Consider the following 72,089-nt stretch of genomic DNA (forward strand, 5'->3'; position numbering starts at 1 on the left):
GTCACCCTATATGAATCCACCTATAGAGTAACCCATTAATCTGTGGTGCAAGTGCAATACAGGAATTATTTTCATCCACGTCTTGGTTCACATTTATGTTCAGCTTGGGTTAAAATTCCAAATTAAAAAAAAAAGGTCAAAATTGAAGAGTGTGGACACACAAACACTGGATGAACATCCCATAGTCAATGAGATCGGGTGGGCTCAACCAGTGCCCATGATGAGACATGGCTGCCACATCTTGTGTTCCTGGAATGGGTTAGCCCATCTGGGACTTCTTGGCATTTAAACAGGATAAACTGTTACTCTGCTGGGCTCTGCTACACCACTAAAAGGGAAATGCCTGGAATACCCAGCTCTGCTGTCTGCTGGGCTCTGCTACATCACAAATGAGTCTCCTGACATACCCAGCCCTGATGTGCTGCTTGGCTCTACTACATCACAACTGAGTCTCCTAACATACCCAGCTTTGCTGTTTGGCTCTGCTACATTACAACTGAGTCTCCTGCCATGCCATACCCAGCTTAGCTTTATGTTTGGCTCTGCTATATCACAACTGAGCCTCCTGGCGTATCCAGTGCTGCTGGGCCCTGCTACATCTCAACTGAGCCTCCTGACATACCCAACTGTCACAGATCAGAGGTGACCTTTGGCCAGCACACAGCTATCACATTTGCAGGGGGGCTTATCTTAGTTATCCCTCCACTGCTACAATGTGATGAAAACACACACAAGGCTATTGACCTATCAATTTACAGCAGGGGCTTATTTTAGTTATCCCACTGCTGCTACAATATCACGAACTGCAGAGATTTATGTATATCCCGCTTTCCAGTTCCGCTTCGGAACTTGCAGCTCTCCGGCACCCCCCTTACCCTCAGGTCAGTCAGGGAACTACACCTGGGATAATTAGTCGCCGGATGGGCCGCTTCACTGTGGACTGGCTAGCAGTCACACTGCAGCGAGGGAATTATAAATGCTCAGGCCGTAGCCAGACAGTAGCTTATAAAACCCCATTCCATCGCTGCCAGCTGCACCCACCTAGCCCAGAACACACTTCGCTGCCACCAGCTCAGATTTCTCACAAAGAGAGGTTCAGGGCCAACCCAAATTAGTAGCATAATTACTTCAGGCACATGAAAATTCGCACAGAGCATGGAGAAGACAAAACTAGTAATTTCATATTTTACTCCGAAAAGGTAGTGTCACAGGGCTACCGCGACAGAGAGGTTCCAGAGCACCGCAGCGCTCTGGGCCTCATTCACACACGATGAACAGAAGCTCTTCTCCTCAATTCTGGTACTTGGTTATCAGGGCCTGCTTGATGGCCTCATAATCACTATCTTGATTTTGAGGGAGAGCAGCTAGTTGGGACACACAGTTCCGGAGAAATCCGTACTTTTTTACTTGTTGGAATTAGAGGCTCGCTTACAGTGGCTGATAGATCCACAGATGGAGATTCGCAAAGTGGACTTATTATTTTTCTAGCCAAAATCGTTGGCCCAATATCTTACTATAACAGAACAAAGGACTTCCTGTCTTTAGAGAAATTCTATCCCAGTTCTAGCTGATTCTAAATGGGAGGAGGGATGAGTAAGTTGCCCAGATCCTGGAATTTACAGACAGAGCAATAAAACCTCTTCTACACACACACATTCCAGAAAGCAAAACACAGAGCGAAGGGGGGTCAACGCCCACCCTATATGTGCTGGCAAGAGAAACTAAAACTTATATTATAAAAACTTATATTCTACATTATCCTCACACCTCCCCCTTCTGGTGTGCGCTATGGAGGCAGGACCGCTCCGTGCTTCTCCATGCGCACCTCAACAGGTTCACCCCGGCGGGACAGTCCATCTGCATTGCCATGCTCCCTGCCCGTTTATTTTCAGATGCATGGGCTGGCATTTATGTAGTTACATCATATTGCATTTTTTGTACTGGGTACACATATTGTTAGTTATCCTGCAGTTTTGTGTATGGACATGGTGCTTTTTTGCTGTTTTTAATTATGTTTTATTTTGTGTGTTGCACCAATAAAAATCTTGTTTTTTCATACATGTTTTAGTATTATGTTCTTTATAATATCTTTTATACTTTGTAACCACTGCCTACCTTTTTATGGAGTAAAATATATAATTTACTAGCTTGTCCCTCCCTGCTCTATAAATAAACTGTCGTTTCCTCTGAAGTGCATTACGCTACTGATTTGGGTTGGCTCCGGACCCATTAATCCTTCTGAAATCGGAGCTGGTGGCAGCATACTTTATTCTGTATGATTGGGAATCTGTGTAGCGACGGCGGCGTTCATAATTATTGTTCCTGCCTGTGTGGGAGTAGTTATATCGCCCTCGCTGCAGCGTGCCCAATAGCCAGTACATAGCAGGCAGCCTTTCTGGGGACTAATTACCCTAGGTGCAGTACCTAATCTGACCTGAGGGTGAAGGGGGCGCCAAAGAGCTGCAAGTTCCAAATCGGAACTGGGAAGTGGGATATAGATAAATCCCCTTCAGAAGGAACCAGTGGCAACCAAACCACCCCGGTTCGTGACAAATTGGTGTCAGTAGTGGGGACGATAAAGATATCCTCCCCAGGATCCCTGACATATGGTTGGGATCCATGACATATTATTGGCAGCACGGTGTGAACTGTGACATATTGGTGGCAGAGTGGTGGGATAATAGAGCATTAGTGATCTGGTTTGAGCAATCATTCCTCTCTCTAAAAACTTGCACGGTTCTGGAGAGGACTCTGCGCAAATAAGTTTTGAGAGCAAGCTCAGTGTTTACTAGTCCTGAGATGATAACGTGTGTACTTGCGATTACCCCTACCCTTCTCTTCGTTTTTCTATCCTATCTTTTATTTGGCAATGATGGCCGCAAAAGGAGAAGCCTGGTACACCCAGCAGAAGAAAGACACTCTTGTTGGAGTATGCACGTACCATGGCCTGGACCCCCATGGCAAAATCAAGGCTCAAATGGTCACGGAACTGGTGCAATTTGAAGCACACCAGGCCCGGTCTCAGAGCCCAGTGGCCGCAGACACCATCACAAGCGAAAATGGTGCTGCAGCAGAGGTCCAACCACTGAATGTCGGCCCTACTTGCAAGCAGGGCGCATTGGACCCCCACCTGCTGGCGGCCTTGGAACAACTCCCTGCTGATGACCGTGATGGACGTCTGCTGTTGTGAATTCCACTCTTGGGCTCCCTCCGGTGGTTGTAAGTGGCACTTTTGTGAGTTCTGCTCTTGGGCTCCCTCTTGTGGTTTCTAGTGGTTTGGCTGCTCCTTGGAGTTAGCTGTCATCAGCTGCCTCCACTTATCGTCTCTTCTGCTCGGCTATTTAAGTCTGGCTCTATCTTCAGCCAGTGCCACTTGTAAATGGTTCCTGGTTGGATTCACATCTCTTTGGAGTTCCCTGTTATCCTGACCAGTTCAGCTAAGCTAAGTTTTTGCTTGCCCTTTTCTGTCCATAGGTTGTGGACTTATCCATTCTGTGCTTTCTATGTTTGTCCAGCTTATCAGTGTGAATTAATTCTGTCTTGCTGGAAGCTCTGGGAGGCAGATTTGCCCTCCACACCTTTAGTCAGGTGTGGAGATTTTTTTGTAAACTCTGCGTGGATTTTTGTAGTCTTTTATACTGACCGCACAGTATTCCATCCTGTCCTATCTATTTAGACTGGCCTCCTGTGCTCATCCTGGTTTCATTCTGTGTATGTCTTTTCCCTCTCCACTCACAGTCATTATTTGTGGGGGGCTAATCTATCCTTTGGGGATTTTCTCTGAGGCAAGATAGCTTTCCTGCTTCTATCTTTAGGGGTAGTTAGCTCTTAGGCTGTGACGAGATGCCTAGGGAGAGTTAGGAGCATTCCACGGCTACTTCTAGTGTTGTGTTGAGCTTAGGGACTGCGGTCAGTACAGTTACCACTTCCTTCAGAGCTCGTTCCATGTTGCTCCTAGACCACCGTATCATAACAGTCTGCATCTGAACCAGCAATACCACGAGAGCCGAGCTGAGGCGGAGAGAGCCGAGCGGCAAGCGGAGCGGGAGCACCGGCTGGAGCTAGCCCGACTCCATGTGTAGAGGTCGTCCCAGTGGCGAGCCGAACACGTTCAGACCCCTAAACCCCAGCCAGAGCACTTTCCTGTGATGGAAAAGGACGGGGATTTGGTCACTTTCCAGCGGGCCTTTGAGAAAGCCTGCAGACATTACCAGCTGCCTGGGAACGAATGGGCCCAATACCTGACCCCAGGGCTAAGAGGCAAAGCTCTGGAGGCATTTGCTGCTCTCTCCCAAGAACAGGTTGGTGACTATGAGGCCATCAAGCAGGCGCTGATAACCAAGTACCAGCTTACACCTGAGGTTTACCGTAGAAAGTTCCAGATCTCGAACGTGGCACACACAACAGTTACAGCGATGTAGCGCATAGACTCGGGACCCACTTTGATTAGTGGATCCAAGGACTGTCAGTGACCACCTTAGCATAGTTGCGGGAACTGATGATCAACGACCAGTTCTTATTTCTTTGTCTAGCTGAGGTGCGACAGTTCGTGATGGACAGAGAGCCCAAAGACATGACTAAAGCAGCGCAGATTGCCGATGCCTATGAGGCCAACCGTAAATCGGAAGTGCGGAAGCCAGTCACCACCAGCTGAAGAGGGGGTAAGCCTGCAACCAACGCCAGTACCCCTGCCAGCCAATACAACAGAGGCCCTGTCCTTGTTGCCAACAGCATCAGACCTACCACCGACCCTCGCCAGTGTTTTTCCTACAAGCGGACTGGTCACATCAGCACCCAGTGTCCAGAGAAGCAGAGGAACCCCCCCCCAGGGCCTAATGCAGCAGTTCTTTTGGTGGGTGGGGCGGTTGGGAGGGTGTGTGACAACGTGGAGCACGTCACTCTGGGGGGCCATGCCGCTACAGGCCTCAAGGACACCGCTGAACGAACCCTCATCCGACCCGAACTGGCAGCCCCTGAAGAGATCATTCCGGGGAAAACCCTGACTGTCACCGGGATCGGGGGCATCAGCTGTTCCTTGCCAATGGCCCGGGTGTATATAGATTGGGGTGATGGGAGCAGGGTGAAGGAAGTGGGGCTGTCTGATAACTTTCCCACTGATGTTTTATTGGGGACTGATTTCGGTAGGATGGTTGCATATTATGTCCCTGACTCTCCTCCCCGATCGAATGCTGATGATAGCGATGGGAAATTGCATGTGTCACCTGACAATGCTTTACCGGTTAATGATGTACTTGATGATTTTTCTGAAAATGCCGAGGGTAATACTGATAATGCAGATGAGGGAAATATGCATGTTTTACCTGATAACCATTTGTTTCCTAGGATGTGTTCACAGGTGCAGGAGTGCTCAGCCACGTCGCTCTGCAGGGTGGGATGGCTGAGGAACCCCTAACAGGAGCAAGCGATGGTGCTCAGGGAAATGGGGAGATGCATGGGAGCCGTGAGGAAGGTGATGTCGTGCAACTGATCAGTGCCACAGAGGAAGGTAACTGCCCCATGAGTAGCACTGCTCCTGAAATGTTGGGGGTGAATGGGGAGGTAGTATCCATAGCAGCAGCGGCTGATAGGTCTGTGGAAATTCCCGGGGAGACAGCCTACGTAGTTGCTGTCACTCGCAGCCAGAATGCCCAGAACGCAGTTAACGATCTGCCTTCTGGACCCTCCTCAGTCACAGGCGTGACTGAACCAGAGATGGACTCAGAGCAGGTCCCAGAGGGTTCCCGTGGGGAAGGGACCCTGACGTCGCTTCTGGCTGCCCCTAGCCAGGAGTTCCAGGCCGCTCTGCACTCAGATGCAAGCCTGGAGAATTTGAGACACCTTGCCGAGACGCCCATCTCCGTGACTGATAAGGAGAGGGTGTTCTGGGAATAAGGGAGGTTGTACCAGGAGACAGTAGCCAGAAAATCGCAAAAGGAATGGTTGAGGGAAAGACAGCTGGTCGTCCCGGACAAATTCAGGGGTGAGTTGTTGCGGATTGCCCATGAGATCCTGCTCGCTGGACACTTGGTGATCAGCAAAACTAGGGCCTGGCTGTCTCAACACTTCTATTGGCCCAAGATGGGGACAGATGTGACAAACTACTGACGCTCCTGTATCACCTGTCAAAGAGTAGGGAAGGCGGGGCCTGCTCTTAAGGCTCCCCTGATCATTTTGCCAGTGATAGAGGAGCCTTTCCAGAGGATCGCGGTGGACATTGTGGGCCTGCTGGCCGTCCCCAGCAGCTCTGGAAAGCAATAAATCCTTACTGTGGTAGACTACGCTACCTGGTACCCAGAGGCAGTGGCTCTGTCCTCAACTAGGGCAGATCAGGTGGCGGATGCACTGTTGGCTATCTTTTCACGGGTAGGATTTCCCAGGGAGATGCTTACCGATCAAGGAACTCAATTCATGTCTCGCCGAATGGAGGCTCTCTGTAAGAGAATGAAGGTTAAGCATCTGGTATCGAGTGCATATCACCCACAGACCAATGGATTGTGTGAGCGTTTCAATGGTACCCTCAAACAGATGCTACGCATGCTGGTTGAGACCCAAGGATGTGACTGGGAGAGGTACTTCCCACACATCTGCTATTTGCTTACCGAGAGGTTCTGCAGGCCTCGACGGGGTTCTCCCCCTTCAAGCTCCTGGATGGCAGGCAAGTTGGGGGACCCCTTGGGTTGGTAAGGCAATCCTGGGAAGAGGAGCCGAACCCTTCTGAAATGTCTATAGTATAGTACCGTATTTTCCGCTTTGTAAGACGCACTTTATTTCCCCCAAATTTTGGGGGGAAATGTGGGTGCGTCTAACAAAGCAGATATACCGCTTACCATTACAGGCTGGGATGAGGAGGTGTCCGCCGCCGCTACTGCCCGCCGCCGCTGTCGTCCGCTGCCGCTGCCGGGGTTGTCCGCTGCTGCCCTGGGTTATGCTGGAGGCTCCGGTGCTGCGGGGGGCTCTGGTGACATTTTGTGAAAGACCAGAGCCCCCCGGCAGTTCGTCCTTGCGTTCCAGTATGACTAATTCCGGGAAAATGGACGCCGGAATCTCGGGAGATGAGATTTCAGCGCTGAGATCTCATCTCTCGAGACTCTGGCGGCCATTTTCCCGGAGTCAGTCATATAGGAACGCATGGACGAACTGCTGGGGGCTCTGGCCTTTCACAAAATGTCGCCAGAGCCCCCCGCAGCACCGGAGACAGCCCTGCAGCATCGGAGACAGCCCTGCAGCACAGGAGCCCCCTGCAGACCCCTCATCCCAGCTTGCAGCACAGAAGCCCCCCTGCAAACCCCTCATCCCCTCATCCCAGCCTGCAGCACAGGAGCCCCCCTGCAGCACAGGAGCCCCCTGCAGACCCCCTCATCCCAGCCTGCAGCAATGCTCCACTCCTGCCTCCAGCAACGACCCTGGGACCCTGATCCACCACAGCCACAACCCCTGGTAAGTAATAAGACGCATGGATTATAAGACGCCCCACCAATTTATTAAAAAAAGTTTTTTCCTATTTCTCTCCTCAAAATTTGGGGTGCGTCTTATAATCCGGAGCGTCTTACAAAGCGAAAAATACGGTATATCATGTGCCTCCGTGACAAAATGTAGACCTTAACACACTTGGTGCATGACAACTTGACGCAGGCTCAGGCTGATGAGAAACACTAGTACAACCAGAACGCCCGGGAGCCGACCTACCACGTGGATCAAAAGGTGTGGGTGCTGGTCCCCATACCAAAGGATAATCTTCAGGCAGCCTGGGAAGGCCCGTACGTCATCCACCAACAGATCAACCCAGTCACCTACGTGGTCATGCTTGACCACGCTCGGGGTAGGCGAAAGGCCTTTCACGTCAACATGATGAAGGCTCATCACGAACGTGAACCTTATGTCCTACCCGTTTGCAGCCTGCAGGACTGTACGAGTCCACGGTCATGCCCTTCGGCATGAAGAATGCCCCTGCCACTTTCCAGCGGATGGTCAATCACCTGCTTCAGGGACTGGAGAAGTACGCGCTCGCGTACTTGGATGACATTGTCATCTTCAGTTCCTCCTGGGACCAACACCTGCAGCATCTTGAGGTGCTCAGGCGAATTCACTGAGCCGGCCTGACTATCAAGTCGGGAAAGTGCCAGATGAGCATGAGTGAGGTCCACTACCTGGGGCAACAGGGTAGGCAGGGGCTCCATAAAGCCAAAGCCTGGGAAAGTGGACGCGATCGTGTCCTGGCCCACCCCCAGGACCAAGAAACAGGTGATGTCCTTTCTGGGCACTGCAGGGTACTATAAGCGCTTCGTACAGCACTATAGTAGCCTGGCAAAACCCTTGACGGACCTCACCAGGAAGAAGCTACCCCACATAGTCGACTGGACCGGCAGCTGTGAGGGGGCCTTCCAGGCGTTGAAAACAGCCCTGTGGAACACTCCTGTGTTGAAAGCAGTCGACCGTTCTTGGTGCAGACTGACGCCAGCGAGTTTGGCTCTGGTGCTGTGCTCAGCCAGGTTGACTCGGGGAACCACGAGCACCCCGTGTTGTACCTGAGCCGAAAGCTTCTGCCGAGGGAAGTGGCCTATTCCACCATCGAGAAGGAGTGCCTGGCCATAGTCTGGGCCCTGCAATGGCTGCAGCCCTACCTGTATGAGCCCACCTTCACTGTGGTGTCGGACCACAGCCTTCTGCGCTGGCTACAAGCCATGTGTGGAACCAACGGAAGGTTGCTACACTGGAGCCTTGCCCTCCAGCAGTACGACTTTACCATCGAACATAAAATGGGCAGGGAGCATGGCAATGCAGATGGGTTGTCCTGCCAGGGAAGTGCTGAAGTGTGCATAGAGGAGTACCGAGAGGTTCTGCCTCCGTAGCGCAGTCCAAAAGGGGAGGTGTCACGATAATGTAAAAATTTCATAATGTGAGATTAGTTCTAGAAGGTACATGGCACAGACACACACTGCAACTTCGACCCCCCTTTCTCCCCCTCTGCATTCACTCATACAACAAACAAAGCCCTATGTCAGATACTATGTGCAACTTGATACCACTGTGTGAGCAGTTTTATGGCTTAGCTGCAAACTACTCATTCCCTCCTCCCATCTAATACCAGCCAAAACTGGTGTGGAAGCCCTGAGTTTCTTTGTTCTATTAAAGTTACATATAGCGGCACCGATTTGGCTAGACAGATAATAATTATTTATCCCTGATGGCCATCGGTAGATCTATCCCCCACTGAAAGCACGAGCAGCTAAATCCAACAAGAGCAAAGTGCAGATTTCTCAGTAAGTGGTTCAGGTAATTGCTCTGTATTTACACTTAAAAGAATGCCCCTGACGTGGGGAACATCATGAGCATGGTGTCGTACTTATGCGAGGTTCACACAGCAAGTTATGCATAAAAATAGTAACCATAGCTGTAAGTAAAGAGGAGGTTTCAGCTTCTAAGTGATGTCACCACAGGGGGAGTGCCAGGCTTTTGGGCTAAGAATATCTTAGTGAGACAGCATTCCAGCAGTGTCTTGTGTCTGATGTCCAGCTGCTCTCTATATATGTGCTATGCATTTAGATGTTTTTATCCCCCTAAGCAACAGGCCAGCCAAGATGATACCATGACATAACGATCTGTAAGTGTTCTATTCAATTTTAATCCTTTTTTTTATTTGTAATTGCAATGTACATATAAATTGTCTTCTTTATAATATCTGTTATACTTTGTAAACACTACCTACCTTTTTATGGAGTAAAATATATAATTTACTAGCTTGTCCCTCCCTGCTCTATAAATAAACTGTCGTTTCCTCTGAAGTGAATTACGCTACTGATTTGGGTTGGCTCCGCACCCGTTAATCCTTAGGAAATCGGAGCTGGTGGCAGCATACTTTGTTCTGTGTGATTGGGAATCTGTGTAGCAACGGCGGCGTTGATAATTATTGTTCCTGCCTGTGTGGGAGTAGTTATATCACCCTCGCTGAAGCATGCCCAATAGCCAGTACATAGCAGGCAGCCTTTCTGGCGACTAATTATCCTAGGTGCAGTACCTAATCTCACCTGAGGGTAAAGGGGGCGCCAGAGAGCTGCAAGTTCCAAAGTGGAGCTGGGAAGTAGAATGTAACTAAATCCCCTTTAGAAGGAACGGGGGCAACCAAACCACCCCGGTTCGTGACAAATTGGTGGGGATGATAAAGGGGATCCCTGACATATGGTTGGGATCAGTGACATATTGTTGGCAGCACTGTGAGAACCGTGACACCCGCGCCCCCCTCTCCCGTATGCACAGCTAGCAGTGTCCAGGTCACGCACCAGGACTGACACTTTGTCATGATAAATATCATCTGTATATGATTGTGGTTGTCAAACACCTTCTACGTGATCACAAGACCAATAAAATAATAGGCCACGCCCTCCACGGTCACATGACCGTCCAAACAGTAGGTCACGCCTACTCCGCAGCTATGACTTACGTTACACGGAATCCCCGATCTCCATAGCGACCGCACTAACCGGAAGTACGCCGCTCCTCACTGACAGCGGAATTCTTTTGCTAGTCACGAGGCGGCGCCCTTTCTATGATTGGAGCAGAGGACAGCTGGGCGGGGCCTGAGACCCGGAAGTGTGTCCGCGCTGTCATGGCGGCCTGTGTGCGGGACCCCTGCGGGCTGCTATGTGTGCTGCTTACCTACCTGAGCCTGGGGTACGCCGACTACGTCATCCTGCGACACGTCCTGCTGCACAGCTTCTCCGGCAGGTGCGGGGAGGATGGGGTGCTGGCTGTGGGATGATTATGGGATGTCTCACTTTGTTCCCTCTTTTTGCAGCGTTTGGTGTCCACTCCACGCTGTTGGTTTCAATCTGCTGGTGTCCATGCTGCTGGCCTGTCATAGCCGCGCTGTCTTCTGTGACCCCGGTGAGACTGCTGGGAGAAGTAGTCTGCCACGTTGCAACCTGACTATCCTCCTCTTAATCCACCCTGTTTTGTTCCCACAGGGACTGTTCCGTTACCAGAAACCGCCATTGACTTCTCGGACCTGCGTTCCAGCACTCCGCGCAAAAGTGACCGGGTAAATGTGCGCAGGAGCGTGATTTGTACCCATGGCGGTACCTAATGATAACTAACAAACATTCTCCACAGGGGGGTAATGAGGACTGGACCGTGTGCCACCGGTGTGAGACCTACCGCCCTCCGCGAGCCCACCACTGCCGCGTCTGCCACCGCTGTGTCCGCAGGATGGATCACCACTGCCCCTGGTGCGTAATAAGTGAGGTTACTCATCGAGTTGACCGTCGTATATATATTTTTTTTCTTTTTTTTTCTTTGTAGGATAAATAATTGTGTTGGAGAATTAAACCAAAAGTATTTCATCCAGTTCCTGTTTTACACCGGTAAGTACACAATTCGGTTTTATACGGGTAGGTGTCCAGTAGGGTGCTGCTCTCATGTTTGTGCTTCTCGCAGGTCTGACAAGCCTGTACTCTGTGGGCTTAGTTCTGGCCGTTTGGCTGTGGCCAACCAAGAAGGGAACATTGGGGGCTGCAGATCTGGCAGCTGCAGCTCATAGTCATGTACAGATGTAAGTACCCAGAGGTCGCATGTGACTGTGATGTCAGGACCCTGCAGCTCTCATGTACAGTCTCCTCTCCCCGCAGAGTCCACTGCATCCTCCTCCTGGTGGAGTCCATCCTCTTTGGGCTGTTCGTTACAGTCATCTTCTATGATCAGGTAATAATAATTTTTATTTATATAGCTCCAACATATTTCGCAGCACTTTACAATTAAGCGGGGACATGTACAAACAATACATTTGGTGCGAGTTAAGATCATTTAAACAGTGACATTAGGAGTGAGGTCCCTGCTCGCAAGCTTACAATCTACAGGAAAGTGTTTCATCAGTATTCGGTGATGGAGACGACGGACAGTCACCAGATACTGATGGGATTTACATTCCTCTTTTGTTCTTTCGTTTTGTATTTATTTTGTATTAATTAAATACTTACCCTTTTTGTTAAATGATTTTTACTCTGTTGTATTTTTCGTCACCTTCTTAAACTTTTTACCCAGTGCTGTAGATTCTCTGCTATCGGCCTAATCTGTGCGGTCCCTTTTATACTTCTTGCCTAATTTTTTTCTTTTTTTTTTCTTTAATATAGATTGTATCGATCATTACAGATGAGACGCCCATCGAGCAACTGAGGAAAAAACTCCTAAAGGAGGCAAATAAGGAAGTAGCCCACACCCGCAAGCCAAAGATGGCGCTACTGAGGGAGGTGTTTGGAAGAGGTAAGAGAAACCTATCCATCACTAGAGATCAGGGGTTGTAGATAAACTTGGCACACACGTGGTCAAATGAAAGTGAGATTTAATTGAAAGAGAGTACATACAATATTGACGTTTCGGTCTTAGGTTAGACCTTCATCAATGTACCTCTCTGAGAGTATTTCATAGACTGATGTACTAATAATAGATAAATCCCTCTGCTTGTGGTTGGTGCAGCTATAAATAGCCGGCTACACTGGGCGCCGGTGTTGTGCTGTGCTGGACGCGGCTTCCACCGCTCGTCCTGAGTGACACTGAGAATGCCTCCTATCCATCACTAGAGATCAGCGGTGACATCACTGAGAATGCCTCCTATCCATCACTAGAGATCAGCGGTGATATCACTGAGAATGCCTCCTATCCATCACTAGAGATCAGTGGTGACATCACTGAGAATGCCTCCTATCCATCACTAGAGATCAGCAGTGACATCACTGAGAATGCCTCCTATCCATCACTAGAGATCAGCAGTGACATCACTGAGAATGCCTCCTATCCATCACTAGAGATCAGCGGTGACATCACTGAGAATGCCGCCTATCCATCACTAGAGATCAGAGGTGACATCACTGAGAATGCCTCCTATCCATCACTAGAGATCAGCGGTGACATCACTGAGAATGCCTCCTATCCATCACTAGAAATCAGCAGTGACATCACTGAGAATACCTCCTATCCATCACTAGAGATCAGGGGTGACATCAGTGAGAATGCCTCCTATCCATCACTAGAGATCAGCGGTGACATCACTGCGAATGCCTCCTATCCATCACTAGAGATCAGCGGTGACATCACTGAGAATGCCTCCTATCCATCACTAGAGATCAGCGGTGACATCACTGAGAATGCCTCCTATCCATCACTAGAGATCAGCGGTGACATCACTGAGAATGCCGCCTATCCATCACTAGAGATCAGCGGTGACATCACTGAGAATGCCACCTATCCATCACTAGAGATCAGAGGTGACATCACTGAGAATGCCTCCTATCCATCACTAGAGATCAGCGGTGACATCACTGAGAATGCCTCCTATCCATCACTAGAGATCAGCAGTGACATCACTGAGAATGCCTCCTATCCATCACTAGAGATCAGCGGTGACATCACTGAGAATGCCGCCTATCCATCACTAGAGATCAGCGGTGACATCACTGAGAATGCCGCCTATCCATCACTAGAGATCAGCGGTGACATCACTGAGAATGCCTCCTATCCATCACTAGAGATCAGAGGTGACATCACTGAGAATGCCTCCTATCCATCACTAGAGATCAGCGGTGACATCACTGAGAATGCTGCCTATTCTGTCATTGTTTCTCTCTTTCCCCCTAGGTTATATGATCTGCTGGCTGTTCCCATGTAATACGCCCCCGTCCTCTGGTGGTCCGGCATACAGTTACCTCCCTGACTATGATGTGTAGGGGTCTTTGTCAGTATGGTAGGGTGGCGGTTGTGTCCAGGAGCCATCTCCAGGGATCGGATCTCAGCCTCTTGCTGTGGTTGCACTATGGATGTACTGTTACCAATGCACGTCTCATGGCTGTTCTGCTGCCCTCCGGTGGTCGGTGCTGCTGATGTGTCTCAGCCTCAGCCTGTTTTTTTTTTTTTTTTACTCCTGTGGTTTCTATTGCCCCGTTCGGACTTTTCTAACTTGCTGCTGTGGATGCTGGAGTGGGTTTTTCTATGTTTTTAAGTCTCGGAGAAATTCACCCGCCCATGCTCTGTATTTTATCATGTAGTAATTACACTCGCCAGAGGGGGTGCTCATCTGCACTGGATTTATTTTAAATGTATTTATTTATTGAACTTTTTTTTCCTGTTTGCCGAGTTCAGTGATTTCAGGTTGACTGAGATCCAACTTGTGTTTGTTTGAAGCTGCTGCTCTGTCCTCCATGCTTTTTACTGCAGCTGTACTTTTTCAGCATCATGGAGCCTGGATATCTTTTAGAAGGACAGAACCATTGTAAAATACAAGAAGATTACAGAAGCTTCCCACTGAGGGGGAGGAACCTGGCCATCAGCTTTTCTTCCGATTATGTACCATACCATGATGCTGTCCATAATCTGAAGTGTTAATAATCAGAGTATTGTGTGCTATAAGCCACCAATCTGTATTTCTGGAAGTGAAGTCCTCTGCCCCTTTAATGCTCACCCTAATTACTATTTGTAAGGGGGCTATACTATAACCACTTGGTCCAGCCCATAGCATGGCTGAATCATGTCCCATTCACTGCCGGAGCTGCTGCATGTCGCACTACTATACCTCTCGTCTCTCTGCTGCCCTCTACAGGTTTGTGGTTGTCCTACATTACTATTCTTGCAGTTTTATGAGTGTCCAGCAGATGGCGATTCTGCTGCATTTATCCTACTGCGGTTTGTTTCAGAGAAGCCACGTATCCGTCTGCTGCAGGCCAGCAGTGCACTACAACTCCCATCGTCCTCTTGAGATTCAGGTCGGCCATTGCATCTGAGCACTGTTGGTAATTGCACCATATAGCAGAGCTATATATTCCTTATGTTACTGACCAAAATCCCCTCTTTGTCCTCGTCTCTGCTCGTTGTAAGATATATTTATTGCTGTGGTCTCTTTTTACATTGAGAATATCTCTGTCTGGGATTTTGGGGGGATATTAATAAATCCAATCGTCATCTCTGTTTTATGCTTCATGTTTTAGGCCTGGATCTAATAGGCCAGAACCAGCGCTAGTGTGCGTGTTTATAAAGGCAGCAGCGAGATACAGGGTGTAGTGGGGACACTGAAAATCACGGCAGGCTGGTAACAAGGAAAAGTAGGCGGCATTACCTGACCGGGAACATTCAGAACCTGAGGAAGTGATTGATGTGCGGACAGAACCTGGCCCTGCTGTAGCCTCACATAATCCCATACATCCATAGTAGCAGCTGGGCAGACTGTCATGTCTGCTCTCCGTCATTGCCGCTGGTACGAGGTGTTAACAAACATTTGGGAAAGTAAGTATTTCATTAACTGCCTATTTTGCAAGTTTTCCCACCTACAAAGAACGGAGAGGTGTGTAATTTTTATTGTAGGTACACTTCACCTGTGAGAGACAAAATCTAAAAATAAAAAACAGAAAATCACATTGTGTTATTTTTACTTTGCATTTTATTGCATGAAATAAGTATTTGATACAGTAGAAAAACAAAACTTAATATTTGGTCCTGAAGCCTTTGTTTGCTATTACAGAGGTCAGACATTTCCTGTAGTTCTTGACCAAGTTTGCACACACTGCAGCAAGGATTTTGGCACACTGCTCCATACAGATCTTCTCCAGATCTTTCAGGGTTCGGGGCTGTCACTGGGCAACATTGAGTTTCAGCTTCCGCCAAAGATGTTCTGTTGGGTTCAGGTCTGGAGACTGGCTAGGCCCCTCCAGTTGCTTCATATGGAGACACTCCTTAGTTGCCCTGCCTGTGGGTTTCGGGTTATTGTCATGCTGGAAGACCCAGCCACGACCCATCTTCAGTGCTAAGGGAAGGAGATTGTTTGCCAAAATCTCACAATACATGACCCCATCCATCCTCCCTTCAATACGGTGCTGTCGTCCTGTCCCCTTTGCAGAAAAGCACCACCAAACTATGATGTTTCCCCGCCATACTTCACGGTTGGGACAGTGTTCTTGGGGTTGTATTTGTCTTTCTTCTTCCTCCAAACACGGCGAGTGAAGTTGATACCTAAACGTTCTACTTTGGTCCTATCTGACCACATGACCTTCTCCCATGTGTCCTCTGGATCATCCAGATGGTCATTGGTGAATTTTAAACAGGCCTGGACATGTGCTGGCGTGAGTAGGGAGACCTTGTGGGCCCTGCAGGATTTTAATCCATGACTGCATAGTATGTTTCTAACGCTAATGCTTGAGACTGTGGTCCCAGCATTCTTCAGGTCATTGACCAGGTCTTCCTGTGTAGTTCTGGGCTGATTTCTGACCTTTCTCAGAATCATCCTTACCCCTCGAGGCGAGATCTTGCATCGAGCCCCAGACTGAGGAAGATTGACAGGCATCTTGTCACAGTTGAATTGTACCTTCGGTAAAAATTACAGTACTCTCCATTATTTGTGCGTGGGGAAACTTACAAAATCGTCAATGTATAAAAAAAACTTATTTTCCCCACTGTATGTGGGGAATGCCAACAGATGCTTGTGCTTTAGGCATGCCGGCCCTTTTAGGCTGTTTTCCGGTACAGTATCATTCTTGTTTTAGTTTTTCACTCATCCATATAGGAATGCTCATCGCGGAAGCTGCACTTTGTACATGATCTCTCATTATCTACAAAATACCTATTTCAGTGCCCTATGTGTGGTCCAATAGTGCAGGCTGCTCGGCTTGACCACCTGCCACGACTGCTTATACGTAATTGAAAGAGCCTGTGTGCTTACCCTATAGTGTATTGTTCATGGCCCTCCTGGACCTGACCGTTCTTCGTGGCCCTCCTCGACCTGACCATTATACATGGCCCTCCTTGCCCTTTCCATGGCCCTCCTCACCCTGACCGTTCTCTGCAGGCCACCCCGCCCTGACCATGTTTCATGGCACTCCTCACCTTGACCGTTCTCTGCAGGCCACCATGCCATGACCATTCCACATGGCCCTCCTCACCCTGACCGTTCTCTGCAGGCCAACCGCCATGACCATTCCACATGGGCCTCCTCACCCTGACCGTTCTCTGCAGGCCACCCTGTCATGACCATTCCACATGGGCCTCCTCACCCTGACCGTTCTCTGCAGGCTACTCTGCCCTGACCATGTTTCATGGCCCTCCTCACCTTGACCGATCTCTGCAGGCGACCCAGCCCTTATCATGTTTCATGGGCCTCCTCACCCTGACCATTCTCCATGGCCCTCCTCACCCTGACCATTCTCTGCAGGCCACCCCGCCCTGACCATGTTTCATGGCACTCCTCACCTTGACCGTTCTCTGCAGGCCACCATGCCATGACCATTCCACATGGCCCTCCTCACCCTGACCGTTCTCTGCAGGCCTCCCTGTCATGACCGTTCCACATGGCCCTCCTCACCCTGACTGTTCTCTGCAGGCTACTCCGCCCTGACCATGTTTCATGGTCCTCCTCACCTTCGCCGTTCTCTGCAGGCCTCCCGCCATGACCATTCCACATGGCCCTCCTCACCCTGACCGTTCTCTGCAGGCCTCCCTGTCATGACCATTCCACATGGCCCTCCTCACCCTGACCGTTCTCTGCAGGCCACCCTGCCATGATCATTTCACATGGGCCTCCTCACCCTGACCGTTCTCTGCAGGCCTCCCTGTCATGACCATTCCACATGGCCCTCCTCACCCTGACCGTTCTCTGCAGGCCTCCCGCCATGACCATTCCACATGGGCCTCCTCACCCTGACCGTTCTCTGCAGGCCACCCTGCCATGATCATTTCACATGGCCCTCCTCACCCTGACCGTTCTCTGCAGGCCCCCCGCCATGACCATTCCACATGGGCCTCCTCACCCTGACCGTTCTCTGCAGGCCACCCTACCATGATCATTCCACATGGGCCTCCTCACCCTGACCGTTCTCTGCAGGCCACCCTGCCATGAGCATTCCACATGGGCCTCCTCAACCTGACCGTTCTCTGCAGGCCACCCTGCCATGATCATTCCACATGGGCCTCCTCAACCTGACCGTTCTCTGCAGGCCACCCTGCCATGACCATTCCACATGGGCCTCCTCACCCTGACTGTTCTCTGCAGGCCACCTTGCCATGACCATTCCACATGGGCCTCCCCACCCTGACCGTTCTCCATGGTCCTCCTCACCCTGACTGTTCTCTGCAGGCAGCCCCGTTCTTACCGTTCTCTAGAGGCCGGCATATTATTTTAATCATTATCTGCAGGACGCTCATACAACTCCTGATACTTCTCGTCTCATACTGGACATACGGTATACAGGATATTAGTGGCTGCACTCAGTGTCAGGCCAGATTAAGCCCACATTCTCACTATCACTCGCACACTATCTCACACACTTTCATACTCGCACTTTCTACTCGCACACTTTCTCAAACACACTCTCACACACTCTCTCCACACAATACATTACACCGGGCACAATAAAGTGCGTCTTGTTCTTATTTTATATAAATAGATATTAAATAATTTTGTGCATTTTAACAATACAAATAAAAATTACATATAAAACCATCATCGCTAATAATCATGACATGAGGGTCTGATCCTTCCGAGATCTGAGACTGCCATCTCTTGGATCTAAGGCTGTAGACTGCACAGTCTGGGTGCGGGTACCTGCCATCCTTGGGTTGTGTCTGATTACTGTATGTGCTGCACTGCAGTAGTGCCCTATGCATTAGTGATGTCCTGCTCTATGGTGGAGGTTGCTTTTTGGTATTCTTTTGAGTATTTTTATGGTTTGGGTCAAAGTTTGTGTTATTTTCTAGATCTGCCTTTTCCATGTGCTACCATACATGGTGGCACCACATTGTCTCAGTGTGCCGTTTTGTGTGGTCACATGACACCAGCCACACCACCATTGAAGTGTGATCATCCCGAATTAATTATAACCAGTGTCTGGCTGGTGGATCTGTCTCTAGTTTACAGTGCAAAGCATTGTGGGTCCCTAAGACATGTGGTACAGCATCTGCTATGCAGAAACCTCAAGGAGATGGTGATGGTGGGTTCTGTCTTGTCATGAGTCCTAGGGATCATCTTTATAGTCCTAATTGTAGTAATATCACATCTGCTAGTGGGTCGGGCGGTATGACTCTTCTGATGGAACCATATGGACAATGTTTAGGCTTAAGTAGGGATGTGGTAAGAAGTGGGATCGTGTGTATTCCTATTGGTGTGGCTGTCCCATATGTTCCAATGTGTCCTACATCTGTCTAGTTTATGATTTATAATTTAAAGTTGGATTTCGAGAGCTGTTAGTTGAAGTTACTTGTACCGTAAAAGGCTGATACAAAAGAATAAATACATAAATAGACTAGAATATGTGCGCGCAGAGGGCCGGATTGTACCAAGAGCCTATAAAACTGGTGGCAGAGTCTCCAGCTGTAGGGAGCATTGGGCCGTTGGTGACACCCATTTTATAGACCTTTGGCCAAGTTGCGAATCCTTATGTTAATTCAGAACTTTCTAGCTACATACTCTGGTAATGTTAGCACCATTACAAGACTTTGTATACCCCAAGGAACAGGACTGACCTGTATCCAACTCTAGTCTTGACTAAGGCTACTTTCACACTAGTGTTGTTTGCTGTACGTCGCAATGCGTCGTTTTGGAGAAAAAACGCATCCTGCAAAGTTGCCCGCAGGATGCGTTTTTTCTCCATAGACTTTCATTAGCGACGCATTGCGATGTATTGCCACACGTCGCATCCGTCGTATGACGGATGCGTCGTGTTTTGGCGCACTGTCGGCACAAAAAAAAAGGTTCCATGTAACTTTTTTTGTGCGTCGAGTCCGCCATTTCCGACTGCGCATGTGCAGCCGGAACTCTGCCCCCTCCTCCCCGGACCTTACAATGGGGCAGCGGATGCGTTGTAAAACTGCATCCGCTGACCCCGTTCTTTTTTTTTTCGCAGTTTGCGTCGGTACGTCGGGCTGACGTATGGTGACGGCCCTGTACCGACGCCAGTGTGAAAGTAGCCTAAGTTAAGGTCTGCTGGGATTGTGTGATGGAAGCCCTCTATAGCACCTCTGAAATCTCAGACCTGAAGAGACAAGCTAAAATCTAATGGACGTTGTATAGTAGAAGCACCGTGGGCGAGACCCCCATATTTTATGGTAAGACCTTTACAATAGCAAAGCTCCCAATTCTATCAAATCGCCCAATGAGAAGGTCTGTTTCTTCCACCCTCAGAAATATCCACCTTCACTGACCCCTCACCATTAGGCTGCCGTTAAACTAGCAGTATTTGGTCAGTGTTTTACACCAGTATTTGTAAGCCAAAACCAGGAGTGGAACAATTAGAGGAAAAGTATAATAGAAACATATGCCCCACTTCTGCATTTATCACCCACTCCTGGTTTTGGTTTCCAAATACTGATGTAAAATACTGACCAAATACTGCTAGTCTGACAGCAGCCTTACTCTATGACTATGCATATTCCAGGTTCCTCATATTAACCCTTTCAATTGATCTTCCATTATTCCTTAACCCCATGCCCTGCTCTTGGGGATAGCTACTAGCGCTGTCTGGGCTTTCCTTTAATGTTTTGGTATCAACTTATTTATCCTATATATTTAATTTCATATTAAATAATTTCGGGTATCCAGACCCTACTTATCAGTTCTTGATGAGGAATTAACTCCTCAGAAACAGATATCGAAGAGTTCATTGATAAGTCCTTTGACTTCCTCGACGATTGGGTGGTTCCCCTTTCTTTTTTGGCCTTCAGAGTTCATAAGGATGTAAATAAGCATCCAGACCAAAGTTAAAGGCCAAAAGGAAGACCTTTTTGCGAGAAACCACCAGAAGTGGACCAGCCATCATCACTGACTTATTGTTTATATACAAGAGTTTTGAGATTTCCATTGTGATGCGTCCATACCGCTTATCACCCATTATTACAAGTCTCTGGATGATTATGTGCTCTGTGAGCCAATACGGCAGTTGTTGAAATGACCATTTCATGGACCAGTTGCCTTAAATTTGGACCCGGATACTTAAACAAGGTTCTTGTATCCGTCTTGAAGACTAGATCTCTTCACAAACCTTTAATTTCCAGCCTAGTATAATAAGGCAAAAGTAAGTTTTTGTTTTTCTTCTGTTTCAGTCTTAAGTGTCGCCTATTTTCGGCTGTTTCTTGTCCTCTTGAGAATTTCGAGAATCTGTGCTCTTCGTTTCATCCAGTCTTCTGCTGCTTTCTTTGGTTGGGTTGAACGTGTGGCCGGTTTTGGGACAAAGAAGGTGTACTTAAGACGTGGCGCTCTTTGGTCACTTACGACCAAAGCTTGAACGGTCAGGGACTCTTTCAGGGGTCCGCGTCCCACGATGGTCTCCGTGGATTTGGTGGCTCCACTGTAGCGTAAGGTCAACCCTCCTCCAACATTGACATCTTGTTCAGATGGCACCAAGATATAATTACCATTGAGTGTATATGATCCATTCTGCCGTTTCAAAGCCAGGTAAACTCCGTCACTGGTGGAGGATGAGCCGCTGTTCTGACGGATCAAGATGTTGGTTGCTCCAGCTGGGATGGTAACCACGTCATTGTATCCATACCTAAAATAGAAACATTTAGATCTTGAGTGACAACAAATATGGACATGGTTACAGTTCTTGCTGAGGTTTCCCTCAAGCATTCCCAGACCCATGAATGGAGGGCATCACGTTAGGCTTTGAAGAAGTAGCTGACCGTGCAGTGACCCACTGGGTTTTATGTGGCCTTTAAGAAATCTAAGAGTAGAGAAGGCGGCTCCAGTAAATTCTTACCTAGGTTTTGTAAACGATCCATATGTTTTGCTACAGGCAGAACCATTTCCTCCACACACCATGCACTTGTCAAATTTCTTCTTGGATCCAATAACACGGTCACATCCGGCATGGACACAGCGCCCTTGAACGCAAACTGAATTGGAATCTGGAGAACATGGAGTACCATCTGCTACCTGTAGAAGAAAACAAACTAGGATTAAGGCTTAGAAACCTTGCTTTCAGCAGAATTGTGATGGCAGCTCTGGCTGTGACTAGAAAATACTCGGGTTAGTAGAGTAAACATTGAACTGGATACTCACTCTTGGCTCTAGGACATAGTAGTATCCCAATGGTCGGGATTGACAGGTGAGTTTACACTGATCTTTCTCTGCGATTCCGTTATAACGTGGTACCCAGTCCATAGGTGCGGGGAACCCCTTGAAGAGGTCGACTCTGTGGTTGTAAGTAGCACACTGCTGCTCTCTGTAGGTCAGAGCTGCAATATTAAAAGAATATTGTTCACCTTTATATCACTGACTCAAATCCAGCACCATCTATATCAATCCATCCTTTTTTTTACAAAAAGCTTGACTGGTAGGACAGGTTCTACTCACCATTGCCAGTGGGACACTCCTGGGTATTACAGGAGCGATACTGTGTCCTTTTTCCCTCACAGTATTTGCCACCATTTCGGGGAACGGGCTTATTGCACTCACGGTGAGAAAACTGTACTCCACCCCCGCATGTTCTGGAGCATTCGCCATAGGGACCCCAGGAACCCCAGCCACCATTAACGGGTGTCTGCCATTAGAAAAAAGAAGATTTTTGATTTTGAACTTTGGTGTTGATCTTCACATGACATGATACATAGTGGTAGGAGTACTTACATTGTAAGCTTTCATCTCCACCCGATTGATACATTTGCCATTCATGCAGGTCTTGCCCACTCCACATTGGGTACCATCCGCCCAAGGAAAATGCTTAGTTTGGCACATAAAGTGACCATCTATCCGGCCCGTGCACCACAGAGATGAGCAAGGAGTGTGCAGGTTGGGACAATGGCGAGAGTCTGGTCCAAAGGTCAGCTGGCACTGGCGATCCGAGTCATAGTCATTACCGGGGAATGGAACTGGTAGACGAAGTGGAGCTTGAGGTTTGTCCAGAAGACAGTGACCTGGAGGGTAGAGATGCAGAGCTTTATCAACCATTTTAAAGAGGTTGGTGCCATAAATTTCCAGTAATGCCAGTATGATGTAGATGACTTTTGGGTAGTTTAACTTACCATTGCCATTGTCCAAAAAGTCTGTGATGAACTTAGCACTGCAAGGTGACCACAGTTCCTCCGGGTCTACGTAGGACATGACTGGCGCCATCATGTGTCTAGTGTTGCTTGACGGGCGGTTGAGATCAACACATGGTTTGGAATTGTCGTGAAGCATGTTGAACACGTGTCCTATGGTCGAGAAGAGATGATATGTTACCATGACCTCCTCGAAGTCATCAGCTAAGATGAGATTAGGCAGCAATGTTATCAATGATTGACCCTCATATACTTACCAAGCTCGTGTGCCGCAGTAAATGCGGACTGCAAGCCGTCATCTTCCACGATGGAGCAGCTGCGTGATGGATCACAGACTGTCCCAACATCTGCCATCCCCAGTGTGTCACAGGTGGACAGTCCACAGAGGTTCTGTTAAAATTGCATTGATTCATTATTTCAGTGTGTTTATATGCATCCAGAACAGCATTCATTGTTCTGCAGAGCTGCATTAACAATTTATTAAGCGTTCAGCGAACATCTCACTGCTGCCCTCCTCTGACCTAATGTGGCTGAGTCTAACATTCCCAAGAGGCAACCAGCAAAATTGTAAATGCAGCTCAAGATGTGACTGGAGTATAAGCCGCAGTAAAAACTTACCTGTCTGGTAAAGAGTATGGCTGTGTCAAAGTGTTCAGAGTCGGTGTCATTAGGCTTATTCAGACCTTTCTGCCACTCACAGAAGTTCCTTAGCATCTCGGCAGCATTAGTGGTCATCTTCAGTCCCCCATAGTTGTTCGATTTGTCTGCCCGGCCGATGACAACCAGCCGTGTCACGACAACGTTAACTGGGTTCTTCAAACTTGGGTGGCGGAAGAATTTGGCTGCGGCTGCCATGACTGTCAGGAGGTACCGCTTGAGGCCTGCACCATGGAAAGTTGCCATAGTCTCATCCGCAACTACCAGGGTCTCCACATAGCGAGGAACAGATGCAAAACGCTACAGAAAATAGGAAAAAGAAGCAATTAATAAAGTACATTAGTAATTAAAACAATGTGCAATCTCAAAATGGGTATTTTCTATTTCTGAGTCACAACCAAAATGAATGCCATAACAGATCACCTCTATGGGAAATTCCCTTGGAAAACATCAACCCCTTGAGATCAAGAAACCTTGCCTTGTCCTCTCCTGTGTTTTTCCAGAAAGACAAGGGGCACGAGACAGATAATAGCAGTGTTGCCAGCATGGATGCCACAGATGTCTTACATGTTGGCCATGACTGAGCTTTCCATATATATTACATTTCTGGTCAAAACTTTCTTAGAAGACATCTAAACCTTGTCTTGGCCTCCCTTGTGCCGCTCCAGAAAAGCAAGAGTTACTAGAAGATTTGGAGACTAGACAGATATTTGGAGAGCAGATAATGGGAACACAATGAGCACATGAGTTATGACTGTAGAAAGGCCCTAATCCCAAGAACGTGTATGTGAGGGGGGTAGAGGCCTCACATTTACAGCTTCATGCATTAGGGTGACATCACCACTGACGCGTTTCTGCTTTTTTGCGATACTCTATAACTCACCGTCTATGCTCAATGTCAGATGACACCCAAATAATAGTGAGCCGGGTTCTCCTATTACCAATCCATCCCTGATGTTTTTTGTTTTTTATTCCGATGACAGCTTCCTGGAAAAACCGTCTGGTTATATTTCTATCTCTACATGGATTGCGCAAATCCACTCTTGATGGTATGTCCTCACCACGTGTTACGTACACACTGCGTAATGTGTGGGATGGGAGGACAGCTGATGGGTACGGGACGTACTAGTCCTTCCGAAATCTCCCAGATCTGTTTCTTTTTCATGTCACTCTACTTCAATTTATATTTCTTGGAAGGAGACGTGCTCTGATGTGGCCATTACCTAGAACGAGTCTTTCAAGCTAAGGCCAAGATACAGCGTAGTCTGAGAAAATGTAGGCTATGGTGAATGAAGCTTTGAGCGGCCAAGCTGGAGATCTTATCGATACGGTATAGTTACCCAGACAAAAGGCTTGCAGGGACTTATTTCCTCCCCGACTCTCTTTCATTTCCTCGAAGGCTCCTTATCCCGTTTATGCGGCATTGTCGCTCATCACAGGATTTTCTGGGTCATTGGCCCTGGATGCTGTTCACCTATTGAGCATTGTACGGGAACCCTACCCCTTCCTTCAAAATGTACAAAGAAAACATTCATTCATTCATCGTCTGGGGTGGGGGGGATAGGTTGACTGAGTAAGCAATCATACATTGAAGTCTCATGTTTGGACCATATGATGAGTGATGGCTGGCAAATCACCAGCACAAGAGAAAGCGCTACCATCATGTTGCAGAAACAGCAGTGTGCCATACCTGTCTGTACATATCATAGGACCCCTTCAGCGTCTGTCCTTTGATTTGGCTAGAAAAAGCTTATTTGGGGGGCCACCTTGATTACATGGTGAAACATGTCCGTCAGCAGTACAGCTCACTACCTCTTCGTGCTTGTGTTATTTCCTATACAGGAAACTTCCTTTTCATATTACACAGACTTGGTTTTCCCTGTTGAATAGGAAACTACCACTCCAGGCCAGTCAAGTTTGCATTTGCTAAAGAAGAGACTTTTTTTTATCACATTACATAGACTTGTTTCCCGGCTAAATAGCAGACTGCCACTTCGTGCCAGATATGCACACTGTTAAAGAGACTGCTTTACGGTACACAAACTTATCACCCTTCTATATACGAGACTAATTGTGCCTTTTAGAATTGTGATATCTGCTGCAGAAGAGACTTCCTTTTTATATTACACAGACATGTTTTCTCTAATCTATAGGAGATTACAACCTCACACCTGGCTTTTGTTAATCCTTTTTAGAATAACATGGATTTGTCTCCTTCCTCTTCAAGAGATGGTCATTACATGCTCTACAGTCTGGTCATAGCTGCTGTAGAAGAGGCTTTCTTTTCATATTACACAGACTTGTCTCCCTGTTCTATAGGATATGCAAATTGCCTCTTCTGAGAAAAAGAGGACTTAAACTCTATAGCGCCAGCTGTTGGAAGTAGCGAAGTCACAACCCTTTAACGAGTCGTGCAATATGACTTGGGATAAAAGCCAAATCAGTATCTCAATTCGCAGACACGGTGTTTCGGGCTGTTGGCCCTCGTCAGTGCGAAGCATGAGAACTGATTTGGCTAGGTGAGAGGCTCTGGCCTGGGGCCTAAGGGGTATCGTTTCTCCTTATGGAGAGTGACATAGCATCTCTGGCTTCTTCTATAGGAGAGTGAAGTTACATGCTACACAGACCTGTTTTAATGTACTCTACACAAGCGACTCTCACAAAGGGTTTCATCTGCTTCACAAGAGACTGCCTTTCCACTCTGCACAGACTTGATGTCAGTCACTGCTATTCAAGCCTCAAGGAAGTAGATATTTTAAGAAAAAGAGAAGGTGCAAAAATATCAAAGAATATAAGTGGTGGCTGTGCTGAGAAGGAGTGTATGGGCAATACCTAAAAAAGAAATAAGGAAAAGTTGAAGAATCAGGTCCAATTTAAAGCAGCCAGGAAGCAGTTAACAATCGGTAAGGACACGGGTAACTTGGCCCCATTGCTGGCACATTTCTGTATTTTTTGGAAGTGTTCTGCCAGAGCCGAGAGTTCAACTTCACGTTGTCACATTATTGGGAGACGACCAGCAAAGTACAAGATTGGTCATGTATCCGATGTCATGGCGGCTACAGGCGGGGCCCGACTGTGCTGTACTTCTGTCGGGTGCAAGGAGAGAGTTGAAGTGATAGTCTGCACATATTACATGTCTGGAAAACCAGGGCAGCTGTGAATTTTGAAGCATGTTTACAAGGAGCGGAGAGTATGGGCAGATCTGTAGGTGCCTCCGATGGGCCGTCTTCTACTACCTATCTAAATCCGTGTTTCACACGTTACATTGCCACAAGTTGAAGATGTAGGTGTAGCATTTGCCAGAAACCTTGTGGCTCTTCAACTGTTGAGGAATAGACAGTATCAGAGCAAGGAAAATCCCTTTTGGAACAACTGAGTCTGTAATAAAGTTTTTCCTTTTTTGCTCATATATCTGGGTTAAGATGGAAAAAACGTCTTGGTGTAGTCTTGCTGGAAAACGGATGATTGTAGGAAAAATAGTTTTGTGGTAAAGGCATTAACCAACATAACCTTACATTCCTTGGCTTGTACCCAGACAACCAGTCTCTTCAAAGCTCCTGGAGATGCGGACATGTCAGTTTTCCATCTATCTGCCCCCACAATAGGCCTAGACAGAAGTCAGTGGGAGACTTCAATGACTTGGTTAAGAGTCTACTTTATTGATCGGTTTCTTCCTTCCACGAGTGGGATGTCAACTGTTGCCCTTCCGTCTACCTCAGCTACCCCAGGAGGCGGTCATATTTATTACTACAAAAACATCCAACTTTATAGAGATATACCATCTGGTCTCAAGTCCACATCCTCTGATATAGCAATTTAGAACTCACAAGCTGTGTAAGACTGAGCCTAAAATGTAAGCGATTTATCTGCACCCCAAAGTATGGTGTAAAACTATCATATTCTCCAAAGAAAGGTTCCCACCTGTAGTCACTGTTACCCCCAGCTGAGTAATGTACTGAGTAATATATAATACTGCCCCCTATGTACAAGAATATAACTACTATAATACTGCTCCTATGTACAAGAATATAGCTACTATAATACTGCTCCTATGTACAAGAATATAGCTACTATAATACTGCTCCTATGTACAGAATATAACTACTATAATACTGCTCCTATGTACAAGAATATAATTACTATAATACTGCCCCCTATGTACAAGAATATAACTACTATAATACTGCCCCCTATGTACAAGAATATAACTACTATAATACTGCCCCCTATGTACAAGAATATAACTACTATAATACTGCCCCCTATGTACAAGAATATAACTACTATAATACTGCCCCCTATGTACAAGAATATAACTACTATAATACTGCCCCCTATGTACAAGAATATAGCTACTATAATACTGCTCCCATGTACAAGAATATAACTACTATAATACTACTCCTATGTACAAGAATACAACTACTATAATACTGCCTCCTACATACAAGAATATAACTACTGCAGCACCACTCCCTGTAGATGGTAATACTGTATGAGTATTATTCCATGAATGTACATGTATATACGGTAATTCATTATTTAGGTACCCAATACATGTATTTGTCATCACTTCTAGAATATTTCGATTCACAGTCACACTGACATTCTAGGTATTTTTCTCCGGCATGTGCTGTATGTGCACATAATCATCTAGAGATCAGAGCAACACTCGCTGACACATCCTGATAGATCATCTTTCAGATTGTTAGGTCTCATTCTATGGTTGGATTCTTGTCATCAAACATCCCGGTCTGAAGGTCTTATCTCAGGACAGGCTCTCATTCAGCATCTTCGTACACCTGTACAAGCTGATGATGTTTGCTGTGGCACTGGACCCCCACCAGACAGGCTCAGAAAGTAAAGGGGCATCAATCCAAGTGCTAAACAAAGCGTAAGCGTGACAGATTGTGGCAGATGTCCGGCAACCCTACGTCAGGGGAGGCCTATATTATATTGACTGATGCATGAAAAGCAAATGTTTCCTGGAAGTTTGAGAGGAATGTGGAACAGGTCGGGACAAGGAGCAGAGAGGAGACTATCATAATCAGTGTCAGATACAAGTTACTTATCCTAACATCAAAGTCTATACTACTTCTATCGGTCACTCCTTTCCTTATGCTTAGTTACAGGAGAATATAATCAGATGGTATTATTTACATAATGACCCTGGATAACATCCACATCTCATCTGCAGTAGTTGCTCCTCATCCTTATATTTAATCTAAAAGAAAAAACTTATGTGCCAATTTTTGAACAAGACCCCCCACATGCCTAATAAAGTTATAACTTTTACCACCAATTATATGGCATTTCAATATGTTATGATTGATAAAATAATTTATCCAGCTTTATAGCTATCTGTAGGTTTTAACGGATTGTTAGATACATTCATACATTTAATATGATGATGCCCATTAGGCCCTAGGACAGTAGTTCCTTGTGTACACACAATATGTGAAGGTCAATGAGATTCTATCAACTACATAACATACTTTTTAGCTTTTATCGTGCTCACATAGAACAGTATTTGGGATATTGTGACCATTTACACCTTCAATGAACTTGACCCAATATGTACAACTCCTTTTAAGAATACTGTGTCACCCATAAAAGGTAGAATTTGCACACTCTGGAAAACATAAATGAGACCCTTCAGAAGGTCCACCACTGCTAAGGGACGGATGATCAGCTGCATGAGTATGATGACTACAGCAATGACCAAAGCAGTGGTTGGCACAACCACGTCACAACACTGCTTTGATGGGTTCCAATCCAACTAGAAATTACTCCATTTACTCCCACATTCAAAATGTTTGCTGACAAATTTACTGCCATTTTCTTTTCGGGTACTTGAGGTCTATGGATACACCAACCCATAAGAGTACCCTGCTGACTAAGGCAATGGTGGTTGACATTTGGCAGATATGTGACAACTAGAACTTGTTGACGTCCAAACCATCAAACCCTACTGAACATTGCCCAATTACATAGCATAGATACATAATATACATGTGACAAATGTCATGATCTCACCTTTGATCTCTTTGATGAGGGTGTCTTGTGTTTTCCAGAGTGATTATTACCATCAGGTTCTCCTGGCACTCTCATGGACACTTGAGAACCAACATTGCACATAGGTCCATTGCCTTTCTCTTGCACCTTCCTCCTTATGATGTGAGCTCCAACTCCCTCGGCACTGTTTTGTCCTCCACCTTCCATGGGTTGAATGTGGTATTCTGTCCCTCTGAACTGGAGAACGCCCAAGAGAGATGCTTCATTGTAATTCACTGCTGCTATAGATTCCGGGTCATAATTTACAACACCGGTAAAGTAAGCGCCAGATTCGGAAAGACCATTTGCATCTGACTGTCCGTTTCTGCCAACGTACTGTACCATCAAGTCCTCCGAGAGAAAGCTGGGATCTCTCTCCAAATCGAGGACCAATTCTTCACCAAAAGCACGAAATCGGAATATGAGGTGACTTTGTGAAGATACCTCAATACCATTTCCAGACCAGCCTGGCTGCTCCTGGCGGAAGCTGGAGTTTAGTCTTTCCGGAAACACAATTTCCTCCTTGTAACCGGCTTGAGGTCTCTCTCCAAGAGCAAGAACCACGTGTACCCAAGCAGCAGTAAAAACACTGAGGCAGAACATGTTCACAAACACCCTAAGAACCTATAAAATGTAAACTTAATTTTCTAAAAAAACTTATCAATTCACCTAAAATCTCACAAATTCACAAAAAAAAGTAGCACCAAAAATGATGAACCCAAAATAGGAGTCCTGAAGAGAGGAAGATGATTCTGTACTCTGTGAAGATTTCTCTGAAAACTTATTTCATTGGGAGAAAGTCCATCTTTCCAGTCTTGGAGTCAATTTCTGGGCGTTTTTTTTTTCTTCGAAATTCAAGTTTTGCTGATTTTGTTCCACCTCAATTTTTGTTGCAGAAATTTATAAAAATGTAAAAAAAGCAAAAAAGTAAAACTTAGAAATGGAATAAAACTGATAAGATCAGAACCCAGGAATTAATTTTCTTTGTGCAAAAAGCAAAAAATGTTGGCTTATGTTCTAAAATGTCTTGGCTCTGCTCCTTGCAGCTCTTTCTTCCCTTTCCCCTCTTGTTCTGTGAACTGACTGATCATTTAGCAGCGGGCTGTATTTAACAGCTGTCTCCGCTGAGCCCAGATTGGCTGGAACTTTTTTTTTTTTTGTTTCCTCTCTCTAAACAAAAATTGATGTAGCTCAAACACTGGGGATAGTTTTTTTTTCATAAATGATGATTAATATCCTGCCTTTTCCCCATAACCAAACCCCCACCCAAAAAAGAAAGACCCCTGAACGGAAGTCGTTAAGCTCGGAAAGGGTTAAGCGAGCAACGATCCAGCCCTCCAAGTTCAGAAGGCTGTGGAGAACAAAGATTGAGGCTGGCTTCCAACTTCTGACACAGCTGTTTTAATGTATGTCTGTATTACTCGCCCCTCATTCCCAGCTTAGTTCTACTGAGCCTCACCCGTCTGTCTCTCTGGTGAGCTTTTATTGTATTTTTGGATTAATTTTTCTGTTTTTATCCATTTTTTTTCTGTCTTTCCATAACTTGATTGCTTAGTATTGGAGGTGGCATGGTTTTGGCATAGCTCTAGATCCCTAATAACTCTAGTGATGTCAACTCCTGAGACTAAAAACGTGGCAACGAGTTTTTGCATAATTTTCAATTTAAAATTTTTTATAAATAGTGGATAATTTTACAGTATTTTGTGACACAATTTTGTTTAACTAAACTTCACACTTAACAAGTCTCGAGATGTGTCCTATATGTCATCAATAACCTTTACGTTTGGACAACTTTGTCCTAATGTTGCGTCTAATTGAAGACCTTAATGATCACCGTTATTTTTTATCTCCTTCATTATCTCCTTTCTGTCCATCACTTGATAAATCACTATTTTCGTCACTCATAAGCCCTTTTTTTTATCCATTATGATGTCTTCTCGGCATATCTCTGATAACCATCATCTAACACAACAACATGGTCGGTCTCTTGCAGTGGCTTAACTAGAATCTGATGGGTGCCCAATGGAAGATTTGGATCGGGACCCCACATCCTGAATAGATCTATGCCCCATCCTGGTATATATATCTGCCATCCTGGTATATGTCCCCCGTTATGTTGCTGTTCTTTAATTGTCGAAAAAAAATAAACTATTATACTCACGAGGTGCATGCATACAAGGGCCTTGTAGCAGAAGTATAATGCACTCCCCATAAACCTTCATATAGTTTATTAGACAGCCAATAATCCTCCCTATAGTATAATGCACCCCTCATAGTCCTCCATAAGGTATAATGCATCCAATAGTCCTCCATATAATATACTTGACAACCCATATCCTTCATATATATTATGCACAGCCCATATCCGTCATATAGTATAATGCACAGTCCATATCCTTAATAATATTATTATGATAGGGCCATTTATTCCATGGCATTTTACATGTGAGGAGGGGTGTACATAATAAAAACAAGTACAGTAATCTTAAACAATACAAGTCATGACTGGTACAGGAGGAGATAGGACCCTGCCCACGAGGGCTCACGAGGGATGGGTGAGGATACAATAGGTGAGGTTACTGCAGTTTGTAGGCTTGTTGGAAGAGGTGGTTCTTCAGGTTCCTTTTGAAGGTTTCCACAGTAGGCGAGAGTCTGATATGTTGCGGTAGAGAGTTCCAGTGGAGGGGGGATGCGCGGGAGAAATCTTGTATGCGATTGTGGGTAGAGGCGATAAGAGTAGAGTATAAGGAGTAGAGAAGGAGATCTTGTGAGGATCGGAGGTTGCGTGCAGGTAAGTACCGGGAGACGAGGTCACAGATGTATGGAGGACACAGGTTGTGGATGGCTTTGTATGCCACGGTTAGGATTTTGAACTTGAGTCTCTGGGTAATGGGGATAAAGTGCAGGGTTTGACAGAGGGGAGAGGCCAGCGAATAGCGGGGGGGATAGGTGGATTAGTCTGGCAGCAGAGTTTAGAATAGATTGGAGGGGTGCAAAAGTGTTAAAGAGGGGAGGCCACGGAGCAGGAGGTTGCAGTAGTCAATGTGGGAGATGATGAGGGCATGGACTAAAGTTTTTGCAGATTCTTGGTTGATGAATGTACAGATACGGGAAATATTTTTGAGTTGAAGTCAGCAGGAAGTGGAGAGGGCTTATAAAGCACAGCTCTCAGTGAAATTTTGCTTGGTCTTCCAGACATTACCTTGACCTCCAATGTTCCTGGTAACTGCCATTTCTTAATCACATTACGAACTGAGAAAAGGGCAACTTGAAAACACTTTGATATCTTCTTATAGCCTTCTCATGCATTGTGGGCCTCCACCATTTTCATTTTCAGAGTGCTAGGCAGCTGCTTAGAAGCACCTATAGCTGCACTTTTTTTGGTACAAGGTTAGAGTAGGTTGGGTTTTTATAAAGCTGGGAAATTTTCATCACCTTGCCTTTCCTAACAATGATAGTGAACAAGCCATAACCTTAACAGGCTAATAAAGGTATGAAACCTTGGTCAAAGTTATCTGAGCACACAAATCTCCAAGGGTGCCAAAACTTTTGCATTGGCCCATTTTCCATTTTGTAATTTTTTTTTTAAATGTAAAAAATTACTATTTATATTTTTTTTGCCTAAAATACAAAGGAATGTGTCAACTTTAACTTTAGGCCTTTTAGAGATCATTTAATCTTCAACTTGCTTAACTGTTCACTGTTAACCAGGGGTGCCCAAACTTTTACATGCCACTCTATAATGCACATCCCATAGTCAACCAAAGTATAATGCATCTCACAGTCATCCATAAAGTATAATGCATGGCCCATAGTCATCCATAAAGTACAGTCATCCATAAAGTACAGTGCACATCCCATAGTCATCCATGAAGTGTAATGCACAGCCCATGGTCACCCACATGGTATAATGCACAGTCCATAGTCATCAATGCAGTATAATGCACATCATATAGTCATCCATAAAGTATAATGCACAGCCCATAGTCATCCATAAAGTATAATGAACATACCTTAGTAACCCATAAAATATAATGCACCCCTAAAGTCATCCATTAAGTATATTGCACAGCCCATAGTCATACAGAAAATATAATGCACGGTCCATAGTTATCCATAAAGTATAATGCAAAGCACCTAGTCGTCCATAAAATATAACGCAGAGCCTATAGTCATCCATGTAGTAGTATGGCCACCGTGTACCTACTAATTTAAAAAAATAAATATGTTCCTTTTGCTCACTGATCAGCGGCGTCCTCTGCTGAATCCGGTAGCTGAGTTCAGCATACAAGCGTCAGAAGCACTTGACGTCACTGCCATGTGCCACCAGTCACGTGCACGCCAACGTCAGCTGCTGGTCTCTGATTGTCTGACAGCGTGTTATGCGACGCATGGACCCAATGGATTTGTGTGATGCAATACACTTTCACTGGATGTGCGTTCTCATACACACATCCAGTTGAAGTTTCTGCTGGCGTCGGCGGGTCCCCACCCGCATGTGCCCTGTCATGACCTCTTCAACTGCGGTTGTTACACCTCTGTTCCCTCAATTTCATTATGCAGTTTTTTTACCTGTAATATTTTTTTTGGGGGGCGCCAATGTTGTCTTCTCGTCCTAAGGAGATCCATCTCCATATTTCTTGGTCCTAGTTTTCACCACTCATGACAAGTCCATGTCCACAAAAAGCTCCAGGAAATCTTAATGTTTGAGCCTTAATGTTGCATGAAGTCAATGTTCTAGTCTACCACTTCTTACAATCACTAATAATTGAGCATAAGGGGTCGTAAGGTCATTTTGGACCAACCTTATATTTTGAATGTTGCTCTATCAACGTTAATCTGGTTAGTTCAATTGCACCGAAATATTACCCATTCATAGAATATGGGCTCCGTCCCCATAAAAAGGTCTTTCGCAGATGTGACCTTGTTGGGCCCTCTTATGTTTGGGCACGTTCTTGTAATCTCGGTGACCCAGCTGTTGTCTGGTCATCTCTTCTCATGTCTCTTTCCTCTGACATACCAGGAAAATGCGGTTTGTGGGTTTTGTAGAAAAACAAACCAGAATCTCCGTCTGTGAAAACGTTTCTCCCCAAAAGACTAAGCAGATAATATTTACACACCCGGGGGTTCATTTATTTTTCATATGAATGTGAACTTCTAAGTTTATTTATCCAAAGATTCTGCACTCCAGCAGGGTCTAATATCTGAGAGTCACAATGACGACTGTGACAGGACCACCAGTTGTGGCATATTGGTGGGCACCATATTATAGGACCACTATTCTCACCATGTGGAGCGTTCGTCTCACCATGGTTTGCCACTTGAAGCTTATTATTTTTGACAGGCTTAGTTTCTCCTGTGTAGTGACCTCATCAGTCAGAGTCCAGTGATGTCACTCTCCACCAGGACTAGGGTCACGATTATCTCCATCTTCCCAGGAAATATCGCTCTATCCAGATTAGGGCATAAGGATATATTGAAATGTGGGCCACAGGGCTTGCCCTTTACCAGTGCAATAATATGTGCTAACGATCCTTTATTAGATGGGAGATATTAAGACATTGTCCACATCCCGGTAGTGGTTTCTGTGTGTAATGTGTTTCCTGTGATGAGGAGAGGAAGTGGCCACCGCATAATGTGATGTAGCGCTTAATTAGTAATTACAAGCCCGATGATGACATCAGTAGATACTGATATTCATCATAGTGCCATCAGCATAAGTTCCCAGAAAAATGGAAGTTGTAGTTCCCTAGAACAGATTAGATGTTGTTTTCATGGAAACTGCTTTTTGTCATAGTCAAATATCTCCTATTTTGATACCTCAGTCCAGAGCACCTGCTGACATTTTTCGACACACCAGTTCCTACGTTTTTATGTATAGTTGAGTCATTTGGCCTTGTTTCCATGTGGAAGCTTTGGTTTGTGGCATTATGTCTTACATGAACATGACTTCTGGCCAGACTGTAGTTGGATCTCACTGGTTGCTGCCAGTTGTGAACTGATGGCACTGCTGGACATCTTCCGAATTCTAAGGGAAATAACGTGATGTGCCTTTCAACTGCAGCATTGTTTCCTTAGCCGATTACTGCACCTACTGTTCTCAGTGTTTTCTATTTCTTCGTGCTACTTCACAGGATTTTGAACAGTAAATCTTGAAACCCCAGTCTGCTGGAAAATGTTTGCCTTGGAGAAACGTTGCTGATGCAGTACAATTACCTTGTTTCTTGGTGCTATACTCAATCTTGCCATAGTGTCTCACCGGTGACATGAAACAGTCTTCCACAACCTCACCTTTGTAGCAGAACTAGTTTGTCTGTTCCTCGCCCAATTTTAAGCCTCCTACGTTGCTTTAGTTAATGAAAAGGATGATCATTATAACTTATTTGGTATACTTTGTCACTCATACCCCTGGCTACAATCCGGCAAAACCCCTGACTGGTCAAGTGTACCTAGAAGAAGTAATGAAGGCAAAGGTCGGTCACCGAATACTGATGGGATTTACGCTTTTATTCGTTGACTTTTGGCAGCATTCTTACTCTGCGGCATTTTTGTACACCTGCCTAAACCTTTTGCGCAGAGCTGTATGTATATTGTAGGTGTACGCTCTGTGTATACACAGTATACATGTCGGCTCCCTGTACATGTTGGGAGCCTTCTTGTGTAACGTGTATTCCCTTACCTGTGTTGTATACGTGACGTCGCCCCATGACACGGACGTGACACACTTCCCGGCTCACACGTCACTCGGCTCCCAGGAAGTTCTGTGAGTCAGACGTCAGCACACCGTGTTCTCCACTTAATGGGAACGGGAAGAAATAAACTCCGGGATTCCCTGTCCTGCGTCTGGATTGTGCAACCTGGGAAGCTGCGGCCGGGCCCCTGCACGGGAGCTTCCTCCATGACACCAGATGTCCTGCTGGATCCTCAAAGCCGTGGAGTGTCAGCTCCTGGGCACAGCCTCATCTGGTATTATGATGGCTGATAACAGAAAACAGTAGCGAGGAGGGGTAACGGCTGAGTACCCCTTTAAGCCTGTGTCCCTGCGGGATCTCGTATCATCACATCTGGTTCCATCGCCGGCTCATGTACATTTGCGGTTCCTCTCGTGTCATCTCTACTCACTCTTTCATGTCACAGCTCAGCACCAAATGGGACCAGGATTAACCCTTACTGGTGCCGGAGACCCTCCACAGTCAGCCTGGAACTCAGGTTGTCCCCCAGCTTTCCGGACCCCTTGAATGGCAGATACTCCTATGCATAGCGACTATTGGCACTTTCACATGATGGCAGTGCTGAGTATGGTGACCAATAAGATCACAGCTTAATTTCTCCATGCTGCACTGGAAGAATGAGAACTGAAATCTGATAGGTTGTTAGGCGCAAAGAGATTAGCAGCCCATAGTGTCCTGTAAAACATCTGCTCTCATATTCCGAGAGATTACAGAGCAATGAGAGCTGTTCTGTAATTGGTTGCTATGGTTAACGTCTCTGTCCATGCCTCTCTACCAGAAATGATGCTCGTCCTTCATCCATCTGCGAAACATGAACATGAAGATGAGTAACATCAGCGAGGGGTAACGAGGACACAGACAGAGCACACCTGTCGGTCCATGACTGACACCTGGGCCTGCCCCCTGTCCAAATAAGAGTCACATGTGATGTACCTGCCCCAGGACACAGTTACCTGCGGAGTAGGGTCACATCACTGTGCACACCGGGGAGGGGTATCTAAGCCTGTCCTGTGTGATACATGCTGCTGTACATATCACTGTGTCTGTCAGGAGGTGGAGGAGTGATGTTCTGCAGAGAGGTCAGTGGTGTAATAATCTGCAGGATATATCACTGTGTCTGTCAGGAGGTGGAGGAGCGATGTTCTGCAGAGAGGTCAGTGGTGTAATAATCTGCAGGATATATCACTGTGTCTGTCAGGAGGTGGAGGAGCGATGTTCTGCAGAGAGGTCAGTGGTGTAATAATCTGCAGGATATATCACTATGTGTCTGTCAGGAGGTGGAGGAGCGATGTTCTGCAGAGAGGTCAGTGGTGTAATAATCTGCAGGATATATCACTATGTGTCTGTCAGGAGGTGGAGGAGCGATGTTCTGCAGAGAGGTCAGTGGTGTAATAATCTGCAGGATATATCACTATGTGTCTGTCAGGAGGTGGAGGAGCGATGTTCTGCAGAGAGGTCAGTGGTGTAATAATCTGCAGGATATATCACTATGTATCTGTCAGGAGGTGGAGGAGCGATGTTCTGCAGTGAGGTCAGTGGTGTAATAATCTGCAGGATATATCACTGTGTCTGTCAGGAGGTGGAGGAGTGATGTTCTGCAGAGAGGTCAATGGTGTAATAATCTGCAGGATATATCACTATGTGTCTGTCAGGAGGTGGAGGAGCGATGTTCTGCAGAGAGGTCAGTGGTGTAATAATCTGCAGGATATATCACTATGTGTCTGTCAGGAGGTGGAGGAGCGATGTTCTGCAGAGAGGTCAGTGGTGTAATAATCTGCAGGATATATCACTATGTGTCTGTCAGGAGGTGGAGGAGCGATGCTCTGCAGAGAGGTCAGTGGTGTAATAATCTGCAGGATATATCACTATGTATCTGTCAGGAGGTGGAGGAGCGATGTTCTGCAGAGAGGTCAGTGGTGTAATAATCTGCAGGATATATCACTATGTATCTGTCAGGAGGTGGAGGAGCGATGTTCTGCAGAGAGGTCAGTGGTGTAATAATCTGCAGGATATATCACTATGTGTGTCAGGAGGTGGAGGAGTGATGCTCTGCAGAGGTCAGTGGTGTAATAATCTGCAGAATATATCACTATGTATCTGTCAGGAGGTGGAGGAGCGATGTTCTGCAGAGAGGTCAGTGGTGTAATAATCTGCAGGATATATCACTATGTATCTGTCAGGAGGTGGAGGAGCGATGTTCTGCAGAGGTCAGTGGTGTAATAATCTGCAGGATATATCACTATGTATCTGTCAGGAGGAGGAGGAGCGATGTTCTGCAGAGAGGTCAGTGGTGTAATAATCTGCAGGATATATCACTATGTATCTGTCAGGAGGTGGAGGAGCGATGTTCTTCAGAGGTCAGTGGTGTAATAATCTGCAGGATATATCACTATGTATCTGTCAGGAGGTGGAGGAGCGATGTTCTGCAGAGAGGTCAGTGGTGTAATCTGCAGGATATATCACTATGTATCTGTCAGGAGGAGGAGGAGCGATGTTCTGCAGAGTTCATTGGTGTAATCTGCAGGATATATCACTGAATCTGTCAGAAGGTGGAGGAGCGATGTTCTGCAGAGAGGTCAGTGGTGTAATCTGCAGGATATATCACGGTGTATCTGTCAGAAGATGGAGGAGCGATGTTCTGCAGAGAGGACAGTGGTGTAATCTGCAGGATATATCACTGTGTATCTGTCAGGAGGTGGAGGAGCAATGTTCTGCAGAGAGGTCAGTGGTGTAATAATCTGCAGGATATATCACTATGTATCAGGAGGTGGAGGAGCGATGTTCAGCAGAGGTCAGTGGTGTAATAATCTGCAGATTATATATAACTATGTATCTGTCAGGAGGTGGAGGAGCGATGTTCTGCAGACAGGTCAGTGGTGTAATAATCTGCAGGATATATCACTATGTATCTGTCAGGAGGTGGAGGAGCAATGTTCTTCAGAGAGGTCAGTGGTGTAATAATCTGCAGGATATATCACTATCTGTCAGGAGGTGGAGGAGTGATGTTCTGCAGAGGTCAGTGGTGTAATAATCTGCAGGATACATCACTATGTGTCTGTCAGGAGGTGGGGGAGCGATGTTCTGCAGAGAGGTCAGTGGTGTAATAATCTGCAGAATACATCACTATGTGTCTGTCAGGAGGTGGAGGAGCGATGTTCTGCAGAGAGGTCAGTGGTGTAATAATCTGCAGATTATATATAACTATGTATCTGTCAGGAGGTGGAGGAGCGATGTTCTGCAGACAGGTCAGTGGTGTAATAATCTGCAGGATATATCACTATGTATCTGTCAGGAGGTGGAGGAGCGATGTTCTGCAGAGAAGTCAGTGGTGTAATAAACTGCAGGATATATCACTATGTCTCTGTCAGGAGGTGGAGGTGCGATGTTCTGCAGAGAGGTCAGTGGTGTAATCTGCAGGATATATCACTATGTCTCTGTCAGGAGGAGGAGGAGCGATGTTCTGCAGAGAGGTCAGTGGTGCAATAATCTGCAGCATATATCACTATGTATCTGTCAGGAGGAGGAGGAGCGATGTTCTGCAGAGGTCAGCGGTGTAATCTGCAGGATATATCACTATGTATCAGGAGGTGGAGGAGCGATGTTCAGCAGAGGTCAGTGGTGTAATAATCTGCAGGATATATCACTATGTATCTGTCAGGAGGTGGAGGAGTGATGTTCTGCAGAGAGGTCAGTGGTGTAATCTGCAGGATATAACACTGTGTATCTGTCAGGAGGTGGAGGGGCGATATTCTGCAGAGAGGTCAGTGGTGTAATAATCTGCAGGATATATCACTATGTATGTCAGGAGGTGGAGGGGCGATGTTCTGCAGAGAGGTCAGTGGTGTAATAATCTGCAGGATATATCACTATGTATGTCAGGAGGTGGAGGGGCGATGTTCTGCAGAGAGGTCAGTGGTGTAATAATCTGCAGGATATATCACTATGTATCTGTCAGGAGGTGGAGGAGCGATGTTCTCCAGTCAGGTCAGTGGTGTAATAATCTGCAGGACATATCACTATGTATCTGTGAGGAGGTGGAGCAGTGATGCTCTGCAGAGAGGTCAGTGGTGTAATAATCTGCAGGATATATCACTATGTATCTGTGAGGAGGTGGAGCAGTGATGCTCTGCAGAGAGGTCAGTGGTGTAATAATCTGCAGGATATATCACTATGTATCTGTCAGGAGGTGGAGGAGTGATGTTGTTCAGAGAGGTCAGTGGTGTAATAATCTGCAGGATATATCACTAGGTATCTGTCAGGAGGTGGAGGAGTGATGTTCTGCAGAGAGGTCAGTGGTGTAATAATCTGCAAGATATATCACTAGGTATCTGTCAGGAGGTGGAGGAGCGATGTTCTGCAGAGAGGTCAGTGGTGTAATAATCTGCAGGATTTATAACTATGTATCTGTCAGGAGGTGGAGGAGCGATGTTCTGCAGAGAGGTCAGTGGTGTAATAATCTGCAGCATTTATCACTATGTATCTGTCAGGAGGTGGAGGAGCGATGCTCTGCAGAGAGGTCAGTGGTGTAATAATCTGCAGGATATATCACTATGTATCTGTGAGGAGGTGGAGCAGCGATGCTCTGCAGAGAGGTCAGTGGTGTAATCTGCAGGATATATCACTGTGTCTGTCAGGAGGTGGAGGAGCGATGTTCTGCAGAGAGGTCAGTGGTGTAATAATCTGCAGGATATATCACTATGTATCTGTCAGGAGGTGGAGGAGCGATGTTCTGCAGAGAGGTCAGTGGTGTAATCTGCAGGATATATCACTATGTATCTGTCAGGAGGTGGAGGAGCGATGTTCTGCAGAGAGGTCAGTGGTGTAATCTGCAGGATATATCACTATGTATCTGTCAGGAGGAGGAGCGATGTTCTGCAGAGATGTCAGTGGTGTAATAATCTGCAGGATATATCACTATGTATCTGTCAGGAGGCGGAGGAGCGATGTTCTGCAGAGAGGTCAGTGGTGTAATCTGCAGGATATATCACTATGTATCTGTCAGGAGGAGGAGGAGCGATGTTCTGCAGAGGTCAGTGGTGTAATAATCTGCAGGATACATCACTATGTGTCTGTCAGGAGGTGGGGGAGCGATGTTCTGCAGAGAGGTCAGTGGTGTAATAATCTGCAGAATACATCACTATGTCTCTGTCAGGAGGTGGAGGTGCGATGTTCTGCAGAGAGGTCAGTGGTGTAATCTGCAGGATATATCACTATCTGTCAGGAGGAGGAGGAGCGATGTTCTGCAGAGAGGTCAGTGGTGTAATAATCTGCAGAATACATCACTATGTCTCTGTCAGGAGGTGGAGGAGCGATGTTCTGCAGAGAGGTCAGTGGTGTAATCTGCAGGATATATCACTATGTATCTGTCAGGAGGAGGAGCGATGTTCTGCAGAGAGGTCAGTGGTGTAATAATCTGCAGGATATATCACTATGTATCAGGAGGTGGAGGAGTGATGTTCTGCAGAGAGGTCAGTGGTGTAATCTGCAGGATATATCACTATGTATCTGTCAGGAGGAGGAGGAGCGATGTTCTGCAGAGGTCAGCGGTGTAATCTGCAGGATATATCACTGTATCTGTCAGGAGGTGGAGGAGCAATGTTCTGCAGAGAGGTCAGTGGTGTAATAATCTGCAGGATATATCACTGTATCTGTCAGGAGGTGGAGGGTCGATGTTCTGCAGACAGGTCAGTGGTGTAATAATCTGCAGGATATATCACTATGTATCTGTCAGGAGGTGGAGGGGCGATGTTCTGCAGAGAGGTCAGTGGTGTAATAATCTGCAGGATATATCATTAAGTATCTGTCAGGAGGTGGAGGAGCGATGTTCTGCAGAGAGGTCAGTGGTGTAATAATCTGCAGGATATATCACTGTGTATCTGTCAGGAGGAGGAGGAGCGATGCTCTGCAGAGAGGTCAGTGGTGTAATAATCTGCAGGATATATCACTGTATCTGTCAGGAGGAGGAGGAGCAATGTTCTGCAGAGAGGTCAGTGGTGTAATAATCTGCAGGATATATCACTATGTATCTGTCAGGAGGTGGAGGAGTGATGTTCTGCAGAGAGGTCAGTGGTGTAATAACCTGCGGGATATATCACTATGTATCAGGAGGTGGAAGAGTGATGTTCTGCAGAGAGGTCAGTGGTGTAATAATCTGCAGGATATATCACTATGTATGTGTCAGGAGATGGAGGAGCGATGTTCTGCAGAGAGGTCAGTGGTGTAATAATCTTTAGGATATATCACTATGTATCAGGAGGTGGAGGAGCGATGTTCTGCAGAGAGGTCAGTGGTGTAATAATCTGCAGGATATATCACTCTGTATCTGTCAGGAGGTGGAGCAGCGATGTTCTGCAGAGAGGTCAGTGGTGTAATAATCTGCAGGATATATCACTCTGTATCTGTCAGGAGGTGGAGCAGCGATGTTCTGCAGAGAGGTCAGTGGTGTAATAATCTGCAGGATATATCACTGTGTATCTGTCAGGAGGTGGAGCAGCGATGTTCTGCAGAGAGGTCAGTGGTGTAATAATCTGCAGGATATATAACTCTGTATCTGTCAGGAGGTGGAGCAGCGATGTTCTGCAGAGAGGTCAGTGGTGTAATAATCTGCAGGATATATCGCTGTATCTGTCAGGAGGTGGAGCAGCGATGTTCTGCAGAGAGGTCAGTGGTGTAATAATCTGCAGGATATATCACTATGTATCTGAAAGGAGGTGGAGCAGCGATGTTCTGCAGAGAGGTCAGTGGTGTAATAACCTGCAGGATATATCACTATGTATCTGTCAGGAGGTGGAGGAGCGATGTTCTGCAGAGAGGTCAGTGGTGTAATAATCTGCAGGATATATCACTATGTATCAGGAGGTGGAGGAGCGATGTTCTGCAGAGAGGTCAGTGGTGTAATAATCTGCAGGATATATCACTCTGTATCTGTCAGGAGGTGGAGCAGCGATGTTCTGCAGAGAGGTCAGTGGTGTAATAATCTGCAGGATATATCACTCTGTATCTGTCAGGAGGTGGAGCAGCGATGTTCTGCAGAGAGGTCAGTGGTGTAATAATCTGTAGGATATATCACTATGTATCTGTCAGGAGGTGGAGGAGCGAAGTTCTGCAGAGAGGTCAGTGGTGTAATAATCTGCAGGATATATCACTATGTATCTGAAAGGAGGTGGAGCAGCGATGTTCTGCAGAGAGGTCAGTGGTGTAATAACCTGCAGGATATATCACTATGTATCTGTCAGGAGGTGGAGCAGCGATGTTCTGCAGAGAGGTCAGTGGTGTAATAATCTGCAGGATATATCACTATGTATCAGGAGGTGGAGGAGCGATGTTCTGCAGAGAGGTCAGTGGTGTAATAATCTGTAGGATATATCACTATGTATCTGTCAGGAGGTGGAGGAGCGAAGTTCTGCAGAGAGGTCAGTGGTGTAATAATCTGCAGGATATATCACTATGTATCTGAAAGGAGGTGGAGCAGCGATGTTCTGCAGAGAGGTCAGTGGTGTAATAACCTGCAGGATATATCACTCTGTATCTGTCAGGAGGTGGAGCAGCGATGTTCTGCAGAGAGGTCAGTGGTGTAATAATCTGCAGGATATATCACTATGTATCAGGAGGTGGAGGAGCGATGTTCTGCAGAGAGGTCAGTGGTGTAATAATCTGCAGGATATATCACTCTGTATCTGTCAGGAGGTGGAGCAGCGATGTTCTGCAGAGAGGTCAGTGGTGTAATAATCTGCAGGATATATCACTATGTATCTGTCAGGAGGTGGAGGAGCGATGTTCTGCAGAGAGGTCAGTGGTGTAATAATCTGCAGGATATATCACTCTGTATCTGTCAGGAGGTGGAGGAGTGATGTTCTGCAGAGAGGTCAGTGGTGTAATAATCTGTAGGATATATCACTATGTATCTGTCAGGAGGTGGAGCAGTGATGTTCTGCAGAGAGGTCAGTGGTGTAATAATCTGCAGGATATATCACTCTGTATCTGTCAGGAGATGGAGGAGCGATGTTCTGCAGAGAGGTCAGTGGTGTAATAATCTGCAGGATATATCACTATGTATCTGTCAGGAGGTGGAGGAGCGATGTTCTGCAGAGAGGTCAGTGGTGTAATAATCTGCAGGATATATCACTATGTATCAGGAGGTGGAGGAGTGATGTTCTGCAGAGAGGTCAGTGGTGTAATAATCTGCAGGATATATCACTCTGTATCTGTCAGGAGATGGAGGAGCGATGTTCTGCAGAGAGGTCAGTGGTGTAATAATCTGCAGGATATATCACTATGTATCTGTCAGGAGGTGGAGGAGCGATGTTCTGCAGAGAGGTCAGTGGTGTAATAATCTGCAGGATATATCACTATGTATCAGGAGGTGGAGGAGTGATGTTCTGCAGAGAGGTCAGTGGTGTAATAATCTGCAGGATATATCACTCTGTATCTGTCAGGAGATGGAGGAGCGATGTTCTGCAGAGAGGTCAGTGGTGTAATAATCTGCAGGATATATCACTCTGTATCTGTCAGGAGGTGGAGGAGCGATGTTCTGCAGAGAGGTCAGTGGTGTAATAATCTGCAGGATATATCACTATGTATCTGTCAGGAGGTGGAGCAGTGATGTTCTGCAGAGAGGTCAGTGGTGTAATAATCTGCAGGATATATCACTATGTATCTGTCAGGAGGTGGAGGAGCGATGTTCTGCAGAGAGGTCAGTGGTGTAATAATCTGCAGGATATATCACTCTGTATCTGTCAGGAGATGGAGGAGCGATGTTCTGCAGAGAGGTCAGTGGTGTAATAATCTGCAGGATATATCACTATGTATCTGTCAGGAGGTGGAGGAGCGATGTTCTGCAGAGAGGTCAGTGGTGTAATAATCTGCAGGATATATCACTCTGTATCTGTCAGGAGGTGGAGCAGCGATGTTCTGCAGAGAGGTCAGTGGTGTAATAATCTGCAGGATATATCACTCTGTATCTGTCAGGAGGTGGAGCAGCGATGTTCTGCAGAGAGGTCAGTGGTGTAATAATCTGCAGGATATATCACTGTGTATCTGTCAGGAGGTGGAGCAGCGATGTTCTGCAGAGAGGTCAGTGGTGTAATAATCTGCAGGATATATCACTCTGTATCTGTCAGGAGGTGGAGCAGCGATGTTCTGCAGAGAGGTCAGTGGTGTAATAATCTGCAGGATATATCACTGTATCTGTCAGGAGGTGGAGCAGCGATGTTCTGCAGAGAGGTCAGTGGTGTAATAATCTGCAGGATATATCACTATGTATCTGAAAGGAGGTGGAGCAGCGATGTTCTGCAGAGAGGTCAGTGGTGTAATAACCTGCAGGATATATCACTATGTATCTGTCAGGAGGTGGAGGAGCGATGTTCTGCAGAGAGGTCAGTGGTGTAATAATCTGCAGGATATATCACTATGTATCAGGAGGTGGAGGAGCGATGTTCTGCAGAGAGGTCAGTGGTGTAATAATCTGCAGGATATATCACTCTGTATCTGTCAGGAGGTGGAGCAGCGATGTTCTGCAGAGAGGTCAGTGGTGTAATAATCTGCAGGATATATCACTCTGTATCTGTCAGGAGGTGGAGCAGCGATGTTCTGCAGAGAGGTCAGTGGTGTAATAATCTGTAGGATATATCACTATGTATCTGTCAGGAGGTGGAGGAGCGAAGTTCTGCAGAGAGGTCAGTGGTGTAATAATCTGCAGGATATATCACTATGTATCTGAAAGGAGGTGGAGCAGCGATGTTCTGCAGAGAGGTCAGTGGTGTAATAACCTGCAGGATATATCACTATGTATCTGTCAGGAGGTGGAGGAGCGATGTTCTGCAGAGAGGTCAGTGGTGTAATAATCTGCAGGATATATCACTATGTATCAGGAGGTGGAGGAGCGATGTTCTGCAGAGAGGTCAGTGGTGTAATAATCTGCAGGATATATCACTCTGTATCTGTCAGGAGGTGGAGCAGCTTTGTTCTGCAGAGAGGTCAGTGGTGTAATAATCTGCAGGATATATCACTATGTATCTGTCAGGAGGTGGAGGAGCGATGTTCTGCAGAGAGGTCAGTGGTGTAATAATCTGTAGGATATATCACTATGTATCTGTCAGGAGGTGGAGGAGCGATGTTCTGCAGAGAGGTCAGTGGTGTAATAATCTGCAGGATATATCACTATGTATCTGTCAGGAGGTGGAGCAGTGATGTTCTGCAGAGAGGTCAGTGGTGTAATAATCTGCAGGATATATCACTCTGTATCTGTCAGGAGGTGGAGCAGCGATGTTCTGCAGAGAGGTCAGTGGTGTAATAATCTGCAGGATATATCACTCTATCTGTCAGGAGGTGGAGCAGCGATGTTCTGCAGAGAGGTCAGTGGTGTAATAATCTGCAGGATATATCACTGTGTATCTGTCAGGAGGTGGAGCAGCGATGTTCTGCAGAGAGGTCAGTGGTGTAATAATCTGCAGGATATATCACTCTGTATCTGTCAGGAGGTGGAGCAGCGATGTTCTGCAGAGAGGTCAGTGGTGTAATAATCTGCAGGATATATCACTATGTATCTGAAAGGAGGTGGAGCAGCGATGTTCTGCAGAGAGGTCAGTGGTGTAATAACCTGCAGGATATATCACTATGTATCTGTCAGGAGGTGGAGGAGCGATGTTCTGCAGAGAGGTCAGTGGTGTAATAATCTGCAGGATATATCACTATGTATCAGGAGGTGGAGGAGCGATGTTCTGCAGAGAGGTCAGTGGTGCAATAATCTGCAGGATATATCACTCTGTATCTGTCAGGAGGTGGAGCAGCGATGTTCTGCAGAGAGGTCAGTGGTGTAATAATCTGCAGGATATATCACTATGTATCTGTCAGGAGGTGGAGGAGCGATGTTCTGCAGAGAGGTCAGTGGTGTAATAATCTGTAGGATATATCACTATGTATCTGTCAGGAGGTGGAGGAGCGATGTTCTGCAGAGAGGTCAGTGGTGTAATAATCTGCAGGATATATCACTATGTATCTGTCAGGAGGTGGAGCAGTGATGTTCTGCAGAGAGGTCAGTGGTGTAATAATCTGCAGGATATATCACTCTGTATCTGTCAGGAGGTGGAGCAGCGATGTTCTGCAGAGAGGTCAGTGGTGTAATAATCTGCAGGATATATCACTATGTATCTGTCAGGAGGTGGAGGAGCGATGTTCTGCAGAGAGGTCAGTGGTGTAATAATCTGCAGGATATATCACTCTGTATCTGTCAGGAGGTGGAGCAGCGATGTTCTGCAGAGAGGTCAGTGGTGTAATAATCTGCAGGATATATCACTATGTATCTGTCAGGAGGTGGAGGAGCGATGTTCTGCAGAGAGGTCAGTGGTGTAATAATCTGCAGGATATATCACTCTGTATCTGTCAGGAGATGGAGGAGCGATGTTCTGCAGAGAGGTCAGTGGTGTAATAATCTGCAGGATATATCACTATGTATCTGTCAGGAGGTGGAGGAGCGATGTTCTGCAGAGAGGTCAGTGGTGTAATAATCTGCAGGATATATCACTATGTATCAGGAGGTGGAGGAGTGATGTTCTGCAGAGAGGTCAGTGGTGTAATAATCTGTAGGATATATCACTATGTATCTGTCAGGAGGTGGAGCAGTGATGTTCTGCAGAGAGGTCAGTGGTGTAATAATCTGCAGGATATATCACTCTGTATCTGTCAGGAGATGGAGGAGCGATGTTCTGCAGAGAGGTCAGTGGTGTAATAATCTGCAGGATATATCACTATGTATCTGTCAGGAGGTGGAGGAGCGATGTTCTGCAGAGAGGTCAGTGGTGTAATAATCTGCAGGATATATCACTATGTATCAGGAGGTGGAGGAGTGATGTTCTGCAGAGAGGTCAGTGGTGTAATAATCTGCAGGATATATCACTCTGTATCTGTCAGGAGATGGAGGAGCGATGTTCTGCAGAGAGGTCAGTGGTGTAATAATCTGCAGGATATATCACTATGTATCTGTCAGGAGGTGGAGGAGCGATGTTCTGCAGAGAGGTCAGTGGTGTAATAATCTGCAGGATATATCACTATGTATCAGGAGGTGGAGGAGTGATGTTCTGCAGAGAGGTCAGTGGTGTAATAATCTGCAGGATATATCACTCTGTATCTGTCAGGAGATGGAGGAGCGATGTTCTGCAGAGAGGTCAGTGGTGTAATAATCTGCAGGATATATCACTCTGTATCTGTGAGGAGGTGGAGGAGCGATGTTCTGCAGAGAGGTCAGTGGTGTAATAATCTGCAGGATATATCACTCTGTATCTGTCAGGAGATGGAGGAGCGATGTTCTGCAGAGAGGTCAGTGGTGTAATAATCTGCAGGATATATCACTCTGTATCTGTGAGGAGGTGGAGGAGCGATGTTCTGCAGAGAGGTCAGTGGTGTAATAATCTGCAGGATATATCACTATGTATCTGTCAGGAGGTGGAGCAGTGATGTTCTGCAGAGAGGTCAGTGGTGTAATAATCTGCAGGATATATCACTATGTATCTGTCAGGAGGTGGAGCAGTGATGTTCTGCAGAGAGGTCAGTGGTGTAATAATCTGCAGGATATATCACTATGTATCTGTCAGGAGATGGAGGAGTGATGTTCTGCAGAGAGGTCAGTGGTGTAATAATCTGCAGGATATATCACTCTGTATCTGTCAGGAGGTGGAGCAGCGATGCTCTGCAGATCTCTGAGCAGCAGCTGCCAGGCTGTGTGCGGCTCCTGCGGTGGGCCAGGCTCGGTGTTTCCGTGGCCTCAGCTCCTCATGTAGAGGGGATTTATTTTCAGCTGTACAGATTCCGTCTGTGAGAATTAACCCCTCTGGAGCTGCCCACACAGCAGGGAGCAGAGATTTCTATGGGGCGTTTTCTGGATTCCATTTGTCTCCTTAAAGGGAAACTCCATCCCAAAATGTAGAGATTCAAGGTGCTTTTCTGATCTATGGTCCTGATCTACACTATCCGCTCTGCTGGAAACATTCAGCAGGCATTGTGCAGACACTGCACTAGACTAGATGACTGCCTGGTACCATGTGTAATATGAATCCCAGAATGCAACTCATCCAAGCAAGTGATGTGCAGACACTGAACAAGCATGGAATACTGGGAAATTTCAGCTCTGAAGCTGTGGAACAGTCAGTTCTGCTATGGAGTATAATATAGATAGTTGGGTCAGAGCATCTCTAAAACAAGTATTGTAGAGTGCTCCTTGAATGCAACAGGTCTTGTGGGTTGTTCCCGAGACATGGCGAGTCTCGTGGAGTGTTCCTGATGTGCGTTGAGTCTCGTGGAGTGCTGCCGATGCGTAACAAGTCTCAGAGTGCTCCCGTTTACACGGCAGGTCTCGTGGGTGCTCCCGCTACACGGCAGGTCTCGGGTGCTCTCAGTCCCAGTACACAGCGAGTTTTGTGGGTGCTCCCAGTGCACGGCGGGTCTCGTGGGTGCTCCCAGTCCCAGTACGCGGCGGGTCTCATGGGTGCTCCCAGTCCCAGTACAAGGTGGGTCTCGTGGGTACTCCCAGTCCCAATACACAGCGGGTTTCATTGGTGCTCCCAGTCCCAGTGCACGGTGGGACTCGTGGGTGCTCCCAGTCCCAGTGCACGGCGTGTCTCGTTTGTGCTCCCAGTCCCAGTGCACGGCGTGTCTCGTTTGTGCTCCCAGTCCCTGTGCACGGCGTGTCTCGTGTGTGTTTCCAGTCCCAGTGCATGGCGTGTCTCGTGGGTGTTCCCAGTACAAGGAGGGTCTCGTGGGTACTGTCAGTCCCAGTACAAAGCGAGTTTTGTGGGTGCTCCCAGTCCCAGTACACGGCGGGTCTCGTGGGTGCTCCCAGTCCCAGCGAGTTTCGTGGGTGCTCCCAGTCCCAGTGCACAGCGGGACTCGTGGGTGCTTCCAGTTACAGTGCACGGCGGGTCTCGTGGGTGCTCCCAGTCCAGTACATGACGGGTCTCGTGGGTGCTCCAAGTCCCAGTACATGGCGGGTCTCGTGGGTGCTCCTAGTCCCAGTACATGGCGCGTCTCGTGGGTGCTCTCAGTCCCAGTACATGGCGGGTCTCGTGGGTGCTCTCAGTCCCAGTACATGGCGGGTCTTGTGGGTGCTCCCAGTCCAGTACATGACGGGTCTCGTGGGTGCTCCAAGTCCCAGTACATGGCGGGTCTCATGGGTGCTCCCAGTCCAGTACATGACGGGTCTCGTGGGTGCTCCAAGTCCCAGTACATGGCGCGTCTCGTGGGTGCTCCCAGTCCAGTACATGACGGGTCTCGTGGGTGCTCCAAGTCCCAGTACATGGCGGGTCTCATGGGTGCTCCCAGTCCAGTACATGACGGGTCTCGTGGGTGCTCCAAGTCCCAGTACATGGCGGGTCTCGTGGGTGCTCCTAGTCCCAGTACATGGCGCGTCTCGTGGGTGCTCTCAGTCCCAGTACATGGCGCGTCTCGTGGGTGCTCTCAGTCCCAGTACATGGCGCGTCTCGTGGGTGCTCTCAGTCCCAGTACATGGCGGGTCTTGTGGGTGCTCCCAGTCCCAGTACATGGCGGGTCTCGTGGGTGCTCTCAGTCCCAGTACATGGCGCGTCTCGTGGGTGCTCTCAGTCCCAGTACATGGCGGGTCTTGTGGGTGCTCCCAGTCATGGCTGATGAGTGCTGATACCGATGGTCATATTTCTGCAGTGTCTATTCATATGATGCGTCTCCTTGGAGACATCAGACCTCAGGGGCAGCTATGACAGGACCCTCCGGGGACGGACTCTTTAGTATGCCTAATTGACTTCCTCATGGAGTTCCCCTATAAATCGGGCTATCAGGAGTTAAGCTGTGCATGCGCTGCTCACGGGAGTCTCTGCAGTGTCTGGCGGCCCCCGCTCCGGGTAACTGGAAGCAGACCTCGGCCTCGTTTCTTCTGTTGGGGATTGGCCGCTGGTTCGCTGCTGTCCCAGTAACCTAATTCTGCCATTCTGCAGCAGAACATGTTTACTTCATTAGTGCCAGTCTCCCCGCGCCCATCCAAAAATAACAGCGCGCAGCCCACAGAGTACATGGGAGACACCCGGGCAAGCGGCCACCATCTGCGCCAGACGCCAATCTGGCGCATCATACCCCTGATAATTCGGGTGCTCAGAACCGGGGAATTAACTGTGCGCCCAACAGATGAGAAGAGGGCACATATGTCTGCTGGAAACGGGGGGCTGTGCAGGACAAAGCTCCGAATAGTACACCCCCCGAGTGTGACAGTTCAGGACTGTATCACCGGATATGATTAGATGCACGTCTCAGCAGACGTATCACACCGGACAGCCCATGAATATACACTATACATGTGCATTAGTCGGTGTGATGTGACACATTGGTCGGATACTGGAAGATGTAATAGGATTTCCCTGTGTTGTCCCACTTCCTGCGGTTTGGGTGTGAGTTTGGGGCGTGGATGTGTCAGGGCGAGTGGGAATGGGAAACCTGCTCATAGGAAACATTTCCTGGGAAGTCTATACCGGTGTTATTACCGGAGAAAGTGATTAACCCCTGATGTGACTAGAGGAACGTTCGCACGGTTTATGCTTAGTCTAGGATCCCCCTTGATAGATTAAGATTAACATAGAAATAGGCACATACCCTGTTATTTCTGGATTCTGACTCCCTAACTTACCACCCTATACACTACCCAAATATACAGCGATCCAGTCTCTAAAAAGTACCAATATATTATACCCACATAATAGTACCATATACTAACCAGAAGATGGTGCAGTACACTACCCAGATAATGGTGTCAAGCAGTTAACAAATAACAGTGCCGTACAGTTCTGTAATAATAGTACCACATAGCTCCCAAATAACATACGGTAAGTATCATACAGTTCCCAAGTAATACTGCCGTACAGTTCTCAAGTAATAGTGCCACATTGTTCCCAAATAACATAACAGTATCATATAGTTCCCAAGTAAATAGTGCCGTATAGCTCCCAAATAAGTGTCATACAGTACCCAAATAGTGCCATACAGTACCCAAATAGCAGTGCCATACAGTACACAAATAGTGTCATATAGTATGCAAAAAAGTGTCATACAGTATCCAAATTGTGCGATACAGTACACAAATAATAGTGTCATACAGTACCAAAATAATAGTACAATACAGTACACAAATAATAGTGTCATACAGTACACAAATAGTGTCATATAGTATGCAAAAAAGTGTCATACAGTACCCAAATAGTGCAATACAGTACACAAATAGTGTCATACAGTACCCAAATAACAGTGCCATACAGTACCCAAATAATAGTGCAATACAGTACCCAAATAATAGTGTCATACAGTACACAAATAGTGTCATACAGTACCCAAATAAGTGTCATACAGTACCCAAATAGTGCAATACAGTACACAGTGTCATACAGAACCCAAATAATAGTGCAATACAGTACACAAATAATAGTGTCATACAGTGCCCAAATAATAGTGCAATACAGTACATAAAGTGTCATACAGTACCCAAACAAGTGTCATACAGTACCCAAAGAGTGCAATACAGTACACAAATAAGTGTCATACAGTACCCAAAAAAGTTTCATACAGTACCCAAATAATAGTGCAATACAGTACACAAGTGTCATACAGTACCCAAATAACAGTGCCATACTGTTAGGGGTCGAGTTCCCGCCTCTACACAGGGGGAATCTCGAGCCATCTCCGCTGCGGTCTCCCATTCTTCTCCTGCCGCAGTGGAGCCTGCTCTGCGGAGGTGTCGGTCCCAGCGTCATGCTCAGTCTGACACTGTGCAAAGGGTTACTGCTGTCTTTCCAGCTTCTGCCATTGTAGCCTGTACTGGTCAGCAGTGAGCAGACGTCTTTGGGATTAAGTCCTACTTTTCCCCTTCTGAGCATGCCCAGGGTAAGATCTCTCATTGGAGATCAAGGGTCACATGTTCAGGTACTGCAGCAACTCCCATTGGTCCTCTAGGAAGGTCCTGATATTGCTCAAGTTCTGTGACAGCCTCCTATTGGTCCCTCTGGGAAGGTCCTGAAGTTGCTGCAGCTATAAAAGGTTTGCATGACCGCACGGACATGCGCTAGTATCAACCTATGTTATGTGCTTTGTGCCAGTGTGGTCTTGTGTGTATGTATTTAGGGCCCCGGCTGAAATAAGCCCCTAGAATACCGGCACCTCCGGTGAGGAGTTTTGTGTGTACGTTATCTGGGTCCCGGCTGAAATAAGCCCCTAGTATACCGGCACCTCCGGACCACTGACTGCTATCAACTCAGCAGTTAGCTGTGTACTCCTGTGAGCCTAACAGGGCACAGTGCTTTCTTTTGTTGGTGACTCTGTGAAGTAGCGGAGTTCGCTTATACCGCCATATAGTGCCATTTGCTAGCAGCAGGTTCCTCCTGCACGGTGGACCCTGGGCTGCGAACGCACCAATAACTTCATCTATTTGCTTGGTGTGTTCCTCTAGTCCTAACACATGCAGGACCCAAATAAGTGTCAGACAGTACCCATATAATAGTATCAGACAGTGCCCAAATAATAGTGCCATACAGTACCCAAATAATAGTGCAATACAGTACAATAATAATAGTGTCATACAGTACCCAAATAAGTGTCATACAGTACCCAAATAATAGTGCAATACAGTACCCAAATAATAGTGCAATACACTACACTAATAATAGTGTCATACAGTAACCAAAAAAAGTCATACGGTACCTAAATAGTATAATACAGTACCCAAATAATAGTGTAATACAGTACACAAATAATAGTGCAATACAGTACACAAATATATCAATGCAGTACCCAAATAATGTCATACAGAACCCAAATAAGTGTCATACAGTACCGAAATAATAGTATCATACAGTACCCAAATAATAGTGCCATACAGTACCCAAATAATAGTGCAATACAGTACACAAATAATAGTGTCATACAGTACCCAAATAATAGTACAATACAGTACCCAAATAATAGTGCAATCCAGTACACAAATAGTGTCATACAGTACACAAATAGTGTCATACAGTACCCAAATAATAGTGCCATACAGTACCCAAATAATAGTGCAATACAGTACACAAATAATAGTGCAATACAATACCCAAATAACAGTGTCATACAGTACACAAATAGTGCAATACAGTACACAAATAATAGTGTCATACAGTACCCAAATAGTGCAATACAGTACACAAATAATAGTGTCATACAGTACCCAAATAAGTGTCATACACTACTCAAATAATAGTACAATATAGTACCCAAATAATAGTGCAATACAGTACACAAATAAGTGTCATACAGTACACAAATAGTGTCACACAGTACCCAAATAAGTGTCATACAGTGCCCAAATAATAGTGCAATACAGTACACAAATAATAGTGCAATACAGTACCCAAATAATAGTGCCATACAATATACAAATAATAATGCCACACAGTACACAAATAGTGTCATACAGTACCCAAATAAGTGTCATACAGTAGCCAAATAATAGTGCAATACAGTACACAAATAATAGTGCAATACAATACCCAAATAACAGTGTCATACAGTACACAAATAGTGCAATACAGTACACAAATAAGTGTCTTACAGTACCCAAATAATAGTGCAATACAGTACACAAATAATAGTGTCATACAGTACCCAAATAAGTGTCATACACTACTCAAATAACAGTACAATATAGTACCCAAATAATAGTGCAATACAGTACACAAATAGTGTCATACAGTACACAAATAGTGCCATACAGTACCCAAATAGTGCCATACAGTACCCAAATAATAGTGCAATACAGTACACAAATAGTGTCACACAGTACCCAAATAAGTGTCATATAGTACACAAATAGTGTCACACAGTACCCAAATAAGTGTCATACAGTGCCCAAATAATAGTGCAATACAGTACACAAATAATAGTGCAATACAGTACACAAATAATAGTGTCATACAGTACCCAAATAAGTGTCATACAGTACCCAATTAATAGTGCCATACAGTACCCAAATAATAGTGCAATACAGTATACAAATAATAGTGTCACACAGTACCCAAGTGTCATACAGTACCCAAATAATAGTGCAATATAGTACACAAATAATAGTGTCATACAGTACACAACTAGTGTCATATAGTACCCAAATAATAGTGCCATAGAGTACCTAAATAATAGTGCAATACAGTACCCAAATAATAGTGTCATACAATACACAAATAATAGTGTCATACAGTACCCAAAAACAGTGCCATACAGTACCCAAATAAGTGTCATACAGTACTGAAATAATAGTCCTATACAGTACCCAAATAATAGTGCAATACAGTACACAAATAAGTGTCATACAGTACACAAATAGTGTCATACAGTACCCAAATAATAGTGTCATAAACTACACAAGTGTCATACAGTTCCCAAATAGTGCAATACAGTACACAAATAAGTGTCATACAGTACACAAACAATAGTGCAATACAGTACACAAATAATAGTGTCATACAGGTGCCAAATAACATAACCGTTCCCAAATAAGTGCCATACTTCTTTGGTACTGGCCAACATCATTGTAAAACAGGAAAAACTATGATCATTGTCACCAGACCAGTGTTATTCCACGTTTGGTAAGTAACATGAAATTCATGACAGCGGCATGTAACTGTGTAGAAAGCAGTTTATAAACACAAATGATATCTGGTATTCCGACACCTATTAGGGGTAACCACTAAAGCCACCGCAACAAATGAACACAGAATTAATAAAAAGAGATGGAACGGTCTCACAAATCACCCTGAAGGAGCCTGTCCATGGGCACCCTAGATTCTCCTCTCTGGCATACCGGCAATGTCCCCCCTTGGAAGTCTCCCGATGCGTTTTGTGGTTCTCACTCATCAGTGAAGCACATCGGGGTATCACACATACTGTAAGGTACATGCCGTAATGTATCACCTATCTGTATGCGTCCATTTAAACCCAGCGCGCATTATCTTGGGTAAGTGATGAACTTCTGGTCCATGGAACGCAGGAGACATCCAGTGTCTATCCGGTCATTGGAAAGCAGCGTCAGAGAGTTGCACATGTCAGTATGCCCACCTTTTTTTAAAGGTGCCAACAATTTTGCCTGGCTCATTTTGGGGGTTTTATGTGAAATGTGCAATTAGCCTTTTTTTCCCCATTTTTTTGTGTTGTTCCAGTACACAAAGGAAATAAACATGTCTATGACTGTATAGTATAATGCACTAGTCCTCCATATATTATAATGCACTCCCAATAGCATTCCATAAAGTACTGTATAATGCACCCACATAGTCCTCCATATAGTATATTGCACTCCCCATAGTCTTCTACATAGCATAATGCACTCACCATAGTCCTCCATATAGTATAATGCACTCCATAGTTTGCAACATAGTATAATGCACTCCCTGTAGTCCTCCATATAGTATAATGCAGCTGACACAGTCCTTCATATTAGTACATACAGTATAATACATACCCCATCGTCCTCCGAAGACTATAATGCGCACCCATAGCCCTTCATATAGTAAAATGCACCCCATATTCTGTCAAATAGTATAATGCGCTTCTCATAGTCCACCATATAGTATAATGCACTCCTCATAGTCCTCCATATAGTATAAGGCTATGTGCACACTTTGCAAATTCCACTGCGGATTTTTCCGCAGCGGAATTGCAAAATCCGCAGTGAAAACCCATCGCGGTTTTTACTGCGGATTTATCGCGGTTTTTACTGCGTTTTCTTCTGCGGATTTTCAACTGCAGTTTTCTATTGGAGCAGCTGAAAATCCGCAGAAAAGAAGTGACATGCTGCGGAATGTAATCCGCAGCGTTTCCGCGCGGATTTTTCTGCAGCATGTGCACAGCGTTTTTTGTTTCCCATAGGTTTACATTGAAATGTAAACTCATGGGAAACTGCTGCGGATCCGCAGCGGTCAAATCCGCTGCGGATCCGCAGCAAAATCCGCAAAGTGTGAATATAGCCTAAAGCATTGCACACCCAATATTCCTCAATAGAGTATAATGTAACCCCATAGTCCTCCGTATAGTCCATATAGTATAATACACCCCCCCATAGTCCTCCATACAGTATTATGGTCACCACAATGTACTCAATGATTTAAACAATAAATACAGTAAATACTCATCTTTCCCCATTCCTTCGCTCCATTACTCACACAGCATGGCAAGATAAAGAGACATCATTGCGCTTGCTGGCTGAGATGTCAGACGTCAAGGAAGAATGAAGGGGGAAGGAAGGGAGCGAACGGCTTCCCTCCTCCATCACTGCTTTCAACTGGATGCCAATCCAGTTGAATGTGCGAAGCTGGGCGGGTTGGGGGGTGCCTCAAGCTGGTACTGGCACCGAGGCCCTACAACTCACCGGCCCAACAACAGCCGTGTAGTCTGCCGCTATAAGCGGTACACCACTGGCTGGGAAGCCCTGGGAGAGTGGGGCCCTGAGCAATTTTCCAGTTCCCCTCGACTCTCTAACACTGGCCCTGACTGGAGGACACAAGGCCTTGGCCTTCACACACACTGTCTGGATATGGACGAACAGTGACCACAACACAGTGAATCATCCCAGCACTATATGGATTCCAGTAAGTGATCCCAAGGTAGCACGCCCCCAGGAATGTGCCGCTGACATCTCCGTAGTATCTACACATTTTAACATTTTCCTGTGAAGATTACAAATCAAAACATTAGAGCAAATATTAGAACATTGCCGTTTAGAAAAGTTGTTGTGAACTGCCTACCATTGGTTTGGGTCTGCGGTAACATTGCGTTGAGTTGCGCCAACTTTTTGGCCACCCGTGGCTTCACTATTACAAACATCGCATTGTGTAAGATGGGGCATTCCTGGAAATGAAAGAATTGTGCAAGGAGGCAAGGCGGTCTGACAAAAAGTCTGAGCTGCTTGGTATTAGTCCTGCTCTCCTTTCAGGGTTTTAAATATCTGTAAGATTTAAAGACGTCCTGAGAGTGGACTATAGACAGACCGTAAATGTGCGGAATAACACAAACTACTGGGGGGGTCTAATCACTCTCTAGTGACACCAGAACACAGTGCACAGGACCAGAAGCTGACACTCCACTACACTACATACTGCATAGAATTTATGGTGATCCAACTGTAAAGAAATGTGCACAATGTTCCTGACATTACATTTTACTATCCCACGTATACCGCCAGAAGACCCATAATAATACCGTAATACTCTCTACTTACAGCTAGACAATACACAGCAGCCTAATGACTAACTGAAAATTCACCCCACATAAATGTCTACACACTGATCACACTGTCATCACCAATACCATTTACTAAAGATAACAGCACAGTGCATATGAGTAGTGCTAGAGTAATTATATTCTTATACATAGGAGCAGTATTATAGTAGTTATATTCTTGTACATAGGGGGCAGTATTATAGTAGTTATATTCTTGTACATAAGGAGCAGCATTATAGTAGTTATATTCTTGTACATAGGAGCAGTATTATAGTAGTTATAGTCTTGTACATAAGGAGCAGTATTATAGTAATTATATTCTTGTACATAGGGCAGTATTATCTATATATAATTGTCTAAGGGTTTTTCCGTCTGTCTGTCTGTCTGTCTTTCTGTCTGTCCTGGAAATGCCGCGTCTGATTGGTCAGCAACTGGCACAGTATCGACGTAGAAATCCCGCGCCTCTGATTGGTCGAGGCCGCCAGACCTCGACCAATCAGCGACGGGCACAGCAACGATGATGTCATAAAGGACGTAGAAATCCCACGTCTCTGGTCAAGGCCACCAGGCCTCGACCAATCAGCAACAGGCACAGCGACGATGACGTCATAAAGGACGTAGAAATCCCACGTTTCTGATTCAGCGACGGGCACAGTATCGACGTAGATGTCATAATGGTTGCCATGGCGACGATGATGTCATAAAGGTTGCCTCGACCAATCAGCGACAGGCACAGTCTGCCGCGAATTCTGGAATTATCGTCCATATACTACGGGGACATGCATATTCTAGAACAGGGGTCCCCAACTCCAGTCCTCAAGGCCCACCAACAGGTCATGTTTTCAGGATTTCCTTTGCATTGCACAGGTGATGCAATTATTACCTGGGCAAGACTAAGGAAATCCTGAAAACATGACATGTTGGTGGGCCTTGAGGACTGGAGTTGGGGACCCCTGTTCTAGAATACCCGATGCGTTAGAATCGGGCCACAATCTAGTAGTAGTTATATTCTTGTACATAGGGGGCAGTATTATAGTAGTTATATTCTTGTACATAAGGAGCAGCATTATAGTAGTTAAATTCTTGTACATAGGAGCAGTATTATAGTAGTTATATTCTTGTACATAAGGAGCAGTATTATAGTAATCATATTCTTGTACATAGGGCAGTATTATAGTAGTTATATTCTTGTACATAGGGGCAGTTGTTGTGAATTCTGTTGTCAAGCTCCCTCCTGTGGTCATGAATGGTACTTCGGCTGGTTCTGTCCATGGGCTTCCTCTGGTAGTTGTGAGTAGGGCTGCAGCTTCTGAGGTTCCTTCCACAGGTGACGAGGTTAATTCGTTAGCTGGCTGCTCTATTAACTCCACTTAGATCTTTGCTCCATGCCACCTGTCAATGTTCCAGTATTGGACTAGTTCACTCCTGGATCGTTCTTGTGACCTGTCTTCCCAGCAGAAGCTAAGTTACTGCTTGTTTTTCTCTGGTTTGCTATTTTTATCGTCGTTTCATCAGTAATTTTTCTAGTGTTGCTAAACCGTTGACTGATTTGACCAAGAAGGGTGCTGATGTGGTCAATTGGTCTTCTGCGGCTGTGGAAGCTTTTCAGGAGTTGAAGCGTCGTTTTTCTTCTGCCCCTGTGTTGTGCCAGCCAGATGTTTCGCTTCCGTTTCAGGTCGAGGTTGATGCTTCTGAGATTGGAGCAGGGGCTGTTTTGTCGCAAAGAAGTTCTGATGGCTCGGTGATGAAACCATGTGCCTTCTTTTCTAGAAAGTTTTCGCCTGCTGAGCGCAATTATGATGTTGGCAATCGAGAGTTGTTGGCCATGAAGTGGGCATTCGAGGAGTGGCGTCATTGGCTTGAAGGAGACAAGCATCGCGTGGTGGTCTTGACGGATCACAAGAATTTGACTTATCTCGAGTCTGCCAAACGGTTGAATCCTAGACAGGCTCGTTGGTCGCTATTTTTCTCCCGTTTTGATTTTGTGGTTTCGTACCTTCCAGGCTCTAAGAATGTGAAGGCTGATGCCCTGTCAAGGAGTTTTGTGCCCGACTCTCCGGGTGTTCCTGAGCCGGCGGGTATTCTCAAAGAGGGGGTAATTTTGTCTGCCATCTCCCCTGATTTGCGGCGGGTGCTGCAAAAATATCAGGCTGATAGACCTGACCGTTGCCCAGCAGAGAAACTGTTTGTCCCTGATAAATGGACTAGTAGAGTTATCTCTGAGGTTCATTGTTCAGTGTTGGCTGGTCATCCGGGAATCTTTGGTACCAGAGATTTGGTGGCTAGATCCTTTTGGTGGCCGTCTTTGTCGCGGGATGTGCGTTCTTTTGTGCAGTCCTGTGGGACTTGTGCTCGGGCTAAGCCCTGCTGTTCTCGTGCCAGTGGGTTGCTTTTGCCCTTGCCGGTCCCGAAGAGGCCCTGGACGCATATCTCTATGGATTTTATTTCGGATCTCCCTGTCTCTCAAAAGACGATGGTCATTTGGGTGGTTTGTGATCGCTTCTCTAAGATGGTCCATTTGGTACCCTTGTCTAAATTGCCTTCCTCCTCTGATTTGGTGCCATTGTTTTTCCAGCATGTGGTTCGTTTACATGGCATTCCGGAGAACATTGTTTCGGACAGAGGTTCCCAGTTTGTTTCGAGGTTTTGGCGAGCCTTTTGTGCTAGGATGGGCATTGATTTGTCTTTTTCCTCGGCTTTCCATCCTCAGACAAATGGCCAAACCGAACGAACTAATCAGACTTTGGAAACATATCTGAGATGCTTTGTTTCTGCTGATCAGGATGACTGGGTGTCCTTTTTGCCTTTGGCTGAGTTCGCCCTTAATAATCGGGCCAGCTCGGCTACTTTGGTTTCGCCGTTTTTCTGCAATTCTGGTTTCCATCCTCGTTTCTCTTCAGGGCAGGTTGAGTCTTCGGACTGTCCTGGTGTAGATACTGTGGTGGATAGGTTGCAGCAGATTTGGACTCATGTGGTGGACAATGTGACATTGTCCCAGGAGAAGGCTCAACGTTTGGCTAACCGCCGGCGCTGTGTGGGTCCCCAACTTCGTGTTGGGGATTTGGTTTGGTTGTCGTCTCGTTATGTTCCTATGAAGGTTTCCTCTCCTAAGTTTAAGCCTCGTTTCATTGGTCCATACAAGATTTCTGAGGTTCTCAATCCTGTGTCGTTTCGTTTGACCCTTCCAGCTTCTTTTGCCATCCATAATGTATTCCATAAGTCATTGTTGCGGAGATACGTGGCGCCTGTGGTTCCATCCGTTGATCCTCCTGCCCCGGTGTTGGTTGAGGGGGAGTTGGAGTATGTGGTGGAGAAGATTTTGGATTCTCGTATTTCGAGACGGAAACTCCAGTACCTGGTCAAGTGGAAGGGTTATGGTCAGGAAGATAATTCCTGGGTCTTTGCCTCCGATGTTCATGCTGCCGATCTGGTTCGTGCCTTTCATTTGGCTCGTCCTGGTCGGCCTGGGGGCTCTGGTGTGGGTTCGGTGACCCCTCCTCAAGGGGGGGGTACTGTTGTGAATTCTGTTGTCAAGCTCCCTCCTGTGGTCATGAATGGTACTTCGGCTGGTTCTGTCCATGGGGTTCCTCTGGTAGTTGTGAGTAGGGCTGCGGCTTCTGAGGTTCCTTCCACAGGTGACGAGGTTAATTCGTTAGCTGGCTGCTCTATTTAACTCCACTTAGATCTTTGCTCCATGCCACCTGTCAATGTTCCAGTATTGGTCTAGTTCACTCCTGGATCGTTCTTGTGACCTGTCTTCCCAGCAGAAGCTAAGTTCCTGCTTGTTTTCCTTTGTTTGCTATTTTTCTGTCCAGCTTGCTATTTTGATTGTTGTCTTGCTTGCTGGAAGCTCTGGGACGCAGAGGGAGCGCCTCCGCACCGTGAGTCGGTGCGCAGGGTCTTTTTGCGCCCTCTGCGTGGTCTTTTTGTAGTTTTTTGTGCTGACCACAAAGCTGCCTTTCCTATCCTCTGTCTGTTCAGTAAGTCGGGCCTCACTTTGCTAAATCTATTTCATCTCTGTGTTTGTAATTTTCATCTTTACTCACAGTCATTATATGTGGGGGGCTGCCTGTTCCTTTGGGGAATTTCTCTGAGGCAAGGTAGGCTTTATTTTTCTATCTTTAGGGCTAGCTAGTTCCTTAGGCTGTGACGAGGCGCCTAGGGAGCGTCAGGAGCGCTCCACGGCTATTTCTAGTGTGTGTGATAGGATTAGGGATTGCGGTCAGCAGAGTTCCCACGTCTCAGAGCTTGTCCTATATTATTAGTAACTATCAGGTCATTCTGTGCGCTCTTAACCACCAGGTCCATTATTGTCCTGACCACCAGGTCTTAACAGGCAGTATTATAGTAGTTATATTCTTGTACATAGGGGAAGTATTATATTAGTTATATTCTTGTACATAGGGAGCAGTATTATAGTAGTTCTATTCTTGTACATAGGAGCAGTATTATAGTAGTTATAAATAGTAGTAGTTATAAAACTGTGCCGCTAATTATAGACCTGTCTCTAATCTTCCCTTCATCTCTAAACTCCTCGAACGCCTGGTCCACTCCCGTCTTACCCGCTATCTCTCAGATAACTCTCTTCTCGACCCTCTTCAATCTGGCTTCCGCTCTTTACACTCTACTGAAACTGCCCTCATTAAAGTCTCTAATGACCTACTAACAGCTAAATCTAATGGTCACTACTCCATGCTAATTCTCTTGGATCTCTCTGCAGCATTTGACACTGTGGATCATCAGCTCCTCCTCACTATGCTCCGCTCCATCGGCCTCAAGGACACCGTTCTCTCCTGGTTCTCCTCCTATCTCTCTGACCGATCCTTCACTGTATGTTTTGCTGGTTCCTCCTCCTCTCACCTTCCCCTTACTGTTGGGGTTCCTCAAGGATCAGTCCTAGGCCCCCTACTCTTCTCGTTGTATACTGCCCCTATTGGACAAACAATCAGTAGATTTGGTTTCCAGTACCATCTCTATGCTGACGACACCCAATTATACACTTCTGCTCCCGATATCACACCGACCTTTTTAGAAAACACCAGTGATTGTCTTACCGCTGTCTCTAACATCATGTCCTCCCTCTATCTGAAACTAAACCTGTCAAAAACTGAACTCCTCGTGTTCTCTCCCTCTACTAACCTACCTTTGCCTGACATTGCCATCTCCGTGTGCGGTTCCACCATTACTCCAAAGCAACATGCCCGCTGCCTTGGGGTCATCCTTGATTCTGACCTTTCATTCACCCCCTACATCCGATCACTGGCTCGCTCTTCTTACCTGCATCTCAAAAACATTTCTAGAATTCGCCCTTTTCTTAATTTCGACTCTGCAAAAACTCTGACTGTTTCACTTATTCATTCTCGTCTGGACTATTGTAACTCTCTACTAATCGGTCTCCCTCTTGCAAAACTCTCCCCGCTCCAATCTGTCCTGAATGCTGCAGCCAGGATCATATTCCTCACCAACCGTTACACCAATGCCTCTACCCTGTGCCAGTCATTACACTGGCTACCCATCCACTCCAGAATCCAGTACAAAACTACTACCCTCATCCACAAAGCACTCCATGGCTCAGCACCACCCTACATCTCCTCCCTGGTATCAGTCTACCACCCTACCCGTGCCCTCCGCTCCGCTAATGACCTCAGGTTAGCATCCTCAATAATCAGAACCTCCCACTCCCGTCTCCAAGACTTTACACGTGCTGCGCCGATTCTTTGGAATGCACTACCTAGGTTAATACGATTAATCCCCAATCCCCACAGTTTTAAGCGTGCCCTAAAAACTCATTTGTTCAGACTGGCCTACCGCCTCAATGCATTAACCTAACGATCCCTGTGTGGCCTATTTATAATAAAAAAAAAAAAAAAAAAAAAAAAAAAAAAAAGGTTCCTCGCATCATGTTCTCATACACTTTATGCAGTATTAGCCCTCTGTGTCTGTACTGCTACATACTTAGGCAGGTAACTGGTTCATGCAGCTTTACATGAACACCTGAGCCTTACACTATAGCTGGTCCGAATAACTAAAGCAATTGTTACCATCCACCTCTCGTGTCTCCCCTTTTCCCCATAGTTTGTAAGCTTGCGAGCAGCAGGACCCTCACTCCTCCTGGTATCTGTTTTGAACTGTATTTCTGTTATGATGTAATGTTTATTGTCTGTACAAGTCCCCTCTATAATTTGTAAAGCGCTGCGGAATATGTTGGCGCTATATAAATAAAATTATTATTATTATTATTTATTATAGTTATATTCTGGTACATGGGGGCAGTATTATAGTAGTTATATTCTTGTACATAGGGACAGTATTATAGTAGCTATATTCTGGTACATAGGGGCAGTATTATAGTAGCTATATTCTTGTACATAGGTGGCAGTATTTAAAGTAGTTATATTCTTCTACAAAGGCGGCCAGTGTTATAGTAGTTATATTCTTGTACATATGGGCAGTATTATAGTAGTTATATTCTTGTGCATAGGGGCAGTATTATAGTAGCTATATTCTTGTGCATAGGAGCAGTATTATAGTAATATTCTTGTACATAGGAGCAGTATTATAGTAGTTATATACTTGTACATAGGAGCAGTATTATAGTAATTATATTCTTATACATAGGAGCAGTATTATAGTAGTTATATTCTTGTACATAGGGTCAGTATTATAGTAATTATATTCTTGTACGTAGGAGCAGTATTATCCAAGTTATATTCTTGTTCATAGGCGGCAGTACTATAGTAGTTATATTCTTGTACATAGGAGCAGTATTATAGTAGTTATATTCTTGTACATAGGGGCAGTATTATAGTAGTTATATTCTTGTACATAGGAGCAGTATTATAGTAGTTATTTTCTTGTACATAGGGGGCAGTGTTATAGTAGTTATATTCCTGTACATAGGGGGCAGTATTATAGTAGTTATATTCTTGTACATAGGGGCAGTATTATGGTAGTTATATTCTTGTACATAGGGTCCATATTATAGTAATTATATTCCTGTACATAGGGGCAGTAATCTAGTAATTATATTATTTTATATTCAAGGCAAAATTATAGTAGTTATATTCTTGTACATTTGAGCAGTATTATAGTAGTTATATTCTTGTACATAGGGGGCAGTATTATAGTAGTTATATTCTTGTACATAGGGGGCAGTATTATAGTAGTTATATTCTTGTACATAGGAGCAGTATTATAGTAGTTATATTACTGTATACTGGGCAGTATTATAGTAGTTATATTCTTGTATATAGGAGCAGTATTATAGTAGTTATATTCCTGTACATAAGGGGCAGTATTATCTACTATATAATTGTCTAAGGGTCACTTCCGTCTTTCTGTCCTTCTGTCTTTCTGTCTGTCTGTCTGTCACGGATATTCATTGGTCGCGGCCTCTGTCTGTCATGGAAATCCAAGTCGCTGATTGGTCGCGGCAAAACAACCATGACCAATCAGCGACGGGCACAGTCCGGAAGAAAATGGCTGCTCCTTACTCCCCGCAGTCAGTGCCCGGCGCCCGCATACTCCCCTCCAGTCACCGCTCACACAGGGTTAATGCCGGCGGTAACGGACCACGTTATGCCGCGGGTAACACACTCCGTAACCGGTGCTATTAACCCTGTGTGTCCCCAACTTTTTACTATTGATGCTGCCTATTCGGCAACAATAGTAAAAAAATGTAATGTTAAAAGTAATAATAAAAAAAACCTGCTATTCTCACCCTCCGTAGTCCACTGAGCCGCTCGCGCCTGCCGCCATCTTCCATTCCCGGTGATGCATTGCAAAATTACCCAGAACACTTAGCGGTCTCGCGAGACTGCTAAGTCATCTGGGTAATTTCGCAATGCATCCTGGAAACGGAAGATGGCAGCAGCCGCGCGCGTATCGCCGGAGCTCCGCTGGATCCCAGGGGTGAGTATATAACTATTTTTTATTTAACATATTTTTTATCAGGGATATGGTGCCCACACTGCTATATACTACGTGGGCTGTTTTAGATACCGCGTGGCTCTGTGCTCTATACTACATCGCTGGGCAATATACTACGTGACTGGGCAATACACTACATGGCTGGGCAGTATACTACGTGACTGGGCAATATACTACGTGGCTGGGCAATATACTACGTGGCTGGGCAATATACTATGTGGCTGGGCAATATACTACGTGACTGGGCAGTATACTACATGTCTGTGCTGTATTCTACGTGGCTCTGTGCTGTATACTACGTCGCTGTGCAATATACTACGTGGTTGGGCAATATACTATGTGGCTGGGCAATATACTACATGGCTGGGCAATATACTACGTGGCTGGGCAATATACTACGTGGCTGGGCAATATACTACGTGGCTGGGCAATATACTATGTGGGCTGTGCAATATACTACGTCACTGGGCAATATACTACGTGGGCTGGGCAATATACTACGTGACTGGGCAGTATACTATGTGACTGGGCAGTATACTACGTGACTGGGCAGTATACTTCGTGTCTGTGCTGTATACTACGTGGCTCTGTGCTGTATACTACGTCGCTGTGCAATATACTATGTGGCTGGGCAATATACTATGTGGCTGGGCAATATACTACGTGTCTGGGCAATATACTACGTGACTGGGCAATATACTATGTGACTGGGCAATATATTACGTGGCTGGGCAATATACTACGTGGCTGGGCAATATACTATGTGGCTGGGCAATATACTATGTGGCTGGGCAATATACTACGCCGCTGGGCAATATACTACGTGGCTGGGCAATATACTACGTGGCTGGGCAATATACTACGTGGATATGCATATTCTAGAATACCCGATGCATTAGAATCAGGCCACCATCTAGTAGTAGTTATATTCTTGGACATAGGGACAGTATTGTGGTAGTTATATTCTTGTACATAGGGGGCAGTATTATAGTAGTTATATTCTTGTACACAGGGGCAGTATTATAGTAGTTATATTCTTGTACATAAGGGCAGTATTATAGTAGTTATATTCTTGTACACAGGGGCAGTATTATAGTAGTTATATTCTTGTACATAAGGGCAGTATTATAGTAGTTATATTCTTGTACATAGGGGCAGGATTATAGTAGATATACAGTTATATGAAAAAGTTTGGGCACCCCTATTAATCTTAAGCTTAATGTTTTATAAAAATTGTTTGTTTTTTTTGCAACAGGTATTTCAGTTTTATATATCTAATAACTGTTGGACACAGTAATTTTTCTGCCTTGAAATGAGGTTTATTGTACTAACAGAAAATGTGCAATCTGCATTTAAACAAAATTTGACAGGTGCATAAGTATGGGCACCCCACCAGAAAAGTAACATTAATATTTAGTAGATCCTACTTTTGCAAAAATAACAGCCTCTAGTCGCTTCCTGTAGCTTTTAATGAGTTCCTGGATCCAGAGGTGCCTGAAGTTGTACTAGACACTCAACCATTGGCTGGCATAAATTAGGAAATAGCACGCTGTCTCTTAAAGAGAGACCGGGAGTGCGCTCGCATGCACTTGGTGGCGTTTTAGGAGGCCTGCGAGACGTGTGCAGTGTCCAGGCAGCGCGGGCGGACCGGGAATGGGACGGAGGTGCTACAGTACCCCCCCTTTACGCCCTCATTTTTTTTTGCATAAAATCTCTCCAGTAGGAGAGGGGCATGGATATTTTCTTTCGGCTCCCACGACCTCTCCTCAGGCCCGAAGCTCTTCCAATCCACCAAAAAGAGGTTCTTTCCCCTTACCCTTTTTGTGGCCAAAATATTCTCTACCTCAAATACAGCCTCCTCACTGATGGGATCAGGAGTACTGCCTGGGTCTTTAACCCCTTAGTGACAGAGCCAATTTGGTACTTAATGACCAGGCCAATTTTTGCAATTCTGACCACTGTCACTTTGAGGTTATAACTCTGGAACGCTTCAACGGATCCCGCTGATTCTGAGATTGTTTTTTCGTGACATATTGTACTTCATGTTAGTGGTAACATTTCTTCGATATTACTTGCGATTATTTATGAAAAAAACGGAAATATGGCGAAAATTTTTAAAATTTTGCAATTTTCAAACTTTGTATTTTTATGCCCTTAAATCAGAGAGATATGTCACGAAAAATAGTTAATAAATAACATTTCCCACATGTCTACTTTACAAAAGCACAATTTTGGAAACAAAATTTTTTTTTGTTAGGGAGTTATAAGGGTTAAAAGTTGACCAGCAATTTCTCATTTTTACAACACCATTTTTTTTTAGGGACCACATCACATTTGAAGTCATTTTGAGGGGTCTATATGATAGAAAATAATGAAGTGTGACACCATTCTAAAAACTACACCCCTCAAGGTTCTCAAAACCACATTCAAGAAGTTTATTAACCCTTTACGTGCTTCACAGGAACTGAAACAATGTGGAAGGAAAAAATGAACATTTAACTTTTTTTTGCAAACATCTTAATTCAGAACCATTTTTTTTATTTTCACAAGTGTAAAAACAGAAATGTAACCATAAATTTTGTTATGCAATTTCTCCTGAATACGCCAATACCCCATATGTGGGGGTAAACCACTGTTTGGGCGCACCGCAGAGCTTGGAAGTGAAGGAGCGCCGTTTTACTTTTTCAATGTAGAATTGGCTGGAATTGAGATTGGACGCCATGTCGCGTTTGGAGAGCCTCTGATGTGCCTAATCAGTGGAAACCCCCCACAAGTGACACCATTTTGGAAACTAGACCCCTTAAGGAACATATCTAGATGTGTGGTGAGCACTTTGAACCCCCATGTGCTTCACAGAAGTTTATAATGTAGAGCCGTGAAAAAAAAAAATCGCATTTTTTCTACAAAAATGATCTTTTTGCCAACAAATTTTTATTTTCACAAGGGTAACAGGAGAAATTAGACCACAAAAGTTGTTGTGCAATTTCTCCTGAGTACGCTGATACCCAATATGTGGGGGTAAACCACTGTTAGGGCGCACCGCAGAGCTTGGAAGAGAAGGAGTGCCGTTTTACTTTTTCAATGTAGAATTGGCTGGAATTGAGATTGGACGCCATGTCGCGTTTGGAGAGCCCCTGATGTGCCTAATCAGTGGAAACCCCCCACAAGTGACACCATTTTGGAAACTAGACCCCTTAAGGAACTTATCTAGATGTGTGGTGAGAACCTTGAATGCCCAAGTGCTTCACAGAAGTTTATAATGCAGAGCCGTGAAAATAAAAAATATTTTTTTTTTCCACAAAAAAGATTTTTTAGCCCCCAAGTTTTTATTTTCACAAGGGTAACAAGAGAAATTGGACCCCAAAAGTTGATGTCCAATTTGTCCTGACTATGCTGGTACCCCATATGTGGGGGTAAACCACTGTTTGGGCGCACGGCAGAGCTCGGAAGGAAGGAGCGCCGTTTTGGAATGCAGACTTTGATAGAATGGTCTGCGGGTATTATGTTGCGTTTGCAGAGCCCCTGATGTACCTAACCAGTAGAAACCCTCCACAAGTGACCCCATTTTGGAAACTAGACCCCCCAAGGAACTTATCTAGATGTGTGGTGAGAACTTTGAATGCCCAAGTGCTTCACAGAAGTTTAGAATGCAGAGTCGTGAAAATAAAAAATATTTTTTTTTCCACAAAAAAGATATTGTAGCCCCCAAGTTTTTATTTTCACAAGGGTAACAGGAGAAATTGGACTGCAATAGTTATTGTCCAATTTATCCCGAGTACGCTGATGCGCCATATGTGGGGGTAAACCACTGTTTGGGCGCACGGCAGAGCTCAGAAGGGTAGGGAGCACCATTTGACTTTTTAGGCGCAAAATTGGCTGTCGTGTTTGGAGACCCCCTGATGTACCTAAACAGTGGAAACCCCCCAATTCTAGCTCCAACCCTAACCCCAACACACCCCTAACCCTAATCCCAACCTGATCCATAATCCTAATCACTAACCCTAACCATAATCACAACCCTTACCCCAAAACAACACTAATGTCAACCCTAACCATAACCCTAATCAAAACCCTAAATCCAACACACCCCTAATCCTAATCTCAACCCTAACCTCAAACCTAACCATAATCCCAATACACCCCTAATCACAACCCTAACCTTAACCCTAATCCCAAACCTAACCCTAATCCCAAGCGTAACCCTAATGCCAACCCTAACCCTAATACCAACCCTAATCCAAACCCTAATCCCAGCTCTAACCCTAACTTTAGCCCCAACCCTAGCCCTAACTTTAGCCCCAACCCTAACCCTAGCCCTAAGGCTACTTTCACACTTGCGTTGTTTGGCATTACGTCGCAATCCGTCGTTTTGGACAAGAAACGGATCCTGCAAATGTGCCCGCAGGATGCGTTTTTTGCCCATAGACTTGTATTGCCGACGGATCGTGACGGATGGCCACACGTCGCGTCCGTCGTGCACTGGATCAGTTGTGTTTTGGCGGAGCGTCGGCACAAAAAAAGTTCAATGAAACGTTTTTTTGTACGTCGCATCCGCCATTTCTGACTGCGCATGCGTGGCCGTAACTCCGCCCCCTCCTCCCCAGGACATAGATTGGGCAGCGGATGCTTTGAAAAACTACAGCCGCTGCCCACGTTGTGCACAATTTTCACAACGTGCGTCGGTATGTCGGGCCGACGCATTGCGACGGCCCCGTACCGACGTAAGTGTGAAAGAAGCCTAACCCTAAATTTAGCCCCAACCCTAACCCTAAATTTAGCCCCAACCCTAACCCTAAATTTAGCCCCAACCCTAGCCCTAACCCTAGCCCTACCCCTAACCCTACCCCTAACCCTACCCCTAACCCTACCCCAAACCCTACCCCAAACCCCTAACCCTACCCCTAACCCTACCCCTAACCCTAACCCTAATTTTAGCCCCAACTGCTGTTCTCCTGCCAGCCGGCAGATGGAGACAGATGGCGGGCGCACTGGGCATGCGCCCGCCATTTTCTACTGCCGGCGGCCAGGAGGAGCAGCAAGAGGATCCAGGGACCTAGGTGAGTATGCTAGGGTCCCCGAATCCCCCTATTTCTCTGTCCTCTGATGTGCGATCACATCAGAGGACAGAGAATTACACTTTACTTTTTTTTTTTTTGCGGTCGCCGGTAAACAGTTAATTACCGGCGATCGCAAAACAGGGGTCGGTAATACCGACCCCGATCATGCTCTTTGGGGTCTCGGCTACCCCCGGCAGCCGAGACCCCGGAGAAAATCGGCCTCTGGGGGGCGCTATGTACTTTTTCCACAGCGCCGTTAATTAATGGTTTAAGTACCCATTTTGAAGATGGCGGCGCCCACCGGGAGACACGAGGAGCATCGGGGAAGCTAGGTGAGTATTGGGGGGCCACCTGGGACCCCTTTTCTCTGTCCTCCGATGTGCGATCACATCGGAGAACAGAGAAATTAAAA

At 45.8% G+C, this 72,089-nt stretch overlaps 2 protein-coding genes across 4 annotated transcripts; one reads left to right on the forward strand and one right to left on the reverse strand.

Moving 5' to 3' along the window:
• The first annotated feature begins 10,555 nt into the window (after window positions 1–10,555).
• On the forward strand, window positions 10,556–14,946 carry LOC138640867 (palmitoyltransferase ZDHHC3-like). 3 transcript variants are annotated; one of them, XM_069728870.1, is made up of 9 exons: window positions 10,556–10,718; window positions 10,793–10,881; window positions 10,962–11,035; window positions 11,107–11,222; window positions 11,296–11,357; window positions 11,431–11,545; window positions 11,622–11,694; window positions 12,123–12,252; window positions 13,624–14,946. In XM_069728870.1, the coding sequence occupies exons 1-9, from the start codon at window positions 10,639–10,641 to the stop codon at window positions 13,710–13,712; spliced, it is 828 nt and encodes a 275-aa protein (XP_069584971.1). In that variant the 5' UTR covers window positions 10,556–10,638; the 3' UTR covers window positions 13,713–14,946. The 3 variants fall into 3 exon arrangements, with proteins under 3 accessions (XP_069584971.1, XP_069584970.1, XP_069584969.1); XM_069728869.1 differs by having other exon boundaries at window positions 10,559–10,668; XM_069728868.1 differs by having other exon boundaries at window positions 10,560–10,722.
• Window positions 14,947–18,381: 3,435 nt separating this feature from the next.
• Window positions 18,382–30,779, reverse strand: ADAMTS4 (ADAM metallopeptidase with thrombospondin type 1 motif 4). The gene is made up of 9 exons (XM_069728867.1): window positions 29,695–30,779; window positions 23,620–23,958; window positions 23,259–23,391; window positions 22,984–23,154; window positions 22,589–22,875; window positions 22,316–22,502; window positions 22,022–22,197; window positions 21,720–21,895; window positions 18,382–21,509 (listed from the first exon to the last, which is right to left on the reverse strand). Exons 1-9 carry the CDS (start codon window positions 30,313–30,315, stop codon window positions 21,074–21,076), a joined length of 2,526 nt encoding a protein of 841 aa, XP_069584968.1. The 5' UTR covers window positions 30,316–30,779; the 3' UTR covers window positions 18,382–21,073.
• Between the last annotated feature and the right edge of the window lie 41,310 nt (window positions 30,780–72,089).

Source organism: Ranitomeya imitator, chromosome 1, assembly GCF_032444005.1.
Source record: "Ranitomeya imitator isolate aRanImi1 chromosome 1, aRanImi1.pri, whole genome shotgun sequence".
Lineage (NCBI taxonomy): Eukaryota > Metazoa > Chordata > Amphibia > Anura > Dendrobatidae > Ranitomeya > Ranitomeya imitator.

Excerpts from the sequence above, each read along its gene's own strand:
- LOC138640867 (XM_069728868.1), top strand. The coding sequence starts at position 10,604 with ATGGCGGCCTGTGTGCGGGACCCCTGCGGGCTGCTATGTGTGCTGCTT. Across the intron at positions 11,223-11,295 it reads ATGGATCACCACTGCCCCTG|GATAAATAATTGTGTTGGAG; the intron begins GTGCGTAATAAG and ends TTTTCTTTGTAG. Across the intron at positions 11,546-11,621 it reads GCTCATAGTCATGTACAGAT|AGTCCACTGCATCCTCCTCC; the intron begins GTAAGTACCCAG and ends CTCTCCCCGCAG.
- ADAMTS4 (XM_069728867.1), bottom strand. The coding sequence starts at position 30,315 with ATGTTCTGCCTCAGTGTTTTTACTGCTGCTTGGGTACACGTGGTTCTT. Across the intron at positions 23,392-23,619 it reads CCATACTCTTTACCAGACAG|AACCTCTGTGGACTGTCCAC; the intron begins GTAAGTTTTTAC and ends CAATTTTAACAG. Across the intron at positions 22,198-22,315 it reads GGAGTGTCCCACTGGCAATG|CTCTGACCTACAGAGAGCAG; the intron begins GTGAGTAGAACC and ends TTAATATTGCAG.